The 72,089-nt window shown below is 39.0% G+C and overlaps 3 non-coding genes across 3 annotated transcripts; all 3 read left to right on the plus strand.

Moving 5' to 3' along the window:
- Positions 1-9,194: 9,194 nt before the first annotated feature.
- On the plus strand, positions 9,195-9,302 carry LOC148565842 (small nucleolar RNA R71). The gene has a single exon (XR_015884462.1). It is a non-coding gene; the product is annotated as a small nucleolar RNA R71 (small nucleolar RNA).
- Positions 9,303-18,029: 8,727 nt separating this feature from the next.
- On the plus strand, positions 18,030-18,137 carry LOC148565843 (small nucleolar RNA R71). Its single transcript, XR_015885560.1, has one exon. It is a non-coding gene; the product is annotated as a small nucleolar RNA R71 (small nucleolar RNA).
- Positions 18,138-22,493: 4,356 nt separating this feature from the next.
- Positions 22,494-22,601, plus strand: LOC148565844 (small nucleolar RNA R71). Its single transcript, XR_015884360.1, has one exon. It is a non-coding gene; the product is annotated as a small nucleolar RNA R71 (small nucleolar RNA).
- The last annotated feature ends 49,488 nt before the right edge of the window (positions 22,602-72,089 follow it).

A 72,089-nucleotide genomic window follows, 5' to 3' on the forward strand; every position in this document is an offset into this window, starting at 1 on the left:
ATGATTTTTCAGATTATCAAATAACATTTCTCCTTTTTCCTTATTCTTCAAGAGCCAACATATTTAACATTCATTAAACATCAACTTCAAAAGACATATGCACTGTTCAAGCATTCATTCAGAAAACAAAAAGTATTGTCACCACATCAAAATAATTAAACTAGTTTCAAGGATGAATTTGAAACCATGTACTTCTTGTTCTTTTGTAATTAAAACAGTTTTCATTTAAGAGAGGTGATTGATTCATATTCATAACTTTAAGGCATAGACACTTAGACACTAATGATCATATAGTAAAGACACAAACATAAATAAAACATAAAGCTCAAAAATCAAAAAATAGGAAAATAAATAAACAAGGAGATTAAGGAATGAGTCCACCTTAGTGAGGGTGGCGTCTTCCTCTTCTTGAAGAACCAATGGTGCTCTTGAGCTCCTCTATGTCTCTTCCTTGTCTTTCTTGCTCCTCCCTCATAGCTCTTTGATCTTCTCTAATTTCATGGAGGATGATGGAGTGCTCTTGGTGCTCCACCTTTAGTTGTCCCATATTGGAACTTAATTCTCCTAGAGAAGTGTTGATTTGTTCCCAATAATTCTGTGGAGGAAAGTGCATCCCCTGAGGCATCTCAGGGATTTCATGGTGAGAAATTTCCTCATGCTCATGTTGAGGTCCATGATCTCTTGTTTGCTCCATCCTTTTCCTAGTGATGGGCTTATCCTCTTCAATGAGGATATCTCCCTCTATGTCAATTCCAACTGAATTGCAGAGGTGGCATATGAGGTGAGGAAAGGCTAACCTTGCCCAAGTGGAGGACTTGTCAGCTACCTTGTAAAGTTCTTGAGGTATAATCTCATGAACTTCCACCTCCTCTCCAATCATGATACTATGGATCGATGGCCCGGTCTATAGTAACTTCAGACCGGTTACTAGTAGGAATGATTGAGCGTTGAATGAACTCTAGCCATCCCCTAGCCACTGGTTTGAGGTCATGCCTTCTTAGTGGAACCGGCTTGCCTCTTGAGTCAATTTTCCGTTGAGCTCCTTCCTCACATATGTCTATGAGGACTTGGTCCAACCTTTGATCAAAGTTGACCCTTCTTGTGTAGGGACGTGCGTTTTCTTCCATCATTGGCAAGTTGAACGCCAGCCTTACATTTTCCGGACTGAAATCTAAGTATTTTCCCTGAACCATAGTAAGCCAATGCTTTGGATTTGGGTTCACACTTTGATCATGGTTCCTTGTGATCCATGTGTTTGCATAGAACTCTTGAACCATTAGGATCCCGACTTGTTGAATGGGGTTGGTGAGAACTTCCTAACCTCTTCTTTGAATCTCAAGTCGGATCTCCGGATACTCATTCCTTTTGAGCTTGAAAGGAACCTCAGGGATCACTTTCTTCTTGGCCACAACTTTATAGAAGTGGTCTTGATGGACCTTAGAGATGAATCTCTCCATCTTCCATGACTCAGAGGTGGAAGCAATTGCCTTCCCTTTCCTCTTTCTAGAGGTTTCTCTGGCCTTAGGTGCCATGAATTGTTATGAAAAAATAAAAAGCTATGCTTTTACCCCACCAAACTTAAAATGGTTGCTCGTCCCGAGCAAAAGAGGAAAGAAAGAAGTAGAAGAAGAAGAAAAAATGGAGAAGGGGGAGAGAGAGATGGTTTCGGCCAAGGGAAAGAAGAGAGGGTTTTGTTGTGTGAAAATGAAGAGGGAATGAGGATTTTATATAGGAGTGGGGAGGGGTTTAGGGTCGGCCATTTAGGGTTGGGTTTGGGAGGGAAATTATTTTGAATTTAAAGGTAGGTGGGGTTTTTGGGGAAGAGAGGATGAATGTGATTGGTGAAGAGTTGATGGGGAAGAGTGATTGAGTTGATTGGTGAGGGGTATTTGGGGAAGAGAGTTATGGAAAGGTGTGAAGAGGAGAGAAGAAGTAGGTGGGGATCCTGTGGGGTCCACATATCCTGAGGGAATCCTGTGGGGTCCACAGATCCTGAGGTGTTTGAGGATTTCTCATCCCTGCACCTTTTAGACATGTAAAACGCCCTATATATGCAATCCTGGCGTTTAACGCCAGACTGCAGCATGTTTCTGGCGTTAAACGCCACTTCCTTGCTTGTTTTGGGTGTTCAACGCCATTCTATAGCATGTTTCTGGCATTGAACGCCAGAATGGTGCATGTTTCTGGCGTTAAACGCTAGTCTGATGCTTGTTTCTGGCGTTTAACGCCAGCTTTCCTCTGGGTGCAATCCTGGCGTTTAAATGCCAGACTGCTGCTTATTTCTGGCGTTTAACGCCAGTTTCATGCTCTGTTCTGGCGTTAAACGCCAGCGAGATGCTCCTTACTGGCGTTTAAATGCCAGTAAGCCCTTCCTCTAGGGTGTGCTATTTTCAATGCTGTTTTTCATTCTGTTTTCAATTTTTCAGTAGTTTTTGTGACTCCACATGATAATCAACCTAATAAAACATGAAATTACAAAGAGAAAATAAAATAAAAATGATTAAATAACATTGGGTTGCCTCCCAACAAGCGCTTCTTTAATGTCAATAGCTTGACAGTGAGCTCTCATGGAGCCTCACAGATAATCAGTGCAAGGTTGGGACCTCCCAACACCAAACTTAGAGTTTGGTTATGGGGTTCAACACCAAACTTAGAGTTTGACTGTGGGGGCTTTGGTTGACTTTGCAGAGAGAGAAGCTTTTCATACTTCCTCTCCATGGTTACAGAAGGAGATCCTTGAGTTTTAAACACAAGGTATTTGGTGCACGAAATTGTGATCATCAACAATGGTGCCAAAGACTTGGAGCTCTCAAACGTGAATCACACTTTGTCACAATTCCGGACAACTAACCAGCAAGTGCAATGGGTCGTCCAAGTAATAAACCTTACGTGAGTAAGGGTCGATCCCACGGAGACTGTCGGCTTGAAGCAAGCTATGGTCATCTTGTAAATCTCAGTCAGGCAGATTCAAATGGTGATGGAGGATTGATAATTAAAAGATGAATAAAATATAAAATAAAGATAGAGATACTTATGTAATTCATTGGTGGATTTCAGATAAGCGTATGAAGATGCTTTGTTCCCCTTGAATCTCTGCTTTCCTATTGCCTTCTTCCAATCATTCATACTCCTTTCCATGGCAAGCTTTATGTTGGGCATCACCATTGTCAATGGCTACATCCCGTCCTCTCAGTGAAAATGGTTCTAATGCTCTGTCACAACATCGGCTAATCAGCTGTCGGTTCTCGATCATGTCGGAATAGGATACATTGATCCTTTTGCGTCTGTCACACGCCCCACAATCGCGAGTTTGAAGCTCGTCACAGTCATCCCTTCCCAGATCCTACTCGGAATACCACAGACAAGGTTTAGACGTTCCGAATCTCAGGAATGGCCGCCAATAATTCTAGCTTATACCACGAAGGTTCCAATCTTCGATTAGAAACCCAAGAGATACGCATTCAAGCCATTGCTAGTAGAACATAGGTGGTTGTCAGGCACATGTTCATAGGTGAGAATAATGATGAGTGTCACGGATCATCACATTCATCAAGTTGAAGAACGAATGAATATCTTGGAGAAGAAATAGACTTGAGTTGAATAGAAAAACAATAGTATTTTGTATTAATTCATGAAGAACAGCAGAGCTCCACACCTTAATCTATGGTGTGTAGAAACTCCACCATTGAAAATACATAAGAACAAATAGTGTAAGCATGGCCGAATGGCCAGCCTCAAAGGTCTAAGGACTAAACGTCCCAAGATGAAAAATACAATAGCAAAAGGTCCTATTTATAGAAAACTAGTAGCCTAGGGTTACAGAAATCAGTAATTAATGCAGAAATCTTCTTCTAGGCCCACTTGGTGTGTGCTTGGGCTGAGCATTGAAGCTTCCATGTGTAGAGACTTTTCTTGGAGTTAAACGCCAGCTTTTGTGCCAGTTTGGGCGTTTAACTCCAGCTTTTGTGCCAGTTTTGGAGTTAAACGCCAGAATTCTTGAGCTGACTTGGAACGCCTGTTTGGACCATCAAATCTTGGGAAAAGTATAGACTATTATATATTGCTGGAAAGCCCAGAATGTCTACTTTCTAACGCAATTAAGAGCGCGCCAATTGGGCTTCTGTAGCTCCAGAAAATCCACTTTCAGTGCAAGGAGGTCAGAATCCAACAGCATCTGCAGTCCTTTTTCAGCCTCTGAATCAGATTTTTGCTCAGGTCTCTCAATTTCAGCCAGAAAATACCTGAAATCACAGAAAAATACACAAACTCATAGTAAAGTCCAGAAATGTGATTTTTAAATAAAAACTAATAAAAATATAATAAAAACTAATTAAAATATACTAAAAACATACTAAAAACAATGCCAAAAAGCGTATAAATTATCCGCTCATCACAACACCAAACTTAAATTGTTGCTTGTCTCCAAGCAACTGAAAATCAAATAGGATAAAAAGAAGAGAATATACAATGAATTCCAAAAACATCTATGAAGATTAGTATTAATTAGATGAGCGGGGCTTTTGGCTTTTTGTTTCTGAACAGTTTTGGCATCTCACTTTATCCCTTGAAGTTCAGAATGATTGGCATCTATAGGAACTCAGAATCCAGATAGTGTTATTGATTCTCCTAGTTAAGTATGTTGATTCTTGAACACAGCTACTTTATGAGTCTTGGCCGTGGCTCTAAGCACTTTGTTTTCCAGTATTACCACCGGATACATAAATGCCACGGACACATAACTGGGTGAACCTTTTCAGTTTGTGACTCAGCTTTGCTAGAGTCCCCAATTAGAGGTGTCCAGGGTTCTTAAGCACACTCTTCTTTTTGCTTTGGACCTCGACTTTAACCGCTCAGTCTCAAGTTTTTACTTGACACCATCACGCCACAAGCACATGGTTAGGGACAGCTTGGTTTAGCCGCTTAGGCCAAGATTTTATTCCTGTGGGCCCTCCTATCCACTGATACTCAAAGCCTTGGATCCTTTTTATCACCCTTGCCTTTTGGTTTAAAGGGGTATTGGCTTTTTCTGCTTGCTTTTCTTTTTCTTTCTTTTTCTTTTCTCTTTTTTTTTGCAAGTTTTTCACTGCTTTTCTTGCTTCAAGAATCAATTTTATGATTTTTCAGATCATCAGATAACATTTCTCCTTTTCCCATCATTCTTTCAAGAGCCAACAATTTTAACATTCATAAACAATCAAATTCAAAAATATGCATTGTTCAAGCATTCATTCAGAAAAACAATAGTATTGCCACCACATCAAAATAATTAAACTGTTTTAAAATTTGAAATTCATGCACTTCTTTTTCTTTTTCAATTAAAAACATTTTTCATTTAAGAAAGGTGATGGATTCATTTTCATAGCTTTAAGGCATAGACACTAATGATCATGTAATAAAGACACAAACATAGATAAACATAAAGCATAATTTTCGAAAAACAGGAAAATAAAGAACAAGGAAGTTAAAGAACGGGTCTACCTTAGTGATGGCGGCTTGTTCTTCCTCTTGAAGATCTTATGGAGTGCTTGAGCTCCTCAATGTCTCTTCCTTGCCTTTGTTGCTCCTCTCTCATGGTTCTTTGGTCTTCTCTAATTTCATGGAGGAGGATGGAATGCTCTTGGTGCTCCACCCTTAGTTGTCCCATGTTGGAACTTAATTCTCCTAGGGAGGTGTTGATTTGCTCCCAATAGTTTTGTGGAGGAAATTGCATCCCTTGAGGTATCTCAGGGATTTCATGATGAGGAATTTCCTCATTCTCTTGATGAGGTTCTCTTGTTTTCTCCATCCTTTTCTTAGTGATGGGTTTGTCCTCATCAATGAGAATGTCTCCCTCTATGTCAATTCCAACCGAATTGCAAAGGTGACAAATGAGATGAGGGAAGGCTAACTTTGCCAAAGGAGAGGACTTGTCCGCCACCTTGTAGAGTTCTTGGGATATAACCTCATGAACTTCCACTTCCTCTCCAATCATGATGCTATGTATCATGATAGCCCGGTCTATAGTAGCTTTGGACCGGTTGCTAATGGGACTGATTGAGCGTTGGATGAACTCCAACCATCCCCTAGCCACGGGCTTGAGGTCATGCCTTCTTAGTTGAACCGGCTTCCCTCTTGAATCTCTCTTCCATTGGGCGCCCTCTTCACAGATGTCCATGAGGACTTGGTCCAACATTTTATCAAAGTTGACCCTTCTAGTATAGGGGTGTGCATCTCCTTGCATCATGGGCAAGTTGAATGCCAACCTTACATTTTCCGGACTAAAATCCAAGTATTTCCCTCGGACCATTGTAAGCCAATTCTTGGGGTCCGGGTTCACACTTTGATCATGGTTCTTGGTGATCCATGCATTGGCATAGAACTCTTGAACCATTAAGATTCTGACTTGTTAAATGGGATTGGTGAGAACTTCCCAACCTCTTCTTCGGATCTCATATCGGATCTCCGGATATTCGTCCTGTTAGAGCTTAAAAGGGACCTCGGGGATCACCTTCTTCTTGGCCACAACTTCATAGAAGTGGTCTTGATGCATCCTTGAGAGGAATCTCTCCATCTCCCATGACTCGGAGGTGGAAGCTTTTGCCTTCCCTTTCCTCTTTCTAGAGGTTTCTCCGGCCTTTGGTGCCATAAATGGTTATGGAAAAACAAAAAGTTTTAGCTTTTACCACACCAAACTTAGAAGATTGCTCATCCTCGAGCAAAAGAAGAAAGAAGAGAGTAGAAAAAGAAGAAATAGAGGAGATGGAGTGGGCTTTGTGTTTCGGCCAAGGGGGAGAAGTGGTGTTTAGATTGTGTGAAAATGAAGTAGTGAAAATGGGTTTATATAGAGGTGAAAGGGGTGTGTATGGTTCCGCTATAGAGGGTGGGTTTGGGAGGAAAAGTGGTTTGAATTTGGATGGTGAGGTAGGTGGGGTTTTATGTAGGATGGATGCGAGTGGTGAAGAGAATGGTGGGATTTGATAGGTGAGGGGTTTTTGGGGAAGAGGTATTGAGGTGATTGGTGAATGGGTGAAGAAGAGAGAAAGTGGTGGGGTAGGTGGGGATCCTGTGGGGTCCACAGATCCTGAGGTGTCAAGGATATCTCATCCCTGCACCAAGTGGCGTGCAAAACGCCCCTTTCTGCCAATCCTGGCGTTAAACGCCAGGCTGCTGCCCATTTCTAGCGTTTAACGCCAGCTTCTTGCCTATTCCTGGCGTTAAACGCCAGTCTGGTGCCCTTTCTGGCGTTAAACGCCCAAAATGGTGCCAGACTGGGCGTTTAACGCCCATTCTGCTACCTTTATTGGCATTTAAACGCCAGTAACTATCTCCTACAGGGTGTTCTGTTTTTCATTCTACTTTTCACTTTGTTTTTGCTTTTTCAATTATTTTTGTGACTTCACATGATCATCAACCTACATAAAATAACAAAGGAAAATAGAAATTTAACATAGATAAGTAAAAATTGGGTTGCCTCCCAACAAGCGCTTTTTTAATGTCAATAGCTTGACAGTGGCTCTCATGGAGCCTCACAGATGTTCAGAGCAATGTTGGAACCTTCCAACACCAAACTTAGAGTTTGAATGTGGGGGTTCAACACCAAACTTAGAGTTTGGTTGTGGCCTCCCAACACCAAACTTAGAGTTTGACTGTGGGGGCTCTGTTTGACTCTGTATTGAGAGAAGCTCTTCATGCTTCCTCTCCATGGTTACAGAGGGATATCCTTGAGCTTTAAACACAAGGGAGTCTTCATTCACTTGAATGATTAATTCTCCTCTGTCAACATCAATCACAGTCTTTGTTGTGGCTAGGAAGGGTCTGCCAAGGATGATGGATTCATCCATACACTTCCCAGTTTCTAGGATTATGAAATCAGCAGGGATGTTCAACCTTTACCAAGACATCCTCTACAAGTCCATAAGCCTGTTTCTTTGAATTGTCTGCCATCTCTAGTGAGATTCTTGCAGCTTGTACCTCAATGATCCCTAGCTTCTCCATTACAGAGAGAGGCATAAGGTTTATGCTTGACCCTAGGTCACACAGAGCCTTCTCAAAGGTCATGGTGCCTATGGTACAAGGGATTGAGAACTTTCCAGGGTCCTGTCTCTTTTGAGATAATCTCTGCCTAGTCAAGTCATCCAATTCTTTGATGAGCAATGGAGGTTCATTCTCCCAAGTCTCATTACCAAATAGCTTGGCATTTAGCTTCATGATTGCTCCAAGGTACTTAGCAACTTGCTTTTCAGTGACATCTTCATCCTCTTCAGAGGAAGAGTACTCATCAGAGCTCATGAATGGTAAAAGTAAATTTAACGGAATCTCTATGGTCTCAGTGTGAGCCTCAGATTCCCATGGTTCCTCATTAGGGAGCTCCATGGAGGTCAGTGGGCGTCCATTGAGGTCTTCCTCAGTGGGAATCACTGCCTCTTCCTCCTCTCCAGGTTCAGCCGTGTGGGTTGTGGTTATGGCCTTGCACTCTCATTTTGGATTCTCTTCTGTATTGCTTGGGAGAGTACTAGGAGGGAGTTCAGTAATTTTCTTACTCAGCTGACCCACTTGTGCCTCCAAATTTCTAATGGAGGACCTTGTTTTAGTCATGAAACTTTGAGTGGTTTTGATTAGATCAGAGACAATGGTTGCTAAGTAGAGTGGCTCTGCTTAGAATTCTCTGTCTGTTGCTGAGAAGATGATGGAAAAGGCTTGCTATTGCTAAACCTGTTTCTTCCACCATTATTGTTGTTAAAACCTTGTTGAGGTCTCTGTTGATCCTTCCATGAGAGATTTGGATGATTTCTCCATGAAGGATTATAGGTGTTTCCATAGGGTTCTCCCATGTAATTCACCTCTTCCATTGCTGGGTTCTCAGGATCATAAGCTTCTTCTTCAGAGGAAGCTTCTTTAGTACTGCCTGTTGCTGCTTGCATTCCAGACAGACTCTGAGAAATCATATTGACTTGTTGGGTCAATATTTTATTCTGAGCCAATATGGCATTCAGAGTATCAATCTCAAGAACTCCCTTCTTCTGAGTTGTCCCATTATTCACAGGATTCCTTTCAGAAGTGTACATGAATTGGTTATTTGCAACCATTTCAATGAGTTCTTGAGCTTCTGTAGGCGTCTTCTTCAGATGAAGAGATCCTCCAGCAGAGCTATCCAATGACATCTTGGATAGTTCAGACAGACCATCATAGAAGATTCCTATGATGCTCCATTCTGAAAGCATGTCAAAAGGGCACCTTCTGATTAATTGCTTTTATCTCTCCCAAGATTCATAGAGGGACTCACCATCCTTCTGTCTAAAGGTTTGGACTTCCACTCTAAGCTTACTCAATTTTTGAGGTGGAAAAAACTTGGCCAAGAAGGCATTGACTAGCTTTTCCCAAGAGTTCAGGCTTTCTTTAGGTTGTGAATCCAACCATGTCCTAGCTCTGTCTCTTACAGCAAAAGGAAAAAGCATGAGTCTGTAAACTTCAGGGTCAACCCCATTGGTCTTGACAGTGTCACAGATTTGCAAGAATTCAGCTAAGAACTGATGAGGATCTTCCAATGGAAGTCCATGAAACTTGCAATTCTGTTGCATTAGAGAAACTAATTGAGGCGTAAGCTCAAAGTTGTTTGCTCCAATGGAAGGGATTGAGATGCTTCTCCCATAGAAATCAGGAGTAGGTGCAGTAAAGTCACCAAGCACCTTCCTTGTATTGTTGGCATTGTTGTTGTTTTCGGCTGCCATGGTTTCTTCTTTTTTAAAGAGCTCTGTTAGGCCCTCTAGAGAGAGTTGTGCTTTAGCTTCTCTTAGCTTTCTCTTCAAGGTCCTTTCAGGTTCAGGATCAGCTTGAACAAGTATGCCTTTATCTTTGTTCCTGCTCATATGAAAGAGAAGAGAACAAGAGAGTAGGGAATCCTCTATATCACAGTATAGAGATTCCTTGAGGTGTCAGAGAAAAAGAAGAATAGAAGGAGGAGGTAGATGGAGGAGAATTCGAACATATAAAGAAGGAAGGAGTTCGGATTGTACCTTGATGAGGAGTCTTAGTCCCTTAAATAGAAGGATGTGAGAAGAGGGGAAGGATTTTCGAAAATAATTTAAAAAGATTTTGAAATAATAAAAAGCAAATTTTGAAAATTTGATTGAGATTTTTGAAAACTAAGATTGAGAAAGAAATAAAGTGATTTTTGAAAAAGATTTTGAAATTAGAAAAGATATGATTGAAAAATTAATTTTGAAAAAGATGTGATTGAAAAGATATGTTTGAGAAGATATGATTGAAAATCAAATTAAAAAGAGAAAATTTTTAAAATTAAAGTTGATTACTTGACTATCAAGAAATTAAAAGATATGATTTTAAAATTTAAAGTTTGATCCTTTCTTAATAGGCAAGTAACAACTTAAAAATTTTGAAGTAAATCTTTAATTGAAGCAAAGATTTTTGAAAATAGTAAAAATAAATATAAAATGGAAAGAAATTGATTTTGAAAGAGATATGATTGAAAAGATATGATTTGAAAAAGATTTGATTTTGAAAAATTATGAAAACTTGAAAAAAATGTGAATTAAAAACAAAATCTTCCCTCTAGTGTCATCCTGGCGTTAAACGCCCAGAATGGTGCCCATTCTGGCGTTTAACGCCCAAATCTCTACCTTTTTGGGCGTTAAACGCCCAGCTAGGAACGCCCAGCCAGGTACCCTAGCTGGCGTTTAAACGCTAGTTTTTCTTCTTCACTGGGCGTTTTGAACGCCCAGCTTTTTCTGTTTGATTCCTCTGCTGAATGTTCTGAATCTTCAATTTTCTGTATTATTGACTTGAAAAGACATAGTTTTAAAAATATTTTTGAATTTTTGATGATGAGAATCAATAAAAATGCAACTAAGATCAAATAACAATGCATGCAAGACACCAAACTTAGAAGTTTGTATACTAAGGACTATAACAATTTAAAAATGCATGTAAGAAACAACAAAACAAGAGAATTTGAAGATCAGAGCAATGAAATCATCAAGAATAACTTGAAGATTAATGAAGAACATGCATGAATTCGAAAAATGCAAGAAGAACAGAAACATGCAATTGACACCAAACTTAAAAATTGATACTAGACTCAAACAAGAAACATAAAATATTTTTTATTTTTATGGTTTTATAATTTTTTTTGTGATTTTTCGAAATTTATATGGAAAAGAAAATAAAGAGAATCAAAACTTTTAATAGGAATTCCAGGAATCATGCAATGTTAGTCTAAAGCTTCAGTCTAAAAAGGATTACACATGTTTGGCCAAGCTTCAGCAGGACATTACATTCAGCAGCTAAATTGATGAGAATCAATCAGCTTTTGTGATGATAAGAACATCACCTTGAAACTCTAGAATTCATTCTTAAAAATTTTGAAGAAAAGATACCTAATCTAAGCAACAAGATGAACCGTCAGTTGTCCAAACTCGAACAATCCCCGGCAACGGCGCCAAGAACTTGGTGCACGAAATTGTGATCATCAACAATGGCGCCAAAGACTTGGAGCTCTCAAACGTGAATCACACATTGTCACAACTCCACACAACTAACCAGCAAGTGCACTGGGTCGTCCAAGTAATAAACCTTACGTGAGTAAGGGTCGATCCCACGGAGACTGTCGGCTTGAAGCAAGCTATGGTCATCCTGTAAATCTGAGTCAGACAGATTCAAATGGTGATGGAGGATTGATAATTAAAAGATGAATAAAACATAAAATAAAGATAGAGATACTTATGTAATTCATTGGTGGATTTCAAATAAGCGTATGAAGATGCTTTGTTCCCCTTGAACCTCTGCTTTCCTATTGCCTTCTTCCAATCATCCATACTCCTTTCCATGGCAAGCTTTATGTTGGGCATCACCGTTGTCAATGGCTACATCCCGTCCTCTCAGTGAAAATGGTCCTGATGCTCTGTCACAACATCGGCTAATCAGTTGTCGGTTCTCGATCATGTCGGAATAGGATCCATTGATCCTTTTGCGTCTGTCACACGCCCCACAATTGCGAGTTTGAAGCTCGTCACAGTCATCTCTTCCCAGATCCTACTCGGAATACCACAGACAAGATTTAGACGTTCCGGATCTCAGGAATGGCCGCCAATAATTCTAGCCTATACCACGAAGGTTCCAATCTTCGATTAGAAACCCAAGAGATACGCATTCAAGCCATTACTAGTAGAACAGAGGTGGTTGTCAGGCACATGTTCATGGGTGAGAACAATGATGAGTGTCACGGATCATCACATTCATCAAGTTGAAGAACGAATGAATATCTTGGAGAAGAAATAAACTTGAGTTGAATAGAAAAATAATAGTACTTTGTATTAATTCATGAAGAACAGCATGGCTCCACACCTTAATCTATGGTGTGTAGAAACTCCACCGTTGAAAATACATAAGAACAAATAGTGAGCATGGCCGAATGGCCAGCCTCAAAGGTCTAAGGACTAAACGTCCCAAGATGAAAAATACAATAGCAAAAGGTCCTATTTATAGAAAACTAGTAGCCTAGGGTTACAGAAATCAGTAATTAATGCAGAAATCTTCTTCCAAGCCCACTTGGTGTGTGCTTGGGCTGAGCATTGAAGCTTCCATATGTAGAGACTTTTCTTGGAATTAAACACCAGCTTTTGTGCCAGTTTGGGTGTTTAACTCCAGCTTTTGTGCCAGTTTTGGAGTTAAACGCCAGAATTCTTGAGCTGACTTGGAACGCCTGTTTGGGCCATCAAATCTTGGGAAAAGTATGGACTATTATATATTTCTGGAAAGCCCAGGATGTCTACTTTCCAACGCAATTAAGAGCGCACCAATTGGGTTTCTGTAGCTCCAGAAAATCTACTTTGAGTGCAGGGAGGTCAGAATCCAACAGCATCTGCAGTCCTTTTTCAGCCTCTGAATCAGATTTTTGCTCAGGTCCCTCAATTTCAGCCAGAAAATACCTGAAATTACAGAAAAATACACAAACTCATAGTAAAGTCTAGAAATATGATTTTTAAATAAAAATTAATAAAAATATAATAAAAACTAATTAAAATATACTAAAAACATACTAAAAACAATGCCAAAAAGCGTATAAATTATCCGCTCATCACAACACCAAACTTAAATAGTTGATTGTCCCCAAGCAACTGGAAATCAAATAGGATAAAAAGAAAAGAATATACAATGAATTCCAAAAACATCTATGAAGATCAGTATTAATTAGATGAGCGGGGCTTTTGGCTTTTTGCTTCTGAACAGTTTTGGCATCTCACTTTATCCCTTGAAGTTCAGAATGATTGGCATCTATAGGAACTCAGAATCCAGATAGTGTTATTGATTCTCCTAGTTAAGTATGTTGATTCTTGAACACAGCTACTTTATGAGTCTTGGCCGTGGCCCTAAGCACTTTGTTTTCCAGTATTACCACCGGATACATAAATGCCACAGACACATAACTGGGTGAACCTTTTCAGATTGTGACTCAGCTTTGCTAGAGTCCCCAATTAGAGGTGTCCAGGGTTCTTAAGCACACTCTTCTTTTTGCTTTGGACCTCGACTTTAACCGCTCAGTCTCAAGTTTTTACTTGACACCTTCACGCCACAAGCACATGGTTAGGGACAGCTTGGTTTAGCCGCTTAGGCCTGGATTTTATTCCTGTGGGCCCTCCTATCCACTGATGCTCAAAGCCTTGGATCCTTTTTATCACCCTTGCCTTTTGGTTTAAAGGGGTATTGGCTTTTTCTGCTTGCTTTTCTTTTTCTTTCTATTTCTTTTCTCTTTTTTTTTTTTTGCCTCTTTTTTTTTGCAAGCTTTTCACTGCTCTTTCTTGCTTCAAGAATCAATTTTATGATTTTTCAGATCATCAGATAACATTTTTCCTTTTCCCATCATTCTTTCAAGAGCCAACAATTTTAACATTCATAAACAATCAAATTCAAAAATATGCACTGTTCAAGCATTAATTCAGAAAAACAATAGTATTGCCACCACATCAAAATAATTAAACTGTTTTAAAATTTGAAATTCATGCACTTCTTTTTCTTTTTCAATTAAAAACATTTTTCATTTAAGAAAGGTGATGTATTCATTTTCATAGCTTTAAGGCATAGACACTAATGATCATGTAATAAAGACACAAACATAGATAAACATAAAGCATAATTTTCGAAAAACAGGAAAATAAAGAACAAGGAAGTTAAAGAACGGGTCCACCTTAGTGATGGCGGCTTGTTCTTCCTCTTGAAGATCTTATGGAGTGCTTGAGCTCCTCAATGTCTCTTCCTTGCCTTTGTTGCTCCTCTCTCATGGTTCTTTGGTCTTCTCTAATTTCATGGAGGAGGATGGAATGCTCTTGGTGCTCCACCCTTAGTTGTCCCATGTTGAAACTTAATTCTCCTAGGGAGGTGTTGATTTGCTCCCAATAGTTTTGTGGAGGAAATTGCATCCCTTGAGGTATCTCAGAGATTTCATGATGAGGAATTTCCTCATTCTCTTGATGAGGTTCTCTTGTTTTCTCCATCCTTTTCTTAGTGATGGGTTTGTCCTCATCAATGAGAATGTCTCCCTCTATGTCAATTCCAACCGAATTGCAAAGGTGACAAATGAGATGAGGGAAGGCTAACTTTGCCAAAGGAGAGGACTTGTCCGCCACCTTGTAGAGTTCTTGGGATATAACCTCATGAACTTCCACTTCCTCTCCAATCATGATGCTATGTATCATGATAGCCCGGTCTATAGTAGCTTCGGACCGGTTGCTAGTGGGAATGATTGAGCGTTGGATGAACTCCAACCATCCCCTAGCCACGGGCTTGAGGTCATGCCTTCTTAGTTGAACCGGCTTCCCTCTTGAATCTCTCTTCCATTGGGCGCCCTCTTCACAGATGTCCATGAGGACTTGGTCCAACCTTTGACCAAAGTTGACCCTTCTAGTGTAGGGGTGTGCATCTCCTTGCATCATGGGCAAGTTGAATGCCAACCTTACATTTTCCGGACTAAAATCCAAGTATTTTCCTCGGACCATTGTAAGCCAATTCTTGGGGTCCGGGTTCACACTTTGATCATGGTTCTTGGTGATCCATGCATTGGCATAGAACTCTTGAACTATTAAGATTCCGACTTGTTGAATGGGATTGGTGAGAACTTCCCAACCTCTTCTTCGGATCTCATGTCGGATCTCCGGATATTCGCCCTTTTTGAGCTTAAAAGGGACCTCGGGGATCACCTTCTTCTTGGCCACAACTTCATAGAAGTGGTCTTGATGCACCCTTGAGAGGAATCTCTCCATCTCTCATGACTCGGAGGTGGAAGCTTTTGCCTTCTCTTTCCTCTTTCTAGAGGTTTCTCCGGCCTTTGGTGCCATAAATGGTTATGAAAAAATAAAAAGCTTTAGCTTTTACCACACCAAACTTAGAAGGTTGCTCGTCCTCGAGCAAAAGAAGAAAGAAGAGAGTAGAAGAAGAAGAAATACAGGAGATGGAGTGGGCTTTGTGTTTCGGCCAAGGGGGAGAAGTGGTGTTTAGGTTGTGTGAAAATGAAGTAGTGAAAATGGGTTTATATAGAGGTGAGAGGGGTGTGTATGGTTCGGCTATAGAAGGTGGGTTTGGGAGGAAAAGTGGTTTGAATTTGGATGGTGAGGTAGGTGGGGTTTTATGAAGGATGGATGTGAGTGGTGAAGAGAATAGTGGGATTTGATAGGTGAGGGGTTTTTGGGGAAGAGGTATTGAGGTGATTGGTGAATGGGTGAAGAAAAGAGAGAGTGGTGGGGTAGGTGGGTATCCTGTGGGGTCCACAGATCCTGATGTGTCAAGGATATCTCATCCCTGCACCAAGTGGCGTGCAAAACGCCCCTTTCTGCCAATCCTGGCGTTAAACGCCAGGCTGCTGCCCATTTCTGGCGTTTAACGCCAGTTTCTTGCCCATTCCTGGCGTTAAACGCCAGGCTGCTGCCCATTTCTGGCATTTAACGCCAGTTTCTTGCCCATTCCTGGCGTTAAACGCCAGGCTGCTACCCTTTTCTGGCGTTTAACGCCAGCTTCTTGCCCATTCCTGGCGTTAAACGCCAGTCTGGTGCCCTTTTCTGGCGTTAAACGCCCAGAATGGTGCCAGACTGGGCGTTTAACGCCCATTCTGCTACCTTTACTGGCGTTTAAACGCCAGTAACTATCTCCTCCAGGGTGTTCTGTTTTTCATTCTGCTTTTCACTTTATTTTTGCTTTTTCAATTGTTTTTGTGACTTCACATGATCATCAACCTACATAAAATAACAAAGGAAAATAGAAATTTAACATAGATAAGTAAAAATTGGGTTGCCTCCCAACAAGCGCTTCTTTAATGTCAATAGCTTGACAGTGGCTCTCATGGAGCCTCACAGATGTTCAGAGCAATGTTGGAACCTCCCAACACCAAACTTAGAGTTTGAATGTGGGGGTTCAACACCAAACTTAGAGTTTGGTTATGGCCTCCCAACACCAAACTTAGAGTTTGACTGTGGGGGCTCTGTTTGACTCTGTATTGAGAGAAGCTCTTCATGCTTCCTCTCCATGGTTACAGATGGATATCCTTGAGCTTTAAACACAAGGGAGTCTTCATTCACTTGAATGATTAATTCTCCTCTGTCAACATCAATCACAACCTTTGCTGTGGCTAGGAAGGGTCTGCCAAGGATGATGGATTCATCCATACACTTCCCAGTTTCTAGGATTATGAAATCAGCAGGGATGTAATGGTCTTCAACCTTTACCAAGACATCCTCTACAAGTCCATAAGCATGTTTCTTTGAATTGTCTGCTATCTCTAGTGAGATTCTTGCAGCTTGTACCTCAATGATCCCTAGCTTCTCCATTACAGAGAGAGGCATAAGGTTTATGCTTGACCCTAGGTCACACAGAGCCTTCTCAAAGGTCATGGTGCCTATGGTACAAGGGATTGAGAAATTTCCAGGGTCCTGTCTCTTTTGAGGTAATCTCTACCTAGTCAAGTCATCCAGTTCTTTGATGAGCAATGGAGGTTCATTCTCCCAAGTCTCATTACCAAATAGCTTGGTATTTAGCTTCATGATTGCTCCAAGGTACTTAGCAAGTTGCTCTTCAGTGACATCTTCATCCTCTTCAGAGGAAGAGTACTCATCAGAGCTCATGAATGGCAAAAGTAAATTTAACGGAATCTCTATGTTCTCAGTGTGAGCCTCAGATTCCCATGGTTCCTCATTAGGGAGCTCCATGGAGGTCAGTGGGCGTCCATTGAGGTCTTCCTCAGTGGGAATCACTGCCTCTTCCTCCTCTCCAGGTTCAGCCGTGTGGGTTGTGGTAATGGCCTTGCACTCTCTTTTTTGATTCTCTTCTGTATTGCTTGGGAGAGCACTAGGAGGGAGTTCAGTAATTTTCTTACTCAGCTGACCCACTTGTGCCTCCAAATTTCTAATGGAGGACCTTGTTTCAGTCATGAAACTTTGAGTGGTTTTGATTAGATCAGAGACAATGGTTGCTAAGTCAGAGTGGCTCTGCTTAGAATTCTCTGTCTGTTGCTGAGAAGATGATGGAAAAGGCTTGCTATTGCTAAACCTGTTTCTTCCACCATTATTGTTGTTGAAACCTTGTTGAGGTCTCTGTTGATCCTTCCATGAGAGATTTGGATGATTTCTCCATGAAAGATTATAGGTGTTTCCATAGGGTTCTCCCATGTAATTCACCTCTTCCATTGCTGGGTTCTCAGGATCATAAGCTTCTTCTTCAGAGGAAGCTTCCTTAGTACTGCCTGTTGCTGCTTGCATTCTAGACAGACTCTGAGAAATCATATTGACTATTTAGTTCAATATTTTATTCTGAACCAATATGGCATTCAAAGTATCAATCTCAAGAACTCCCTTCTTCTGAGTTGTCCCATTATTCACATGATTCCTTTCAGAAGTGTACATGAATTGGTTATTTGCAACCATTTCAATGAGTTCTTGAGCTTCTGTAGGCGTCTTCTTCAGATGAAGAGATCCTCCAGCAAAGCTATCCAATGACATCTTGGATAGTTCAGACAGACCATCATAGAAGATTCCTATGATGCTCCCTTCTGAAAGCATGTCAGAAGGGCACCTTCTGATCAATTGCTTATATCTCTCCCAAGCTTCATAGAGGGACTCACCATCCTTCTGTCTAAAGGTTTGGACTTCCACTCTAAGCTTACTCAATTTTTGAGGTGGAAAGAACTTTGCCAAGAAGGCATTGACTAGCTTTTCTCAAGAGTTCAGGCTTTCTTTAGGTTGTGAATCCAACCATGTCCTAGCTCTGTCTCTTACAGCAAAAGAAAAAAGCATGAGTATGTGGACTTCAGGGTCAACCCTATTGGTATTGACAATGTCACAGATTTGCAAAAATTCAGCTAAGAACTGATAAGGATCTTCCAATAGAAGTCCATGAAACTTGCAATTCTATTGCATTAGAGAAACTAATTGAGGCTTAAGCTCAAAGTTGTTTGCTCCAATGGCAGGGATTGAGATGCTTCTCCCATAGAAATCAGGAGTAGGTGCAGTAAAGTCACCAAGCACCTTCCTTGTATTGTTGGCATTGTTGTTGTTTTCGGCTGCCATGGTTTCTTCTTTTTTGAAGAGCTCTGTTAGGCCCTCTAGAGAGAGTTGTGCTTTAGCTTCTCTTAGCTTTCTCTTCAAGGTCCTTTCAGGTTCAGGATCAGCTTGAACAAGTATGCCTTTATCTTTGTCCCAGCTTTTTCTGTTTGATTCCTCTGCTGAATGTTCTGAATCTTCAATTCTCTGTATTATTGACTTGAAAAGACATAGTTTTAAAAATATTTTTGAATTTTTGATGATGAGAATCAATAAAAATGCAACTAAGATCAAATAAACAATGCATGCAAGACACCAAACTTAGAAGTTTGTATACTAAGGACTATAACAATTTAAAAATGCATGTAAGAAACAACAAAACAAGAGAATTTAAAGATCAGAGCAATAAAATCATCAAGAACAACTTGAAGATTAATGAATAACATGCATGAATTCGAAAAATGCAAGAAGAACAGAAACATGCAATTGACACCAAACTTAATAATTGATACTAGACTCAAACAAGAGACATAAAATATTTTTGATTTTTGTGATTTTTCGAAATTTATATGGAAAAGAAAATAAAGAGAATCAAAACTTTTAATAAGAATTCCAGGAATCATGCAATGTTAGTCTAAAGCTTCAGTCTAAAAAGGATTACACATGTTTGGCCAAGTTTCAGCAGGACATTACATTCAGCAGCTAAATTGATGAGAATCAATCAGCTTTTGTGATGATAAGAACATCACCTTGAAACTCTAGAATTCATTCTTAAAAATTCTGAAGAAAAGATACCTAATCTAAGCAACAAGATGAACCGTCAGTTGTCCAAACTCGAACAATCCCCGGCAACGACGCCAAGAACTTGGTGCACGAAATTGTGATCATCAACAATGGCGCCAAAGACTTGGAGCTCTCAAACGTGAATCACACATTGTCACAATTCCGCACAACTAACCAGCAAGTGCACTGGGTCATCCAAGTAATAAACCTTACGTGAGTAAGGGTCGATCCCACGGAGACTGTCGGCTTGAAGCAAGCTAAGGTCATCTTGTAAATATCAGTCAGGCAGATTCAAATGGTGATGGAGGAGTGATAATTAAAAGATGAATAAAACATAAAATAAAGATAGAGATACTTATGTAATTCATTGGTGGATTTCAGATAAGCGTATGAAGATGCTTTGTTCCCCTTGAACCTCTGCTTTCCTATTGCCTTCTTCCAATCATTCATACTCCTTTCCATGGCAAGCTTTATGTTGGGAATCACTGTTGTCAATGGCTACATCCCGTCCTCTCAGTGAAAATGGTCCTGATGCTCTGTCACAACATCGGCTAATCAGCTGTCGGTTCTCAATCATGTCGGAATAGGATCCATTGATCCTTTTGCGTCTGTCACACGCCCCACAATCGCGAGTTTGAAGCTTGTCATAGTCATCCCTTCCCAGATCCTACTCGGAATACCACAGACAAGGTTTAGACGTTCCGGATCTCAGGAATGGCCACCAATAATTCTAGCCTATACCACGAAGATTCCAATCCTCGATTAGAAACCCAAGAGATACGCATTCAAGCCATTACTAGTAGAACAGAGGTGGTTGTCAGGCACATGTTCATAGGTGAGAATAATGATGAGTGTCACGGATCATCACATTCATCAAGTTGAAGAACGAATGAATATCTTGGAGAAGAAATAGACTCGAGTTGAATAGAAAAACAATAGTACTTTGTATTAATTCATGAAGAACAGCAGAGCTCCACACCTTAATCTATGGTGTGTAGAAACTTCACCGTTGAAAATACATAAGAACAAATAGTGTAAGCATGGCCGAATGGCCAGCCTCAAAGGTCTAAGTACTAAACGTCCCAAGATGAAAAATACAATAGCAAAAGGTCCTATTTATAGAAAACTAGTAGCCTAGGGTTACAGAAATCAGTAATTAATGCAGAAATCTTCTTCCAGGCCCACTTGGTGTGTGCTTGGGCTGAGCATTGAAGCTTCCATGTGTAGAGACTTTTCTTGGAGTTAAATGCCAGCTTTTGTGCCAGTTTGGGCGTTTAACTCCAGCTTTTGTGCCAGTTTTGGAGTTAAACGCCAGAATTCTTGAGCTGACTTGGTACGCCTGTTTGGGCCATTAAAGCTTAGGCAAAGTATAAACTATTATATATTGCTGGAAAGCCCAGGATGTCTACTTTCCAACTCAATTGAGAGCGCGCCAATTGGGCTTTAGTAGCTCCAAAAAATCCACTTTGAGTGCAGGGAGGTCAGAATCCAACAGCATCTGCAGTCCTTTTTCAGCCTCTGAATCAGATTTTTGCTCAGGTCCCTCAATTTCAGCCAGAAAATACCTGAAATCACAGAAAAATGCACAAACTCATACTAAAGTCCAGAAATGTGATTTTTAAATAAAAACTAATAAAAATATAATAAAACTAATTAAAATATACTAAAAACATACTAAAAACAATGCCAAAAAGCGTATAAATTATCCGCTCATCAGTAGTCCTCATTCAGTTGAAGGACCAACTCTCCCCTGTCCACATCAATCACAGCTCTTGTTGTGGCTAGGAAGGGTCTTCCAAGGATGATGGATTCATCCTCATCCTTTCCAGTGTCTAGGATTATGAAATCAGCAGGGATGTAAAGGCCTTCAACCTTTACTAACACGTCCTCTACTTGTCCATAAGCCTGTTTTCTTGAGTTGTCTGCCATCTCTAATGAGATTCTGGTAGCTTGCACCTCAAAGATTTCCAGTTTCTCCATTACAGAGAGTGGCATGAGGTTTATCCCTGACCCAAGGTCACATAGAGCCTTCTCAAAGGTCATGGTGCCTATGGTACAAGGTATTAAGAACTTTCCAGGATCCTGTTTCTTCTGAGGCAATCTCAGTTGATCCAGATCACTCAGTTCATTGGTGAGCAAGGGAGGCTCATCTTCCCAAGTCTCATTACCAAATAATTTGGTATTCAGCTTCATGATTGCACCAAGGTTCTTGGCAACTTGCTCTTCAGTAACATCTTCATTCTCTTCAGAAGAAGAATATTCATCAGAGCTCATGAATGGCATAAGGAGGTTTAATAGAATCTCTATGGTCTCTAGATGAGCCTCAGATTCCTTTGATTCCTTAGAGGGAGACTCCTTATTGATCTCTGGATGTCCCAGGAGGTCTTCCTCACTGGGGTTCACGTCCTCTCCCTCCCTTGTAGGTTCGGCCATGATGATCAATTCAATGGTCTTGCACTCTCCTTTTGGATTTTCTTCTGTATTGCTTGGGAGAGTACTAGTAGGGATTTCAATGATTCTTTTACTCAGCTGGCCCACTTGTGCTTCCAATTTTCTAATGTAGGACCTTGTTTCATTCATAAAACTTAGAGTGGCCTTAGATAGATCAGAGACTATGTTTGCCAAGCTAGATGGGGTCTGCTCAGAACTCTCTGTCTTTTGCTGAGTGGATGATGGAAAAGGCTTGCTATTGCTAAACCTGTTTCTTCCACCATTATTAAAGCCTTGTTGAGGTTTTTGTTGATCCTTCCATGAGAGATTTGGGTGATTTCTCCATGAGGGATTATAGGTGTTTCCATAGGGTTCACCCATGTAATTCACCTCTGCTATTGCAGGGTTCTCAGGATCATAAGCTTCTTCCTCAGAAGATGCCTCTTGAGTACTGTTGGATGCAGCTTGCATTCCATTCAGACTCTGAGAAATCATATTGACTTGCTGAGTCAATATTTTGTTCTGAGCCAATATGGCATTCAGAGTATCAATTTCAAGAACTCCCTTCTTCATAGGCGTCCTATTACTCACAAGATTCCTTTCAGAAGTATACATGAACTGGTTATTTGCAAGCATGTAAATGAGCTCTTGAGCTTCTGTATGCATTTTCTTTAGATGAATGGATCCACCTGCAGAATGGTCCAATGACATCTTTGATAGCTCAGACAGACCATCATAGAATATATCCAGGATGGTCCATTTTGAAAGCATGTCAGAAGGACACTTTTTGGTCAGTTCCTTGTATCTCTTCCAAGCTTCATAGAGGGATTCACCTTCCTTCTATCTGAAGGTTTGAACATCCACTCTAAGCTTACTAAGCTTTTGAGGAGCTAAGAACTTGGCTAAGAAATCCATGACCAGCTTATCCCAAGAGTTCAGGCTATCTTTAGGTTGAGAGTCCAACCATACTCTAGCTCTGTCTCTTACAGCAAATGGGAAAAGTATAAGCCTGTAGACCTTGGGATCAACCCCATTAGTCTTAACATTATCACAGATCTGCAAGAATTCAGTTAAGAACTGAAAAGGATCTTCTGATGGAAGTCCATGAAACTTGCAGTTTTGTTGCATCAGAGAAACTAATTGAGGTTTAAGCTCAAAGTTGTTTGCTCCAATGGCAGGAATTGAGATGCTTCTTCCATGTAAATTGGAATTTGGTGCAGTAAAGTCACCAAGCATCTTCCTTGCATTGTTATTATTTTCGGCCATGTTGTCTTCTTTTTCAAAAATTTCTGTCAGATTTTCTCTAGAGAGTTGTGCTTTGGCTTTCCTTAGCTTCCTCTTCAGAGTCCTTTCAGGTTCAGGATCAGCTTCAACAAGAATGTTCTTATCCTTGTTCCTGCTCATATGAAAAAGAAGAAAACAGAAAAAAAAATATGGAATCCTCTATGTCATAGTATAGAGATTCCTTTATGTGAGTATAAGAAGAGAAAAATGTAAGAAGGAGAAGAGAAAAACTCGAACAAAGAGAGGAAGATGGTGTTCGAATTTTGGGTGGAAGAGAAGTGTTAGTAAATAAATAAAATAATTAGAAAGAGATGAGGGGGAGAATTTCGAAAATTAAATAGAAAGAAAAGAAAAATATTTTTGTTTTTAATTAAAATTAGAATTAAAATTCGAAAATTAAAAAGAAAAATGAAATTAAATTAAATTTAAAACAATTAATTAATTAAAAAGGAATTTAAAAAAAGAGGGAAGGGATTTTCGAAAATTAGAGAGAGAGAATTAGTTAAGTAGTTTTGAAAAAGATATGATTGAAACAAAAAGATAAGATTGATTGAAAAAGATTTGAAAGTCAATTTGAAAAAGATAGGAAGTTAGAAAAGATTTTGAAATTGATTTTGAAAAAGATATGATTGAGAGATATGATTGAAAATCATTTTGAAAAGGATTTGAAGAGAAAATTAAAAAGATTTGATTTTGAAAATCAAAGTTGATTACTTGACTAACAAGAAACTAAAAAGATATGGTTCTAGAGTTTAAAGGTTGAATCTTTCTTACTAGGCAAGTAACAAACTTAAAAATTTTGAATCAATAACATTAATTGTTAGTATTAATTTCGAAAATATGAAATGAAAATAAGAAAAAGATTTTTGAAAATCAATTTGAAAGTTTCGAAAATTATGAAAGAAAAATGAAAAAGATTTGATTTTTGAAAAAGATTTGAAAAAGATAGAATTTTTAAATTGAAAATTTGATTTGACTCATAAGAAACAACTAGATTTTAAAAATTTTTGAAAAAGTCAACTCAAATTTTCGAATTTGATGAGTGAAAAAGGGAAAGATATATTTTTGATTTTTTTGAATTTTAATGATGAGAGAGAAAAACATAAAAAAGACTCAATGCATGAAAATTTGGATCAAAACATGTGATGCATGCAAGAACACTATGAATGTCAAGATGAACACCAAGAACACTTTGAAGATCAAGATGAACATCAAGACTTATTTTTGAAAATTTTTAAGAAAAGAAAAACATGCAAGACACCAAACTTAGAAATTTTCAATGCTTAGACACTATGAATGCAAAAATGCATATGAAAAACAAGGAAAGACACAATACGCACGTGCGAAATCGTGATTATTCCTTCCTTGGTAACGGCGCTAAAAACTCAATACGCACATTCATGTTCTTAATTATGTTTCACAACTTTGTAAAACTAACCAGCAAGTGCACTGGGTCATCCAAGTAATAAACCTTACGTGAGTAAGGGTCGATCCCACAGAGATTGTCGGCTTGAAGCAAGCTATGGTCACCTTGTAAATCTCAGTCAGGCGGATTCAACTAATTTTATGAATTGATAAGTAAAAGATAAATAAAATATAAAATAGGATAGTGGTACTTATGTAATTCATTGGTGAGAATTTCAGATAAGCGTATAGAGATGCTTTCGTCCCTTTGAACCTCTGCTTTCCTGCTGTCTTCATCCAATCCTTCCTACTCCTTTCCATGGCAAGCTATATGTTAGGCATCACCATTGTCAATGGCCACCTGTCCTCTCAGTGAAAATAGTCCAATGCGCTGTCACTGCATGGCTAATCATCTGTCGGTTCTCGATCATACTGGAATAGGATCCATTGATCCTTTTGCGTCTGTCACTACGCCCAGCACTCGCGAGTTTGAAGCTCGTCATAGTCATTCAATCCCTGAATCCTACTCGGAATACCACAGACAAGGTTTAGACTTTTCGGATTCTCAAGAATGGCCGTCCATGGGTTCTAACTTATACCACGAAGACACTAATAACTCGGACTTGGTCCCCTGTATTAGATATCCAAGAGATATCCATTCAATCTAAGGTAGAACAGAAGTGGTTGTCAGGCACGCGTTCATAAGTTGAGAATGATGATGACTGTCATGATCATCATATCCATCATATTGAAGTGCGAACGAATATCTTAGAAGCGGAATAAGTTGAATTGAATAGAAAAATAGTAGTACTTTGCATTAATCTTTGAGGAACAGCAGAGCTCCACACCTTAATCTATGGTGTGTAGAAACTCTACCGTTGAAAATACACAAGTGATAAATGTTCAGGCATGGCCGAATGGCCAGCCCCCAAACGTGATCTAAAGATGAAACTAAAGATGTAAATACAATAGTAAAAAGTCCTATTTATACTAAACTAGTTACTAGGGTTTACAGAGATAAGTAAATGATGCAGAAATCTACTTCTGGGGCCCACATGGTGTGTTCTTGGGCTGAGCATTGAGCTTTACACGTGTAGAGGCTTCTCTTGGAGTTGAACGCCAGTTTGTAACCTGTTTCTGGCGTTTAACTCCACTTTGCAACCTGTTTCTGGCGTTTGACTCCAGAATGCAGCATAGAACTGGAGTTGAACGCCAATTTAGGTCGTCTATCCTTATTCAAAGTATGAACTATTATATATTGCTGGAAAGCCCTGGATGTCTACTTTCCAAAGCAATTGAGAGAGCTCCATTTGGAGTTTTGTAGCTCCATAAAATCCACTTTGAGTGAAGGGAGGTCAGAATCCAACAACATCTGCAGTCCTTCTTCAACCTGAATCAGATTTTTGCTCAGGTCCCTCAATTTCAGCCAGAAATTACCTGAAATCACAGAAAAATACACAAACTCATAGTAAAGTCCAGAAATATGATTTTTATTTAAAAACTAATAAAAATATACTAAAAACTAACCAAATCATGCTAAAAACTATGTAAAAACAATGCCAAAAAGCGTATAAATTATCCGCTCATCAGTCTTCCTGCGGGAGTCCATGAAACTGACAATTTGTTGCACCAAAGTAGAGTTAATACTCAAATTGGCCCTTGAAATTCGACCCCCACTCAATTTAGCCCTCAAGATTTCAATTGACTCTAATTGTACCCTTAAATTTTGGCTCATGCCTCAATTTGGCCCTTCCGTCGTTATCCGTCACCGAAAAGCTGACCTAACAATTTTGGTTGACACCTGGCACCCTATCAGTTAGATGACGTGGAAAAATATTTGAAGGCATCAATTTAACCCCTAAAAATTTCAAATAAAATCTAGAAGTCCCAATTTCCCCAAATCGCAAGAGTGTCTCCAAGAGTTGAGAAGAATGTTGGGGAGCAGTAGCTAAGGCTCAGGTAGCTCTAGTAGAGCTCGTTCGCATGGTGGCTGGGTGAAGAACGCACACCGTGACAGAGGTGGGAAGGTTCCGCATTGGTGTAGTTGTGGGTTGCGTCCTATTCTTCAGTGGTCTGGGACGAATTCCAATCCAAAAAGACCATTCTATGGATGCTCTAACTATAATATGAGTTGGTTGAATTGTTGCAAGTTGATTGTGTGTCTTATTTCTCAAATTCTTGTTGGTTTTGTAGTTGTTTTTCCTCTCATTTTTTTTTTGGATTTTTTGGTGTTGTAGACTACCGATAAGAGATGGTGCGATTTTTTTAAATGGGCAGATGTTGAAGAAGAAAAAGCCATAGTTGGCAGAAATAAAAGTTTAGTTAGTGAAGACCATTGAAAAATATCTCTGAAATGGAAAATTAGTGCAGTTGAAGCTGAAATTAGAATATTAAAAATGTGGAATATTATGTTGTCTGTGTTTGTTATTATTTTTAGAATTGTGATTGTAGCTTATGGATTAGGTGGGATGAAATATATGCAACTGTGATATCTTTATGTGAATGAAGCATTGTTATGTATTTAATGACAAAATAGAAATGAAATTTTATGTTCTCTTGGTAATGATATATCCTGTAAAAATTCTTTAAAACTGAGATTATATAAAAGATGAGGTATAACTTATGACCAAATAAGTATCAAAAGAGCATAGTTTGATCAAATTGGTCAAACTGTTATGAGTCTGTATATAAAGACAAGATCAGGAGCTGGCTCTAATAACTATATATGTAGTATGCACTTCCATTAGTGAATAAATTTAAGTGTATATATAGTTCATTTGTGAAAACATTGAATACAAAATAATAACTTCGACTCTCAATGATTATCTTCTTTGTTCCCATGAAAACAAAAATAGATGAGATGTTATGACAAAAGAAAATCTAATAGAACCTTTTGTGGTTCTTGCACTTGATAGAGGACCTACGAATAAGTAATTCATTAAGTAATTCATAGTCATTAATCATTATCAATATCACAGCATTAGCAATAGCAGTATCTGTATCATACTTTAAATATCCTAGATAACATAGTTTCAAAATATCCTAAACCAAAACAGATTACTCTACATAACATAGTAACAAAATATCAAAAGAGCATAGTTTGATCAAATGCTCTCTACAAAATATGTTCTACACAACTTCTAGTCAACATTGCAAATCGTTTTCTATTTTGTTGTTGGTGGTTTGAAGTCCGGGATAGGGACGAATGTCATAAACTCTGCCAAGCGTGCAGCTGTGCCAGAACTTGCTCCTTGCATTGGATCCACCTTTGAAGTTGTTTTCCTTTTAGATTGCAGCTTGCAGGCCTTGTCACCTGTTGTGGAGGTGGATGTGGGTCTGATGGAGGGACCTAGTGAAATTATTAACAGACTTAGTGACCAATACAACCCAATAAAAACCAATCAATATATTATCAAATAGTATCAATTAATTGGATCTACCCAACATTTACTTGTGTTTTATAAACCAATACAAACCAGTTAACAGTTAATCAAATATTAGAAACCAATCACTACCTGTTCCTAATTTTTTGGCTGTGAGTAAGTGGGTTGGGGGAGTACAATCTCTGAAGCATTTGCATCATCAACAGCTTGTCCTAGTGCTAATGGAGCATTTTCATTAATCTCAGCAGATTGGGTGTCAGTAGTAGCAGCATTTGCTGGATCTGTAGTCTCTCCAGCCTTAGAACCTTTTTTTTTTGGCAACAACAGCCACTGCTGCATTAACAAGGGCACTAGCAAGGTCATCAGCTTTTCTATGAGCGCAACTCCTCTTTGTATGCCCTCTCGTACCACAGTAAGTACATGTGAATTCTTTATATTTAAAATGCTCAAAATGCACTAAAATCTTGAATATGACCATCTACGACACCTCCAAGCCATAGTACTAATGTCAATGTCTAAGGAAAATCAAGTTGTTCAGTTCATGATTATCACTTAATTTCAGATGTATAATAAAACACTCATGGTGGTCATTGATGTAGATGATGTTCAGCACAGAAAATACTTTATTTTTACAAGAAATTACCCAGTCAATAATTAAATTAAAATGGGAAATGAAGGAGTAAAATTGTTATTTTAAAATGGAACATGAAGAATCAAAGACTGCTTAAACGGACAAAGAATTGAACGATTCAGTTGATCACAGCCACATACATGCAAAAAAATTAAACCCTAACATACAAAAATTCTGTCATCATCAACAACCATAATCAACCACATTCTCCCAAAGTTTCACAGATGAAGTAGAGTGAAAAAAATGAAAAATAACCCACAACCAACATTTTGAGAAAAACAGAACATGGTAGTTGAGAGCAGCGATTTTGTTACTAACCTGTTTTTGAAGAGATGGTGACTCCTAGGTAATTAATCTTCACAATGGGGGGCGAAACAAGTAAGAAAAGGTTCAAACCTCCATTATTGTGACACCCATGGTGCTTCTCTGACGGGAACGTTTACGAGGGGAAGAGGAGGAAGAGAAAGGGTCAATTGGGTTTCACTTTTGAAGTGGTTAATGTTTGGATTTTTCATTTAACCCCTTTCTCATGCCAATGACGTTGTTTCTAAAGATTTCGGCGCCAACAGTAAAACGGCGTCGTTTTGAGATTGCCAGGTGTCATTTAAAATTGACAGGTCAGCTCTCCGGTGACGGAAAACGATATAAGGGCCAAATTGAGGTGCATATCAAATTTCAGGGTACAATTAGAGTCAATTAAAACCTTGAGGGCTAACTTGAGTCAGGGGTCAAATTTCAGGGTCAATTTGAGTATTACCTCACCAAAGTGATGAGCTGAGACTTCAACTCAAAGTTGTTAGCAGCCACAGGGGGTACAACAATACTATTGCCATAGAAGGTTGAACTAGGAGCAATGTATGAGCCAAGTGCCCTTCGAGGTTGCTTAGATACATTAGGAGCATGAGGAGTATTAAGAATAGAAACATTGTTGTTGTTCATCTCCATACTAATTAACTTCTTCAAATTTTTTCTCAAAATTATCCTTGAGATTTTTAACAGCTTTGTAAGGTCTATCGTAAATGCCTTCTTAAAGTCTTTTCAATATCAGGATCAAATTAAATTCAAGAAGAGGTTCTTTGTTCATGTTCCTACTCATAAACAAACAGAGAACAAGAAAAAGTGAGAATCTCTATGTCAGAGTGAAGAGAATTCCCAATGAGGTAATTTGAGTAAAAAAGATAAAACAAAACAAAATAAATAAATTAAGTTAAATTTTTGAAAATTAGAAATAAAAAGGAGTGAAATTTTTCAAAAATAATAAAGGAAAATAAGAAAAATAAAATGAATAACACTAAAGAGGAAACAAAAAAAATCCTACTTTCGAAAATTAAAAGAAAAATTTTAAACAAATTAAAGCAAAATTTTCGAAAAAATATAGAGAAGAAGATTAAACAAAAATTAAAGCAAAGAATGTCTAATCTAGACAATTAAACAACGGGTAGTTGTCAATCACAGTCAATCTCCGGCAACGGCACCAAAAACTTGATTGCGGATTTTGAAAACCACAAACTAACTGGCAAGTGCACCAGGTCATACCAACTAATACCTCAGGTGAGTGAGGGTCGATCCCACGAGGATTGATGATTCAATAAACAATAATTGAGTGATTTGCTTAGTCAGACAAGCACAAATAAGTGTTTTGGGTTCAAATGCATTAAACAGTATTAAGAGAAATTAAGAAAGCAAACAGTAAATGGCTTGTGAAGATTATATGGGAAAACAGTTAAGGCTTCAAAGATATTTATTTTTTCAGATTAACAATTCTTACCAACTACTTTAATCATGCAAGATTCGATTCATGGCAAGCTTTAATTGATTAAACCCTAATTCCTTAGTGATTTAATCTCCTCTAACTTAATCAACCGCCAATTCTTTGGTTACTTAATTTAGATTAAAGGGTTAAGTCCAATTCTAGCTTATTAGCCACACAAACCCTAAATACTCAAAGATAAGGTGTTTATATATCACGTATCACGTTAAGTCCAAGTAATTAGAGAATTATGAGGAATTACTTTCAAGTTGTTATTCAAGTGAGTTAACTTTTTCAAGATTCAACAAGAATTCAAGTAGAAAAAAAGTTATCTTCTAATATACTCTAATTCTTAAGATGAAGAAAGAAAGTAATACTTGAATTTAAATCAATACATTAATCAAAGTAGAATGACAATAGTGTTAATCTATTAAAATAAATAGAGCTCCTAACCTTAACTAAGGAGGTTTAGTTGCTCATGGCTCAGAGAAAAACTAGGGTTCCAAAAGTGTGTAAAGTGCGGAATGAGGAAGAGAGAAGAGAAAAAGTCCGAAGGGCTGGATCTTTTCTCCTTTTTATATCTAACCTAATTGATTTGAAAATAAAATAAAATTAATAAAATCTAAACCCTAAAAAATCATGTTTTGTTTTAATAATAATGAAAAGAAAAGAAAATAAATAAATAAAACTAAAGCTACGAGTCATTCTTCCAATTCCAAATACGCGCTACTGGCGCTAAACAACAGGCTCGGCATTTAGCGCCGCTGAGGCAAAAAAGATTTGTGGCATTGTTGTCTTCTTGGCGCTAAACGGCAGGCTTGGCGTTTAACACCACTAGCGTGTGGTCTTGGCACTGGTTACGAGGCATCTGGCGCTAAATGTCGGGTCGTGGCGTTTATCGCCAACTCAATAGAAGGCTTGCACGAGATACGAGGTGCCTGGCGGTAAACGCCAGGTAGCGGCGTTTAGCGCTAGCTCAACAGAATCCAATTTTTTTCTTTTTCTTCTGCACAAACTCTGTCAAAGTCGTTCAAAATTTTTTTGAAATCAATAAAACGACAATGCACATCAAAGTAGCATCCAAACAGGCCTCAATCACTGAAATCTCATAAAATATAGAAAAGATGCTCACCCATCATATATATATATATATATATATATATATATATATATATATATATTATATAAATTTTTGTTGTGATTGGATAATGTGGATAATAGGACCTAGTTCATTTTCCTAGATGTACATGATGATTTGGAACGATAGAAAATAGGAAAAGAACTTAGGATTTTAATTTTCGACTACTAGAAATAGGGATTTTTCAGACAAAAAATTCCGCCTGAATGACTTTTTAATTTCGGACAAATTTGAGATAAATGTTGAACAACTTTTAGTGGAGGTTTTGGAAGAATATATTCTGTCCTAAATTTGTCTAAATTTTGTCCCAAATTTCGGTGCCAAATTTTTTTTGGATAGCGCCAAAATTTTCATATAGATTAACAACACAGTTTGGACAAAAACTATAATTCGTTCGTATTCCATCTGAATATGCACAATAACTTCAGACAGATTTGAGACGCATTTTAAAAAAATGTTAATTCTATCCTAAATTTATCTATAATTAATCTTAAAAACTTTTACTATAGCTAATCCTTCGAAGTATTCAAAATTTATATAGGTTCCAATGAATAACATGTTATATTAGATAAAGAATAATCCTTAGATAAACCTTTAGGCACTAGCTGAAGACCAATGATCACTAAACCTTATGGCAGTACTGATGCAAGCATGGTTTGAGTAAATTGATGTCATTTTCATTTGTCCACTATAGACATTTTAACATATAGCAATATTTGAGATGCCAAATTCCCAAGGTCCCATGAAAGAAGGATTTTTATGTTGATATAGAATTTCTCAATAAATTGGATCACTTCGTTGCAAGTATAGTCTAGACCAACAACCAATCCTCGATCAAAGTTTAGTTTTGGTTGTCACAAGTCCAACCAAATAAAAATAACCGAGAGTATTAGTCCCGGGTCGTTCTCCCTAGGAATCACAATCGAGTGCTCAATTATTGGTTATGAGTTTCAAGGGGGTTGGGTTGATAAAAAAGCAAGAAATTAAATGACAAGGAATTTAAATGACAAGAAAGTAAATAAAGCAACTAAAGATAACAAATATTAAAGAGAGACATTCATGGTAAAGATTGAGAATCTAGGCTTTCTATCCTAGTCATTAATCATAATACAATAATTAACAAGAGCTAATCTTATTAAGTCATCTTCAACATCGGAAGAAGGTACAATGTTATCTTCAACATAGGAAGAAAGTCAAATAAGACTAGTTAATCTCAATCCAAAAGTCCTAATCAACTCACTAATTGAATTAGTAAAAGATTAGAGTCAATGGAAATAATATTAACTAATAACTCTAGATCACCAACATAAGTTGGGTATTAATGACTCAAGATTGCCTAATTTCTCTTTCCAAGCCAAGAATGCTCAAAAGCTACTCTAAAATCTAACTAAACATTTTATCAAACACTTGGAAGGCATAAAAGAAAATCATAGTAAAATTGCAAGAAATATAAATTCTACAACTACCCAATGCAAGGAATCAACAATAACAACTAAAGAAAGCACATTAAACATGAAATACCTCAAATTGTATTAAAGGAGATTGAAATTGACAAGAGTGTTCATAAACATAAAAATGACATAAAAGAGAAATTAGTAAAAGGAACTAAGAGAACAAGGGTGTAGAAACAAGAAATTACAAAGAAAACTAGATGAAAACAATAATTAAAACCTAGATCTAAGAGAGATTAACCTAACTCTACCCTAATTCTAGAGAGAAGAGGGAGCTTCTCTCTCTAGAAAACTACCTAAAGCATGGTACTAACCTAATCTAATTGCTCCCGCTTTGTCGAATCTTGAATTTTGCATTAAATAGCCTCATAAATGAGTTGGATTTGGGCCTGGAAAGCTCAGAAATTGCCCCCACCGTCTTCACTTTAATGAGGTCACGTGACCAACGTCACGCGTGCGCGTGGTCGACGCGTGCATGTCGCTTGTCAAATTCCCTTATCATGCGTACACGTGGATGACGCGTGCGCGTCGCTGGCAGATTTCCTCCTCATGCATACGCGTAGATGACGCGTGTGCGTGGCCTTGACAAAGTTCTCTCTCACGCGTACGCGTGCGCGTGGCCATGAATCCTCCAAATGCTCATTTCTTCATGAATTCTCCATTTTGCATGCTTTTCTCTTCACTTCTTCCATCCAATCCTTGCCTTATGAACCTGAAATCACTCAACAAACATATCAAGGTATCGAATTTAATTAAAGTGAATTAGATTAGCTATTTTAAGGTCTAAAAAATATGTTTTCACTCTTAAGCACAAATTTAAGGAAAATTACAAAAGCATGCTATTTCATTGAATAAATATGAGATAAGTTGATAAAACCTACCAAATTCAACACAAGATAAACCACAAAATTGGGGTTTATCATCCCATCCACGGTAATTTGGATCTGTAGCTTCTATCTATCTCTTTCCAGTAGTCCACCACTTGCCAATAACCGCTGGATGTCCCTCATAATTTTTTGTCAATGGAGTTTTGAGTTATCACAGATAAAGTACTGGCTTTGTGATTGAAAAAGGAAAACTTTAATAACTCCGTTTATTTACTCCTCTAAGAAACTACTTTAAGATGGACTTTCTACTTTGCTTCTAGTAAATTTTATGTTGGTCCTTGTTTTCAAGTTTGGATGCATTGTCTTGTAGGGAAGATGATAAATGTTGGCTTTTGCCGGTCATCATTTTTTTGTTCAAGTCAATACAAGCTTGCTTTGTCAATTGGCATATAGCAATTACAGAAATCCAAGATTTTTCTCTTTTTTGTCTGGATCCAGATTTTTTTTTGGGCTCATGAACCTGGTTTATGATAGCAAATAGAAAGAAGGAAGTATTAGAATGTGAATATGGATGTTAAGCTTTTTGACAAACCTATTGGATCAGAAGGAGGCTTTGTTTCATCGTGGTTTTGAGTCGTGCTGTGTAAATACATTTCGAGATATCTACAACAGAATCAATCAAGTACAGTTCTGTAGCTTTGCTTCATTGTAAAAAGCCAAAGAGTACAATTTCAATGGATAATACAACAAAGGATGATAACATGAGTGATTAATGTGTAGAGCATATGTTTTTTCTGATTTAGATTAAGAAAGTTTTAGTTGAATTGGTTAGTACATTTTAATTTATTCATGATTTGTGACCTTTTTAAAGGCTTTCTTTATTTTAGTTTAATTATTTTTTTTATTTTAGTTTGATTACATTTATGGACAAAAGTATTTTAATAATAAATAATTTTTTAAGTCTTTTATTGTAATTAATTTTTTCGTGACTTTATTATGTGTTTATAATTTCAATTATGTAATATGAAAAATTTGTTTATTATAATGGTCTTACTATAGAAAGCAGATCGTATACAATTTATTTTCTAAAATATTTATATATTAAATAGCAAATTATTTTATATGAAAATTGTTTGAAATATTATATTAAATTTGTAGAAAATTTATGTGAAAATAATTTTTTGTTTTGTATAAGATTTGTTTTAAATACGTAAATTATATTAAATTAAATTTGTCTGAAATTTAATTGAAAAAATATTTAATTTGTAAAAAATTTGTTCAAAAAAAATCTATTATATTTGCCTAAATTCGTTAGAAATTTGTTTGCAATGAAGTATATTTTTTGTTTAAAATTTGTCTAAAATAAAATATTTTTACGTTTGAAATTTGTTCGAAATACATTGTCATTATGTTGGCTAATCTGTCTAAAATGTATCATAATAGTCAGAAACCTAGCAGATAAATTCCTATTCAAAATCTGTCACAGAATTGTCTGAAAAAAATTCAGACAAAATGTAAATTAGTAACAAGTATTTTTGGGACAAAAAAATTCGTCTCAATTTTGTTTGAAACAAAAATTTTGTTTCTAATTTGTTTGAAATTGATCTCAATTTCGTCTCAAAATTTGTCCGAAAAATACTGATTTCTAGTATTTCATCCAACCACATCATTCATATATATATATAATAAACTTAGTTAAAATAATAAAATTTTCAAGACAATTTTTTTATAGAGCATCCCAATTATTTGAGTTGGAACTTTTTATTGAACTTGTTTGAAAAATAATTGTTGAACATAGATTAGAGTTAGAACACACAACCAAGTGAGATTTGAGCTTCAATGTGTGGTTGTATTATTTCAACCACTACTTTATTCTTGTGTGTTATTCTCTTTCTTTAATTGCAATCTTTGACTTGTTTGATTCTTTATGTCCAATATTTGGTGTATCAATGCATTTATATGGTTAAGGTCATTTTTTTATTTGATCTCACTTACCCAAATTGTCTTACCCTTTGTATTTACTATTGTTACTCAATTTTGAGCCTTTTGAATCCATTTGTTCTTAACTTTAGCATAACACTACCCCTAAGCGAAAAACAAGAAATATCCTTGATTTGGATCTTTGATTAGCTAAGGCTAGTGGGTGTTACATCATTCAAGTATGGGAGAAAAGGAAAAACATTGGTGGATAAGAAAAATATGTTTTGGATGTTTATTGACAATCCTTGGAAATTGGGTACATATGCATGCATTAAATACTTGAACCATATGCATTTAGTTTTTTGAAAAAAAAGAGAAAAATAAAAAAAGCAACAAATGTTATCCCAAAAAGAAAAGTTTGAGAAATGAATGCATATGTGATATTAATTGAGAAAATGCATGAGTGTGTGAAAAGTGAATAATGGGTAGTTAGGATTTTCATTAGAATTGAATAGGTTTTTGTAAGTTAGGTGGAATTTTAAGCTAATCAAAGGTTTAAATCTCAAGTCCGTTTGACCAAATACAATCTTACATTTACCTTAACCCCATTATAACCCTTAAAAAAGTCTTCATGATATTTGTATGCATGCATTAAATATTTGTTGATTGTTAGAAGAAAAATAAGTCTTAGAAAGGAAAAGTAGAAGAGAATTGAGTGAATCAACCCTAGACACTTGAGCGATTAGAGAGTAATACACATCCGGTGAGGGGTTCTATTGCTCAATTCTATGTTTCCACCTATTATGACCTCTTATCCTACAAGTTATTATATTCTTTTTAGAACTCAAATTGATTTATGGGATTATATTGATTGCCATATTGTTTTATCCCTTTATGTATATATGTTCTCTTGAAAATTGATTTGTTTTTACCAAGTAGATAGATAGATAGAAATAGATAGAATAGATATAGATAGTTTACTTTTAATAAGTGTGTCATCCCTTGATCTTGTCTTTCTTGATGCTTAGTGTTACGGACCGCCGAGTCCAGCCCAACTAGCCGCCGGGTCGGGGCACCACCCCCAACCCAGGCCCAAACCTCCAGCAGAAAGGAGTTCAACGGGTTGGCCCCTAATACCCGACCCAAGGCATGCCCGACCTACCATCCGTATGAACCATGCCATCGTCCGGGCCGGTATCCTCGGGGCAGCGTCCAGAGTCCCGACCTGAAGTCCGGGACGACCTGCCCCTCCCACGTGGATTACGACAGCTCATAAGCTCCTTAACCAATGGGCCAGGTCATTGCTAGGCCCGCCCAGCATAGTATATAAGAGGAGACGACAACTCTCCCCCCAAGGTACGTCATACTTTTACCTAATTTGGCCATCTCTTCGTACGGACTCTGACTTATCGTCGGAGTGTCCTTGCAGGTGGCCACCCCCCGTACACCACTCCGCTTCCGGCGTCATCATCGCGTATCAGTCCTCGCTCCACGTCAGCTCAGGGTCTCTTCCTCTTCTCTACTCCTAACCACCCGACCTGTCGAGTACCCGAGATCATCAGGTAACAAACATTGGCACCGTCTGTGGGGACCCCGGAGCATACATGTAGCGACCCCTCTCTTCAGAGGAGCTCCACGAAGGAGGCGGGGCCCGCCTGAGTAGGACAAGTTCGACAGCCCACGCTGGCAAACAGCAGAGGTCCTCTGTTCAGCCAAACCAACAAATGTACACCAAGACCCCCGAAAGACGTCCATTCGGGGGACTAGGGCCGACAGCGCCAAGTTCATGCAAGAACTCAGGCATAGAGTACAAAACCTTGAGCGGGAGCTGGCGACGAGGGGCCGACCCCACGAAGATGTCAGCCACTCAGGCGGCAGCATCAGCCAATCCCACGCCCGCACTCGCTCCCTCTCACGAGCACACGACAGCCAAGAAAGAAGCCTAACAAGGCGCGACGAGGCGCACACACAAGCAACTTCTCGACCTACCCGAAACGGGTCAGAAAGCCACTGGGAATCCCAGAGGGGGAAAGACAGGAAACAACAGGACCCCATTATCATGGGGGCCACTCCTTTTCACCCATCGATCCTCAAGGTCCGGCTCCCGAGAAACTTCGACAAGCCGACGGACATGAGGTACGATGGGACCAAGGACCCCCAGGAGCATATCACAGCCTTTAAAGCAAGGATGAACTTGGAAGGGGTAGGCGACGCGGTTAGATGCCGGGCATTCCCCGTAACGCTGGCCGGCCTAGCAATCCGATGGTTCAACGCCCTCCCAAAAGATCCATCACAGCTTTCGCAGACATATCCCAGAGCTTCCTGGCTTGGTTCACGACACGCATAGCCAAGGTGAAACACCCAATCAACTTATTGGGGGTTACCCGAAAACTCGGGGAGCCGACCAGGAAGTTCCTAGATAGATTCAACGATGAGTGCTTAGAGATCGACGGCCTCACGGACTCAGTCGCTAGTCTATGCCTAACAAACGGCCTGTTAAATGAGGACTTTAGGAAGCACATCACAACTAAGCCTGTATGGACCATGCAGGAAATTCAAAGCGTGGGTAAGGAATACATCAACGATGAAAAAGTCAGTCAGGTTGTAGCAGCCAATAAGCGGCAGCTCCTTAACTCTTCAGCTCAGCAGGTCCCTCAGGTCGATAGATGCAAGGAGGCCCCCAAGGATGGAACCCCAACCAAGCAGCACAGACAACCTCCGCGGGTCAGAAGGTTCACAAACTATACGCCACTCACGGCGCCCATAGTGGAAGTTTACCAGCAAATTACAGACAAGGGAATCCTGTCCAGATGCAGACCATTGAAAGAGAGAACGGGAGGCAATAAGAACCTTTACTGTGATTATCACAAGGGTTTCGGGCACAAGACCCAAGACTGTTTCGACCTCAAAGATGCCTTGGAACAGGCTATCCAGGAAGGAAAGTTAAGTGAGTTCTCTCGACTTATTCGGGAGCCAAGGAGACGAGAACGGGAGCGCTCAGAAGAAGATCGGAGCCGTACCGTCAAGGCAAGACAAGAACCCGCAGGGGCCACTGACAACCCTCCAACTTTTGTAGTGAACGTCGTGGTCGGACGAGATACCCCCCCCCCAAATCTAAGTTAGCAGCAAGAAAGGATACCCGGATCCTCTCTATTTCGACGGGAGGTCCCACCACCACAAACGGAGGACCTCCCACGATACCCTTCGGCCCAGAAGACTAGTGGTTTCACGACCTCCCTGAGAACCCTCCCATGGTGATCACGGCAATGGTTGGAACCGGGTTGGTCAGGCAAATTCTCGTCGATACTGGAGCAGACTCCAATATCCTGTTCAGAAACGTGTTTGACGCCGTGGGACTCAGGGAGTCCGACCTCAAGACTCACCAACACGGGGTCATGGGGCTAGGCGACAACTACATAAAGCCCGACGGGATGATCTCACTCCCAATCTGCCTTGGAGCTAGTGACGCTAGGAGGTCGGTAATAGCGGACTTCGTAGTCCTCAGAGACTCTACGGCCTATAACATCATTTTAGGAAGAAAAACCATCAACGAATTTTTAGCTGTAATTTGCACCAAACTCCTAACAATGAAGTTCGTGACAGACAAAGGAACGATCGGTTCCATTAGGGGAGACTTGGAAGCAGCTGTCGCAGGCGACAACGCCAGTCTTTCCCTAAGGAAGGAATCCAAGAAGGTGGCCGGCGTGTTCTTGGCCGATCTAGATGTAAGAATAGAAGACAAGCCAAGGCTAGAGCCGGAAGGAGACATGGAGAAGTTTCAAATAGGGAGGTCGGCAGAACTGTTTACCTTCGTAAACAAAAATTTACCCAACGAACTCAAAGGCCCCCTTATGGAGGTTATAAGGGCAAATGGCGACCTCTTCGCATGGACGCCGTCAAACATGCCGGGCTTAGATCCCGAAGTCATGTCTCACCGGCTAGCCGTCAGACCAGACGCAAAGCCAGTAGCACAGCGGCGAAGAAAGATGTTCCAAGAAAGGGCTAACGAGGTCGCAAAGCAAACGGCTGGACTTCTTGAAGCCGGGTTCATCAAAGAACTCGAATACTCGACATGGCTGTCCAATGTCGTACTGGTTAAGAAAGCTAGTGGCAAATGGAGAATATGTGTCGACTATTCCAACCTGAACAAAGCATGTCCTAAAGACTCTTTTCCCCTCCCAAACATCAACACCTTGGTAGATTCGGCGGCATGGTATCGTTTCCTCAGCTTCATGGATGCATACTCCGGCTATAATCAGATTCTGATGCACCGACCCGATCAGGGAAAGACAGCATTCATAACACCAGGAGGCACTTATTGTTTCAAAGTAATGCCATTTGGATTAAAAAATACGGAGGCCACCTACCAAAGACTGATGAGCAAGGTTTTCCATGACCTCATCGACAAGACAGTAGAGGTCTATGTCGACGATATCCTAGTGAAAATGGAAGAACCAAGCAACCTTATGGACGACCTTCAAACTGTCTTCGAAACACTAAGGAAATTAAACATGAGGCTCAACCCGTTCAAGTGTGCGTTTGCCACGAAGGCCGGGAAATTCCTAGGCTTTATGATAACACAAAGGGGGGTAGAGGCTAACCCGGATAAGTGCGAAGCCATCCTCAAAATGACAAGTCCAGGGTGCGTCAAAGACGTGCAGCGACTAGCCGGGAAGCTCACAGCTCTATCCCGGTTCCTCGGAGCATCAGCTGAGAAGGCTCTCCCATTTTTTAATCTAATGAAGAAAGGAATCGCCTTTGAATGGACCCCGACATGCGAAGAAGCGTTCAGCCATTTCAAAAAGGTACACTCAGAACCACCTATACTTAGCAAACCCAAAAAAGGAGAACCCCTCTACCTGTACCTGGCAGTAACCACACAATCCATGGCGGCAGTCCTGGTCCGAGAAGAAGAAAAGACTCAGCGACCAGTATACTTCATCAGCAAAGTGCTCCAAGGAGCATAGATAAAATACACTAAGCTGGAAAAACTAGCCTATGCCTTGCTAACCTCGTCGAGAAGGCTTAAAAAATACTTCCAAGGGCATAGGATCATCCTAAGAACCGACCAAGCGATTCGGCAAGTCCTCCAGAAACCCGACCTCGCGGGAAGAATGATGGCATGGGCAGTAGAACTATCCCAATATGACTTACAGTATGAGCCCATGCAGGCAATCAAGGCCCAGGCAATGGTGAATTTCCTAGTAGAAGTCACAGGAGAAGCACCTGACATACTGGACACACGGTGGAAACTCCACGTAGACGGAGCTTCTAACCAAGCGTTCGGAGGGGCCGGGATCATCTTGGAAAATTCGGCGGGAATAGCTTACGAGCAGTCGATCAGGTTTGACTTCCCAGTCTCCAACAACCAGGCGGAGTACGAAGCATTGATAGGAGGGATATTCTAGCCAAAGAGGTTGGAGCATCAAAGATTGAGGTAAGTAGTGACTCCCAGATTGTCACATCCCAGAATAACGGCAGCTACCAGGCCAGGGACACATTACTGCAGAAATACCTAGAGAAGGTAAAAGAGCTATGCAAAAATTTTGACGAAGTCATAATCCAGCACGTTCCTAGAGAAAGGAACACCCGAGCAGACCTCCTCTCCAAGTTAGCGAGCACCAAGCCTGGAGCAGGAAATAGGTCACTAATCCAAGGGCTGGCAACTGAGCCAGCAATCATTCTATGCGCAAACCAAACGCCAAGCTCCCCCTCCTGGATGGACCCCATCCTCTGATATATGGAGAAAGGGAAACACCACAAAACGAGAAGGAAGCACAAGCCATCAGGAGAGAAGTTCCCAAATATGTGATTATACAAGGGCAGTTGTATAAGTAAGGGCTCCACCAACCTTTGCTCAAATGCCTGCGCCCCGACCAAACGGACTACGTCTTGAGTGAGGTCCATGAGGGGTGTTGTGTTCACCATATTGAAGGGAGGTCGTTGGCAAGGAAGATCATCCGAGTGGGATATTACTGGCTACCCTGATGTCGGACGCTCAGGAGTTCGTCAGGAAGTGTAGGAAATGCCAAGAAAATGCCAACTTCCACAAAGCCCCACCCGAGGAACTCAGCTCGATGATGGCACCTCGACCTTTCGCTCAATAGGGGGTCGACCTCTTGGGGCCATTCCCACCCGGGCCAGGACAAGTAAAATATTTGATAGTAGCCGTAGACTACTACACCAAGTGGATGGAAGCAGAATCACTAGCCAGCATATCCGCAGCAAACTGTCAAAAATTTTTGTGGAGACAAGTCATCACTAGGTTTGGGATCCCGGAGTCCGTCATATCGGATAACAAGACACAATTCATGGACAAAAAATTCAGAGAGTTCCTCTCGGGACTAGGAATCAAGCAAAGGTTCTCCTCCGTCGAGCACCCTCAAAGCAACGGACAAGTCGAAGCAGCCAACAAAGTCATCTTGAATGGGCTAAAAAAACGACTTGAAGGGAAGAAGGGCTCATGGGCAGACAAGCTAGCCTCAGTCTTATGGTCCTACAGAATCTCCCCTCAATCATCTACCGGCGAAACCCCATTCCGACTCACATAGGGGTCGACGCAGTCATTCCAGTCGAAATAGGGGAGTCGAGCCCAAGGATACTCCTTGGAGGAGGAAGCGAGGCAGTCGAAAAAGACCTAGTTGACGAAACAAGGCAGATGGCACACTTAACAGAGACAACAATCAAGCAAAGGATATCTCTAAGATACAACGGTAAAGTGCTAAAGAGAAGCCTTGGGGAAAGCAACCTGGTCTTACGACGTAACGACATAGGACCACCAACCCCAGGAGAAGGCAAGTTGGCTGCAAATTGAGAAGGACCTTAAAGGGTAAAAGAAGTCCTCGGCAAAGGCGCGTACAAGCTAGAGAAACTGGATGGAAGCGAGGTGCCGAGAACATGGAACATGGCAAACCTAAGAAGGTTCTACTTGTAGAGGGAAGTTCCCGGACGGCCCGGCAACGCGGCCACATCCGCTTTAGTTCCTTTAATTTTACTCCTTTATTTATATATATCGCGTTACTCCTTTGTTTTAAAGTTTCCTATATGCACATATATAATGAAATTTGTTCTTTGCAAGATTTACGATAAAGCGACATTATGGCACTAATAACGAACGGTCGACCTAGCGGGAACCCAGACCTGATCACCCCGGGAACCGTAGGGACCAAAAGCAAAACGACTCAGCGACAAGCAACAAAAGTGGTAAATACCATAAAAACGGTAAACCAAGAGGCTGCAACGGCCCGAATAAACATAAATAGTAAAAGCAAAGCCGCGACAGCCCGAGCAAACAAGCAATAACCAAGAAAACGGCCTAATTAAGATAAAAGAGCCAAAATGTTCATTACAACCAAAGGGTTCCTTAAAACAAGCCCCAGAATAAAAGCAAGTTACAAAAAGATAAAGAAAGGAATACAAAAACTAAGAGAGCATCTCAACACTTGAGGATATCAACAATCTTCCCGCCCTCCACTGTCTTCATAGCCCCAACTTGAGAAAGATCAAGGTCGGGATCCAACACGGCCACCTGGAGCTTAATTCCCTCCTCGGTCAGCTTGACGGCCTCCAGGGCCCCATTTGCAAGCTCCTTATTCTTCTTCTTCAAGGCGCCATCTCCTGACGAGCAGCCTCTACCGAGCTCTCCGCCAGCTTCAGTTTTTCCTCCAACTCCTCGACCTCCTTCTTGGTAGCAGCAGTCTCACCACAGGAAGTGTTCAAATCCTTCATCAAGGCCATATCCCGATCTACCAGCCTATTAATCTCCTTGGCATCTTCCTTAGTCTTCTTCTCTTGCTTAGACAATTTAGTCTTCAACGACTCCTCCCGAGATCGTGAGTCCGTCAGATCTTTTTGGGAGTCCCGAAGCTTCACTTCCATAGTATGGTAATTTCCCAAGACAGGCTCCACCTTCTGAGCAATAGCCGCAGCTCGTAGAAGGTTGCGGTAAATCCACCTCGCCTGCCCGGAAAGGTCGGCATCATGGAAGAACTCTTCGGTGCCTGGGAGCAGCTACGATTCAATGAAGCCCGCGGCATCGAAATTCTTCTCCATAATCAAGAGCGCCTTCCCGGAATCACGTTTCCTCTTCTTAAGATTACTGACGACCTTTAAGTCATCGTCACCAAAACCTAAATCCTCCTCATCAAAAGGAGTTTCCGTTTCCACACCCCGGGTCCCCGAAGTATTCTAAGGAGGAACTACTTTCTCTGGCTGAACTTGGTCGGCCTCGTCAACCCGACCACTGGCCCTACCGATGAGTCATCATCACCCTCATCATTCCCCTTGATATTCATCAAGTCAGCTAAGGTTTTCTTCCCACCAGCCATGGAAACTGCAAGTAAAGGAAGAAAAAGCAAGATGTGAATGATAGAAGAACAAAACGCTAAAAATACAAAAATAAAGAACTCACCAACATACGACCGACCGGCCTCCCGATCCCCCATAACCATGCGAGGATTAAGATTTTTCTCGCCGAAAATCGCCAACAAAATATCAGCAATATTATGATCTTCCGGACTCAGCCAATCATAAGATACTTTTATCAAATATTCGGATCCCGCCCCGAAGCTCCAGTAGGTCGGGATCCGCCTTGCCCCCTCGGCAGTAAGCCAGAAAGGTTGATGACCTTCAACTGGCCTAACCTTAAAGAAGGTAGACTTGAAACCGTGGTAGGAGTCCTCAAAAAGGCCAAAAATCCTACGGCCTTGTTGGGCCCTAAAGGATATATATCCCTTCTTCACCTTCCCCTGGCTAGAAGGGTTCGTAAGCAGGAAGAGGTAGAGAAAAACGTTCATCGAAGTCGGGAGCTCCAGATATTCGCAAACCATCTCGAAGCATCGGATGGCAGCCCAACTGTTCGGATGAAGCTGTGACGGAGCAACATCACAGCGGTTCAACAGACCCATGACGAAGGGGGAGAAGGGAAAACGAACCCCAAGGTTGTGAACATGGGTTCGTAAATCCACAACCAGTCAACAACTCGAGGGGAGGCCAAGTTCTTCTGACAGACATGCTCCCGACCAGCAGGAACAAAAACTTGATACAACGCTTCCTCGGGACCACCTCCACATAAGAGCCCGGATTGGCGCAGATTCTGGAGACCCTCCTTTGTGACCTTAGAAGGGGTATCCTTCACGTCGGAGGAAACCCAGGCGTAATGGTCAACAAAGTTAGCTAGCGGGCGTTGAGCCTGACCTGGGAGAATAAGACGCTTGGCCATACCTACAGCGGGGGCACCACTTAGTCAAGACAGGAGGTCGGGAACCCTCAAAACAGTAAAATCAAAGAACTACAAATCACCCTCTAGATACCCCTACACTAACCCAGAATGCAAGCAAAACCCAGGAAAACCCAGTGGCACCCCCTCTAGAAGGAAAAACAACAAGAACAAAACAGAAACCCAGGCATGCACAAAGAGGAATGCACGAAAACTAAAAGGAAGAAGTAATTAAAAGGAGAAACCATAAAAACGTACCAGGAAAGCAGAATCTGCAATGGTGAACAGGAACGAAGAATCCAAAGAGGAGAAAGGGCACTAGAAGCGAAAAGAGAAATCAATGCAGCGGGAGCAAGAAGCAGAAGCAACATCAGCACGAGAGATCAAGAGGAAAAAGGAGAAGAAAAGTAGAGTGGTGAGGGGTTATGAAACAAAAATAAGGAAAAAGCGTAACTGCCAAGGAAGAGAGCCAAAAGGCAGGGGCATATTTGCCATTTCACTCAAATTTCGAATCAGTGAAATGATGGGCATTTAATGCCCAGCACAGGAGCCAAGAAAGCAGCGCCAGGGTCGAGGTGACCACGCGTGAGTGACACGAAATGCCATCGACGAGTTCCCAAAAAAGAAGAATACGTCCCGCCTCGACGAGTAGGACAAACGCGCCCAGTCACGAGCTCCAAAACCTCAAGGCTGGCGCGTTGGGGGCACTGTTACGGACTGCCAAGTCCAGCCCAACTAGCCGCCGGGTCGGGGCACCACCCCCAACTCAGGCCCAAACATCCAGCAGAAAGGAGTTCAACGGGTCAGCCCCTAATACTCGACCCAAGGCATGCCCGACCTACCATCCGTACGAGCCATGCCATCGTCCAGGCCGGTATCCTCGGGGCAGTGTCTGGAGTCCTGACCCGAAGTCCAGGATGACCTGCCCCTCCCACGTGGATTACGACAGCTCATAAACTCCTTAACCAATGGGCCAGGTCATCGCTAGGCCTGCCCAGCATAGTATATAAGGGGAGAGGATAGCTCTTCCCCCAAGGTACGTCATACTTTTACCTAATTTGGCCATCTCTTCGTACGGACTCTGACTTGATCGTCGGAGTTCCTTACAGGTGGCCACCCCCCGTACACCACTCCGCCTCCGGCGTCATCATTGCGTATCAGTCCTCGCTCCATGTCAGCTCCGGGTCTCTTCCTCTCCTCTACTCCTAACCACCCGATCCGTCGGGTACCCGAGATCATCAGGTAACGAACACTTAGCATGAGCACATGTTATTGTTTAAGTATGAGAGAATTGATAAATCTATATTTTACGATTATTTTTTGCTTGAAAAAGGTAAATTTGATCAACTTACCTTGCATTTATTCCTTGCAATTACATGCTTTTGTGAATTTTTTCATAATTATGCTTAATTATTAAAAACATGCTTTCTATGCTTTAAATTGCCAAATTTAATTCACTTTTATCCTATTCGATGCCTTTATATGTTTGTTTGATTGATTCAAGGGTTAGAAGGCAAGGATGGCTTAGAAGGACGAAGGAAAAAATGCAAAGGTGGAGAATTCATGAATAAATGAAGATTGAACATTTTCTAGGTTGTGCATACGTATGGCTTGTGCGTCCGCATCTCCTCCAATTCGTGCGTACACATGGTATGTGCGTACGCACGACTCGCAACACATGACTCACTTAAGTTAACACATGACTCGCGATTTCAAGCCCATTTTGGGCCCAATCCAACTCTTTTTTGATGCATTTGAAGCAAGAATTCAAGGGGGATCAACCAAGTAGTGTAGTAGTAGTGTAGTATCATATTTTAGGTTAATTCTAGAGAGAGAAGCTCCAACTTTTCTCTATAATTTTAGGATTTTTAGTAGTTTTTAGTTTAATTTCTCCTTAGATTTAGGTTTTAGTCTTGTTTTAGTTTCGTTTTCTTTATATTTTCTTATTCTATTGTCTTAATTCCCTTAGTTTTACTTGTTAGCTTCTCAATTTTTGTTAATTTTAGTTTATGAACTCTCTTGTTAAATTTCCAATTTTCTTTAATGTAATTGATGTATTTCATGTTTATTATTGCTTATTTAAATTTTTGTTATTGCTTTCTTAGTTTGGTAGTTATAGATTTTATTATTCTTGCAATTTATGATATTTTCCTTTTATACATTCCAAGCGTTTGACAAAATACTTTCTTAGTTTTAGAGTAGATTTTTGCATTCTTGGCTTGGGATTGATGACTTAGGTGATATTGAATCATTGATGTTTGATATTGATTGGTGATTTAGGATTGTTAATTGATTTGGTTTCCACTAATGCTTATCTTTTACCAAATTAAATTGGTTAGTTAGGATTTGTGGATTAAGATCAATTATGCCTACTTGATTTTTCTTCGATGTTTAGGGGATGACAAACTAGGATTAACTCTTCACAATTGTCATGTTCGTGGTCAATGACAAGGATAGGAACCCTTGACTCTCAATCCTTGCCAAGATCCTTTTTGCGCTTGAATTTCCTTTCCTTGTTTTAATTGCTCTTAGTTTACATTCCTTTGATGTTTACTTATCGCTTGCTCTTTAATTTCTTGCCATTTAAATTTCCGTCATTGCGATCAAAGTCCCTTTCTCTCATAGCCAATGATACGCACACTCGATTATAATTACGTGGGAGAACGACCCAGAATCTAAAACTCCCAGTATTTGATTTGAATTGTGATCATTTTCTAAACTTTGATAGGGTTATTTACTGATTTATGACTATACTATTGACGAATTCGAGTTTTATAACTTTCAAAATTCTAAACCAATATTTAGCCCTCATCAAAATGATAACAAAACAATAATCGCATCACACTGGAAACGTTAAAGGTAACAAGCATCGATATACACCAAAAGAAAGATATATATATATATATATAGTCCCGAAAGTGGATCAAGGAGGGAAAGGGGAAGAAGGAGCGGACAAGGTTAATATGGATGCAGTGTGATAGATGCAAGAGCAGGAAAGTAAATATGAAGTTAGATGTGGCGGTAGTCCGCACGCATATGCTTGTTAGTATGAAGTTAGATGTGGCGGTAGTCCGCACACATATGCAGCTGCAGAAAAATAAATATGAAGACTTGGAAATAAAGAACTGATTGAAAGTTTTATTGAATGATTGAAATAAAAGAAGAGGGAAGAAGAAGAGCTGGAGAGCTTACAAGGGAACTCTCAGAGTCTCTCTCTCTAACTTCTCTCTATCATATGTAAAACTGAAGGATTGGAAATGATTTGGGGTGGTTTGGTTTTGCATACTTGTATTGCCATGAGAATACCCATGCCAATGAAAAAGTTGAGAAAAATTTTAACATAACAGGAACACATGTTTCCTGATTGTTAAAGTTTGATTGAAAAAGTTTATACCCTTCATCTGTTGGTGAGGGTAAAATTTCTTGGATTGGTCCAAAAAAGTCCCACCATTGGTAGAACCAATTTGGAAAAACATAATTGATTTTTCTTTTAAAATAAATTAACCATGAATGTCTGAACTGAGTATTTTGAAACCAAAATACTTTAGTCCAGGCTTCCATGTAGTCCCAATAATTAAAACCTATTGGGTCATAATTTTGAGAAAATTTTTGAATTTTGTTTAGGTTGTTCCCAAATTGCTTTGGGGATAAAATCTTGAGAATTTGAATGGTTGAATGGGTTATAAATTCGGGATTGGTTTTATCCTTGTAATGTTTAATAGATACTGAGTCAGTATCTATTAAGATGAATTCGTAGAAGTGGCGAGTTTTATTAGGTGCTAAGGGCCTGAAGTGGAATCCAGTAGGGAAAATCTTTGGGATGACTTTGTTTGGAGAATTATCCCAGAATTCAGGCTCTATGTGGATAATATTTGCGGTTTTGTTTGTAGATATGTAATTGGTTTGGGTTTTTTGGGTTTTTGTAGTATTTGAGGATGTTTGGGGCGTTGAGACGACAGACTTTTGTTTTCCTATTTGGATGACTGTTCTTCGATTGGCTACTTGAGATATTAATTGAGATAGATCAATTTCTTCATCGGACTCACTGCAAAGGTCGGCCCAAGATTTTTTGTTGAGTTTGGTAAGACCCTGGTCCTGTAAGGCTAGGAGGGTTTCAATTGGGATGGCATAGTCTGCTTTGGATTGTTTGGCTTGATTGTTTTGTGGTTCAAAAGATTTTTGGGTGGTTTGTTGTGTGGATGGCCCAGCTTGTTGGGTTTGAGTGAGTTGTTGGGTAAATGACCCAGATTGTTGAGTAGGTTGTTGGGTAGATGACTCTGTTGGGGTACTAGACCCAGATCTTCTGATTGGCCCTGGTAGGGCTAGGCGAATGCCTCTGCCTCTCGCTGAGGCCAAGGTTGCCTTTTTAGGCATCTTCTTTCTGTTTATCTCCCTGCAAATATTCACGTGTGAGAAAGTCAGGGAGAGAGTTTGAGTTGCCCTTGATATGCTCAATATCAAAATCAAAGATGCTTAAAATAGCTTGCCACCTGGCAAAAACTTGTTTTGAAGCAAGATTTTTAACATCATTTTGTAAAACATCTTTAGCTGATTTACAATCAACTCGGACTAAAAACTTTTGGTTGAGTAAGTCAGATTGAAATTTTGTGATGCATAAAACGATGGCTAAAATTTCTTTTTTGATAGTGGAATATTTTTGTTGAGTACTATTCCAATGTTTGGATGTAAATGCAATGATACATTCTTTATCATGCAGTTTTTGTTTTAGGATACCGCCATATCCTAAATCTGATGCATCTGTTTCCACTATTTTGAATGCATGAGGAACCGGTAAGTAAAGACAAGGAAGATTGCGGACTTTGGTTTTAAGGAACCTGATAATATCAGAATGTTTTTCTGTCCAAGGTGGAGGATTTTTCTTAAGCCTATCATGGAGAGGCTTAATGAGGTTGTTAAGATTTGGGATGAAATCCGAAACATAATTAAGACAACCTAGGAACCTCTGGAGCTGAGGTTTATCAAGGATATAATCTGGAAACTTTTCTGCAAACAAAATTGATCTTTCAATAGGAGTTATAGTGCCTTGGAAGATTATATGACCAAGAAAACGGATTTTTGTTTGAAAGAGAACAATTTTTGTCTTAGAGACAGCAAGACCATTTTTTTGGATGATGTACATGAAAGTTTTAACATGCTTGAAATGTTCATGTAAAGTTTGGGAAAAAATTAGAACATCATCAATGTAAACGATTGCAAAATCTGAATATGGATTGAAAATATCATTCATAATTTTTTGAAATTCAGATGGGGCATTTTTCAGACCAAAAGGCATTACATTCCATTCATACTGTCCAAATGGAACTGTAAATGCTGTTTTGTATCGGTCTGATTCGGTGATTTGAATCTGCCAAAAACCGGATTTCATATCAAATTTTGAGAAAATGTTTGCAGAATTTAACCTGCTAAGCAAATCTTTTTTGTTTGGGATAGGATAACGAATCCATTGTAGGGCTTCATTCAGTGGTTTGTAATTGATGACAAGCCTAGGGGTTCCTCGTTCTATTTCAGCTTGCTTATTAACATAAAAAGCAGAGCAAGACCAAGGACTCTTGCTAGGACGAATTAATCCTTTATCCAAAAGATCTTTTATTTCTCTTTGACAATGCTGCAAAAGCTGCTCATTCATTTGAATTGGGCGGGCTTTTGTAGGGATTTTTGATTCTTTGAAATTCTTTTCATAAGGAAGATCAACGACGTGTTCTTTCCTATTCCAGAAAGCATGAGGCAAATCTGAACAAATAGACTTTTCAATTTGGTTCAAAAGATTTTTAATTTTGTCCTGAATCTTTGGTTGGGAGAGTTGGGATTCAAGGGTTTTAAAAGAAATTTCTTCTTTTAAGAAACAAATCTGTCTAGTCTTGGATTCAATTAGATTTAAAGATTTTTGTTTTGGTGAATCCAGGAACTCAAAGAAGGTTACTTGTCCCTGAACAAAAGAGGTAAGCCCCGGAAAGTCTGCCAGATAAGGAAACAAAAGGATTATGAAAGGTGTCCCCAAGACCACATCATTTTTGATATCTTTTGCAATAATAAATTCGGTGGGAATCCTGATATTACCCTTTTCAATAAAAACATCTGTTAGTTTGAAATTGACACTTAGCCTTTCTCCGGTTATTGAGCTAAGGCGTTCAGTAGTTTTTTCGAAATATTTCGTGGGGACCAAACCTTCCTTAATACAGTTTGAATCTGCACCTGAGTCAAAGAGTGCAATGGTGTCAAAAACAAAATCTTTAACGACAATTCGGATATGAACACGATGTTTCATAAAAGAGAATACATTGATTATTCTTAGAATTTCTTTTCCCTCGTTGCCGTCAGAGATTTTATTTTCTTGTTCCTTAGAACACTCTGTTTGATCAAGTTCATCACCAGATTCTCCCACTTGCATTAATTGGGAGAGAATAAGTTGATGATTGTCTTGATGTCTCCTGATTTCCTGGATTTCTCTTTTGAGATTGTTGACCTCAGACTGGAGGTCCTGAATAGTTATGGGACGAATAACTTGTTTTTCTAATTTTTTGAAAATAGGTTTAACATCATATTTATTGCTAAGGACCAGGTTTTTGGGTTTTTTCTCCTTTTGTAAAGATTTTTTTAGTTTCAAAAGGAAGTCTTTCTTTTGTTCAGGATTGTCAATAGCTTCAATAGTATCAAATAGGAGATCTTGATCTTTGGATAAAACACCAATTTGCTTGACATCTGAATCTGAGGATGATTCAATGTCATCGATTTCGATGTTATTGATATCATCCGAAGATTCTTGGTTAGAATCATTTTCTGAGCTTTCTAACATCAGATTATTAATCTGTTCCTCAATCAGAGGATCAAGGTTTAGATTATTAATCTTTCTTTTTAACCGGCAGTATTTGCTAATATGTCCAGGTTTCTTACATGTATAGCAAATAATGGGGTTTTTTTGTGGGTAATTTTGGAAATTCCTTTGGAAATTCTTTTCATTTTTAGGGTTTTGAAAACCTCTTCTAGACCTTCTGAAATTCTTTTCAGGATTAGGTTTAGTAAAAACTTTTCGATTGGATGGTCTTTTGGATTTTCTTGGATGACAAGCAGGAAGACCGAATTGTTCACAGAAAGTTCCTAGATCAATACGATTTTGGGTTTTTTCTCGAGCAAGTTGCCTTTGGATTTTGTCATCTTGACAAATCTTTAGAGCAACCTTCTGGATAAAAGAAACTAGTTGACCATAACTTAACTCGTCATAGGGTATTATCCCATCCGGGGTTAAGCTACGTATTTTGTCCCTTACTTTATCTCCAAGAGATTTTGGGAGTCCAGCAAGGAACTTTTCTTTCCAAAAAGGTTGTTGACTATCTTCTCTGGTGTACACCCTGGTAAGAAAGGTGTCTTTATACCACCGGAAATCAGACAAGGTTTTGCATCTGAGATTGGAAAGCAGTTCAGCCGAACGATCTTTCCAGAGAGATGGATCACCAATGAAATGGCTTGCTATGGTAAAGATTAGGGTATTAACAGCATCGGGGATGGGTTCCCCGTCATCACCAATGATCGGTTCGTTCTGATCATTGACTTTTATGGCAGAGAAGATTGAATGTTTTTGGTTATCCGAAAGGTAGTTATCCCACCATCCTTTGAGTTGGCCACTGAAACCAGAAACAATAACGTTGGCTATTGCTTCTTCAGAAGTTTCATGGGCAGCTTGATAGGCTGTGCCTACCATAGTCATATGCTGAAGCATACTCATGATGTTATATTCAGTTTTACCATCTATGTTCCATTCATAGACATTATTGGCATTGAAGCTAACAAAACCTAGTTCTCTTTCTTCGAGAGCCAGGTCAGGAGCAGAAATGCGATTATAACCATATGCAGAGGGTTTGGTTAAACCCTTCCACTTGGTTAGGGAGTTTGTTAGAATAGGGCTGATCTTGAGGGATGATTTGTGGGAATCATCACTGTGATCGGAGGAGGAGTCATTGGATTCATGACAAAGGGCATTAACAGCTTTGGATGAGCGTGTTTGAATACGAGAAGTAGACTCACCAGAGTTAGGAGTTTCAGGGACAGTAGAGAAACGGTTTAAAAGTTGGTCGATTTTTTGAATAACTTCTGAATCACCAGATTGTTGTTTTAAAATGGAGGTTTTAAGACTTTGCTTTGCCTTACTACTAATTTTAAAAGGTTTAAAAAGGGGTTTCTCAATACTTTTAGAAGTAGAGGCTTCAGAAACATTTTTCAAAGAAAAAGTAGATCCTGAAGATGAAAGGTTGTCCCCTAGACATTGTAAAAATCTATTGGTGTAATTTGATTGCTCAATAAGATTTTTAATATCTTTTGGGGCGACAGCTTCATCAATATTTTTTGATTTAAAAGGAGAGGCCATAACAGGGTTATGTCCTTCCGTGTTTGAAATTACAAAGGGTCCTTTTGGAGGAAACTCAGATCTGATTAAATTTCCATTTTTAACCTTCCAAGTTGAAATAACATTTGCTGAAAGCAAGTTTTCTTTGTGCTTAAAAGGATAAGCAAGATTGTTTTTTATGGAATAAGCATGAAACCATTCAAAGAAGGGAATATGCATCTTAACTTCTTTTAGAAAATTGTAATATTTTTCTTTGAATGATGCAATTTGAGTAGCTGTATGCGTACGTAAATACCACTTTCTGTGGAGGTCATATTCCTCAGAATCGAGGTTTTTACGTAAAGCTTCTCTGTCAATGATAAATTCTGTGCTACTCATTGGGCATTATTTACTGAAGAATATTGAGCACCCTGCATAGATGAGTATGTTGGAGATTGAATGGAAGATTCTATCTCAACATCATCATCTGAATGCTTATCATCGGTTTGATAAACTGCTTGAGAAATGTTTGAATTATTTTGTAATCCAGAAATATTGATCTCAGAGTGTACATGTTTTGAAAATTTTGGAAACTGAGATTGGGAAGTTACGAAAAAAGACCTTCTTGCTGAAGCAAAATCATTAGATGTCCCTGCTTCAGACCTAGAGGAAAAAGAGTTTCGTCTGTCGAAGAAAATTTCTACTTTCCCTGATTCATCCTGTTTTATTTCTCGTAAGAGAGGTGCTTGTCTAGGTTGTGTAGGGATAGCTCTGTCAATAGACCATGACTGGGGGAGATCAATTTCATCCCACCTTATGAGCCTTGGAATCATGACATTTGCCTTTGTCATGTCAGTGACAAACAAAGTAGTTTCACGATCTTGGGATTTAAGAAGGACCCTAGAATTACAAGTATTCATAACCTTGTATTGAATCCTATAGATTAAAGCGGCCGGAATGGATCCTTCCTCCATGTTAAGACCATGAATTCGGATGTTCAGGAAGAGGGAGTCAAGGATGTTAGTGTCTAACAAGCTGACCGTTTTGTTAGGAAAACAGTTGAAATAAACTGGACCATGTCCAAGACTTGTTTCAACTGTTCCAATAAGGGAGTCTTGGAAATCATTGTGTCTAATATCTCGAAGACACATGAGGATGGAAGCATTTAAGCCTTCTCGGATGAGGGGTTTGACGGCAACTTGGACACACCCTATGTGAAGATATCTGTAGTGACGGGCATGTTCTCTGACAGATGCTTTGGTTAAGAGATGGAATTCCTCACCGGATTCTGGTCCTAGAGGAATATTATTTTCAGCGGTTTTGATGATATAGTCTGATTTTCTTTTGTTGTCGTCAGGGACATAAAGCTCATCTTGGGGGATTTTGGGTATCTCCCAGTTATCGATGGCTTGATTGATATCTTCGAAGCAAACTTCTTCTTCAAAGATATTGTGTTTGGGAGAAAGTTCATCAGGTCTAGCCACTTTCTCAGTAAGGGGATTGGAGGAAGAATGGATTGGAGAGGTGGAGGAGGAAGACGGAGAAGAGAAAGAAAGTCGTCTAGAAAGAGAACGGAAGAGTTTAGACATATTTTCATAAAATCTGATATCATTGCCCTCCTTTGGTTCAGGAAGAACATAAACATTATCACTAAACTATCACTCAAATTTTTGGATCTGGGGTCTTAACTCTTTTTTTTTTTTTTTTTTTTTTTTGCAATCTCTAAATCCATAGCCACCAGGAGTTCTTACGTTTGGATCTTATCACTTTCGAGAACATCATCAAATTAGCCTTACTGCCCATCAACAAGGGTCTTACTGCTACAGTTCCTTTAAGTGATAAAATTAAACAGCCTGTACTTCCAGATTTAAAGAGTGGTTGTTATGATATATATCATGAACAGTAAAAAATGGTTTCCAGATCCATGAACCTCAGAGATAGTTTAATGATAATATTAATATTCCTACTTCCCCATCAGGCTCTGATACCAGATGTCCCGAAAGTGGATCAAGGAGGGAAAGGGGAAGAAGGAGCGGACAAGGTTAATATGGATGCAGTGTGATAGATGCAAGAGCAGGAAAGTAAATATGAAGTTAGATGTGGCGGTAGTCCGCACGCATATGCTTGTTAGTATGAAGTTAGATGTGGCGGTAGTCCGCACACATATGCAGCTGCAGAAAAATAAATATGAAGACTTGGAAATAAAGAACTGATTGAAAGTTTTATTGAATGATTGAAATAAAAGAAGAGGGAAGAAGAAGAGCTGGAGAGCTTACAAGGGAACTCTCAGTGTCTCTCTCTCTAACTTCTCTCTATCATATGTAAAACTGAAGGATGCCCTTCAATGAATGCAAGGCTTCCTTTTATAATTGGATATACTACTGTTTCTACAGTACAGGTGCATATTACCGGTACTATTTCTACAGTACAGGTTAACAATGAATTTTTTGATTACATGGATTTTGAAGATTAAAGACTAATCTTCTCCTAGATCGATTCCAAAGCAGTCGTCTTCATTCTGGTTATAACTGCTAGAGGATTCTGCTGAGGAAGTGGGATCATCCTTGTGTTTTTTGTCTTCTTCAATCATCTGCATGATTTGCTGAAGATGTTTTGCTAGAGTTTCTTTCGATTGAGCTCCCGCAAGGGTTGCAGCAATTTGGGCTTTTTGATTGAGGAACAGGGCAGTTTCTGGATCTGAAATCTTTTGACTTTCAGGATTGGATTTGAACCATTCTCTGACCTTTTCTGGGTAGGCCATTGAAGCATCAAATTGAGACCACCATTTGACATAACCATGCCTTTGAAGGATTGGAAATGATTTGGGGTGGTTTGGTTTTGCATACTTGTATTGCCATGAGAATACCCATGCCAATGAAAAAGTTGAGAAAAATTTTAACATAACAGGAACACATGTTTCCTGATTGTTAAAGTTTGATTGAAAAAGTTTATACCCTTCATCTGTTGGTGAGGGTAAAATTTCTTGGATTGGTCCAAAAAAGTCCCACCATTGGTAGAACCAATTTGGAAAAACATAATTGATTTTTCTTTTAAAATAAATTAACCATGAATGTCTGAACTGAGTATTTTGAAACCAAAATACTTTAGTCCAGGCTTCTATGTAGTCCCAATAATTAAAACCTATTGGGTCATAATTTTGAGAAAATTTTTGAATTTTGTTTAGGTTGTTCCCAAATTGCTTTGGGGATAAAATCTTGAGAATTTGAATGGTTGAATGGGTTATAAATTCGGGATTGGTTTTATCCTTGTAATGTTTAATAGATACTGAGTCAGTATCTATTAAGATGAATTCGTAGAAGTGGCGAGTTTTATTAGGTGCTAAGGGCCTGAAGTGGAATCCAGTAGGGAAAATCTTTGGGATGACTTTGTTTGGAGAATTATCCCAGAATTCAGGCTCTATGTGGATAATATTTGCGGTTTTGTTTGTAGATATGTAATTGGTTTGGGTTTTTTGGGTTTTTGTAGTATTTGAGGATGTTTGGGGCGTTGAGACGACAGACTTTTGTTTTCCTATTTGGATGACTGTTCTTCGATTGGCTACTTGAGATATTAATTGAGATAGATCAATTTCTTCATCGGACTCACTGCAAAGGTCGGCCCAAGATTTTTTGTTGAGTTTGGTAAGACCCTGGTCCTGTAAGGCTAGGAGGGTTTCAATTGGGATGGCATAGTCTGCTTTGGATTGTTTGGCTTGATTGTTTTGTGGTTCAAAAGATTTTTGGGTGGTTTGTTGTGTGGATGGCCCAGCTTGTTGGGTTTGAGTGAGTTGTTGGGTAAATGACCCAGATTGTTGAGTAGGTTGTTGGGTAGATGACTCTGTTGGGGTACTAGACCCAGATCTTCTGATTGGCCCTGGTAGGGCTAGGCGAATGCCTCTGCCTCTCGCTGAGGCCAAGGTTGCCTTTTTAGGCATCTTCTTTCTGTTTATCTCCCTGCAAATATTCACGTGTGAGAAAGTCAGGGAGAGAGTTTGAGTTGCCCTTGATATGCTCAATATCAAAATCAAAGACGCTTAAAATAGCTTGCCACCTGGCAAAAACTTGTTTTGAAGCAAGATTTTTAACATCATTTTGTAAAACATCTTTAGCTGATTTACAATCAACTCGGACTAAAAACTTTTGGTTGAGTAAGTCAGATTGAAATTTTGTGATGCATAAAACGATGGCTAAAATTTCTTTTTTGATAGTGGAATATTTTTGTTGAGTACTATTCCAATGTTTGGATGTAAATGCAATGATACATTCTTTATCATGCAGTTTTTGTTTTAGGATACCGCCATATCCTAAATCTGATGCATCTGTTTCCACTATTTTGAATGCATGAGGAACCGGTAAGTAAAGACAAGGAAGATTGCGGACTTTGGTTTTAAGGAACCTGATAATATCAGAATGTTTTTCTGTCCAAGGTGGAGGATTTTTCTTAAGCCTATCATGGAGAGGCTTAATGAGGTTGTTAAGATTTGGGATGAAATCCGAAACATAATTAAGACAACCTAGGAACCTCTGGAGCTGAGGTTTATCAAGGATATAATCTGGAAACTTTTCTGCAAACAAAATTGATCTTTCAATAGGAGTTATAGTGCCTTGGAAGATTATATGACCAAGAAAACGGATTTTTGTTTGAAAGAGAACAATTTTTGTCTTAGAGACAGCAAGACCATTTTTTTGGATGATGTACATGAAAGTTTTAACATGCTTGAAATGTTCATGTAAAGTTTGGGAAAAAATTAGAACATCATCAATGTAAACGATTGCAAAATCTGAATATGGATTGAAAATATCATTCATAATTTTTTGAAATTCAGATGGGGCATTTTTCAGACCAAAAGGCATTACATTCCATTCATACTGTCCAAATGGAACTGTAAATGCTGTTTTGTATCGGTCTGATTCGGTGATTTGAATCTGCCAAAAACCGGATTTCATATCAAATTTTGAGAAAATGTTTGCAGAATTTAACCTGCTAAGCAAATCTTTTTTGTTTGGGATAGGATAACGAATCCATTGTAGGGCTTCATTCAGTGGTTTGTAATTGATGACAAGCCTAGGGGTTCCTCGTTCTATTTCAGCTTGCTTATTAACATAAAAAGCAGAGCAAGACCAAGGACTCTTGCTAGGACGAATTAATCCTTTATCCAAAAGATCTTTTATTTCTCTTTGACAATGCTGCAAAAGCTGCTCATTCATTTGAATTGGGCGGGCTTTTGTAGGGATTTTTGATTCTTTGAAATTCTTTTCATAAGGAAGATCAACGACGTGTTCTTTCCTATTCCAGAAAGCATGAGGCAAATCTGAACAAATAGACTTTTCAATTTGGTTCAAAAGATTTTTAATTTTGTCCTGAATCTTTGGTTGGGAGAGTTGGGATTCAAGGGTTTTAAAAGAAATTTCTTCTTTTAAGAAACAAATCTGTCTAGTCTTGGATTCAATTAGATTTAAAGATTTTTGTTTTGGTGAATCCAGGAACTCAAAGAAGGTTACTTGTCCCTGAACAAAAGAGGTAAGCCCCGGAAAGTCTGCCAGATAAGGAAACAAAAGGATTATGAAAGGTGTCCCCAAGACCACATCATTTTTGATATCTTTTGCAATAATAAATTCGGTGGGAATCCTGATATTACCCTTTTCAATAAAAACATCTGTTAGTTTGAAATTGACACTTAGCCTTTCTCCGGTTATTGAGCTAAGGCGTTCAGTAGTTTTTTCGAAATATTTCGTGGGGACCAAACCTTCCTTAATACAGTTTGAATCTGCACCTGAGTCAAAGAGTGCAATGGTGTCAAAAACAAAATCTTTAACGACAATTCGGATATGAACACGATGTTTCATAAAAGAGAATACATTGATTATTCTTAGAATTTCTTTTCCCTCGTTGCCGTCAGAGATTTTATTTTCTTGTTCCTTAGAACACTCTGTTTGATCAAGTTCATCACCAGATTCTCCCACTTGCATTAATTGGGAGAGAATAAGTTGATGATTGTCTTGATGTCTCCTGATTTCCTGGATTTCTCTTTTGAGATTGTTGACCTCAGACTGGAGGTCCTGAATAGTTATGGGACGAATAACTTGTTTTTCTAATTTTTTGAAAATAGGTTTAACATCATATTTATTGCTAAGGACCAGGTTTTTGGGTTTTTTCTCCTTTTGTAAAGATTTTTTTAGTTTCAAAAGGAAGTCTTTCTTTTGTTCAGGATTGTCAATAGCTTCAATAGCATCAAATAGGAGATCTTGATCTTTGGATAAAACACCAATTTGCTTGACATCTGAATCTGAGGATGATTCAATGTCATCGATTTCGATGTTATTGATATCATCCGAAGATTCTTGGCTAGAATCATTTTCTGAGCTTTCTAACATCAGATTATTAATCTGTTCCTCAATCAGAGGATCAAGGTTTAGATTATTAATCTTTCTTTTTAACCGGCAGTATTTGCTAATATGTCCAGGTTTCTTACATGTATAGCAAATAATGGGGTTTTTTTGTGGGTAATTTTGGAAATTCCTTTGGAAATTCTTTTCATTTTTAGGGTTTTGAAAACCTCTTCTAGACCTTCTGAAATTCTTTTCAGGATTAGGTTTAGTAAAAACTTTTCGATTGGATGGTCTTTTGGATTTTCTTGGATGACAAGCAGGAAGACCGAATTGTTCACAGAAAGTTCCTAGATCAATACGATTTTGGGTTTTTTCTCGAGCAAGTTGCCTTTGGATTTTGTCATCTTGACAAATCTTTAGAGCAACCTTCTGGATAAAAGAAACTAGTTGACCATAACTTAACTCGTCATAGGGTATTATCCCATCCGGGGTTAAGCTACGTATTTTGTCCCTTACTTTATCTCCAAGAGATTTTGGGAGTCCAGCAAGGAACTTTTCTTTCCAAAAAGGTTGTTGACTATCTTCTCTGGTGTACACCCTGGTAAGAAAGGTGTCTTTATACCACCGGAAATCAGACAAGGTTTTGCATCTGAGATTGGAAAGCAGTTCAGCCGAACGATCTTTCCAGAGAGATGGATCACCAATGAAATGGCTTGCTATGGTAAAGATTAGGGTATTAACAGCATCGGGGATGGGTTCCCCGTCATCACCAATGATCGGTTCGTTCTGATCATTGACTTTTATGGCAGAGAAGATTGAATGTTTTTGGTTATCCGAAAGGTAGTTATCCCACCATCCTTTGAGTTGGCCACTGAAACCAGAAACAATAACGTTGGCTATTGCTTCTTCAGAAGTTTCATGGGCAGCTTGATAGGCTGTGCCTACCATAGTCATATGCTGAAGCATACTCATGATGTTATATTCAGTTTTACCATCTATGTTCCATTCATAGACATTATTGGCATTGAAGCTAACAAAACCTAGTTCTCTTTCTTCGAGAGCCAGGTCAGGAGCAGAAATGCGATTATAACCATATGCAGAGGGTTTGGTTAAACCCTTCCACTTGGTTAGGGAGTTTGTTAGAATAGGGCTGATCTTGAGGGATGATTTGTGGGAATCATCACTGTGATCGGAGGAGGAGTCATTGGATTCATGACAAAGGGCATTAACAGCTTTGGATGAGCGTGTTTGAATACGAGAAGTAGACTCACCAGAGTTAGGAGTTTCAGGGACAGTAGAGAAACGGTTTAAAAGTTGGTCGATTTTTTGAATAACTTCTGAATCACCAGATTGTTGTTTTAAAATGGAGGTTTTAAGACTTTGCTTTGCCTTACTACTAATTTTAAAAGGTTTAAAAAGGGGTTTCTCAATACTTTTAGAAGTAGAGGCTTCAGAAACATTTTTCAAAGAAAAAGTAGATCCTGAAGATGAAAGGTTGTCCCCTAGACATTGTAAAAATCTATTGGTGTAATTTGATTGCTCAATAAGATTTTTAATATCTTTTGGGGCGACAGCTTCATCAATATTTTTTGATTTAAAAGGAGAGGCCATAACAGGGTTATGTCCTTCCGTGTTTGAAATTACAAAGGGTCCTTTTGGAGGAAACTCAGATCTGATTAAATTTCCATTTTTAACCTTCCAAGTTGAAATAACATTTGCTGAAAGCAAGTTTTCTTTGTGCTTAAAAGGATAAGCAAGATTGTTTTTTATGGAATAAGCATGAAACCATTCAAAGAAGGGAATATGCATCTTAACTTCTTTTAGAAAATTGTAATATTTTTCTTTGAATGATGCAATTTGAGTAGCTGTATGCGTACGTAAATACCACTTTTTGTGGAGGTCATATTCCTCAGAATCGAGGTTTTTACGTAAAGCTTCTCTGTCAATGATAAATTCTGTGCTACTCATTGGGCATTATTTACTGAAGAATATTGAGCACCCTGCATAGATGAGTATGTTGGAGATTGAATGGAAGATTCTATCTCAACATCATCATCTGAATGCTTATCATCGGTTTGATAAACTGCTTGAGAAATGTTTGAATTATTTTGTAATCCAGAAATATTGATCTCAGAGTGTACATGTTTTGAAAATTTTGGAAACTGAGATTGGGAAGTTACGAAAAAAGACCTTCTTGCTGAAGCAAAATCATTAGATGTCCCTGCTTCAGACCTAGAGGAAAAAGAGTTTCGTCTGTCGAAGAAAATTTCTACTTTCCCTGATTCATCCTGTTTTATTTCTCGTAAGAGAGGTGCTTGTCTAGGTTGTGTAGGGATAGCTCTGTCAATAGACCATGACTGGGGGAGATCAATTTCATCCCACCTTATGAGCCTTGGAATCATGACATTTGCCTTTGTCATGTCAGTGACAAACAAAGTAGTTTCACGATCTTGGGATTTAAGAAGGACCCTAGAATTACAAGTATTCATAACCTTGTATTGAATCCTATAGATTAAAGCGGCCGGAATGGATCCTTCCTTCATGTTAAGACCATGAATTCGGATGTTCAGGAAGAGGGAGTCAAGGATGTTAGTGTCTAACAAGCTGACCGTTTTGTTAGGAAAACAGTTGAAATAAACTGGACCATGTCCAAGACTTGTTTCAACTGTTCCAATAAGGGAGTCTTGGAAATCATTGTGTCTAATATCTCGAAGACACATGAGGATGGAAGCATTTAAGCCTTCTCGGATGAGGGGTTTGACGGCAACTTGGACACACCCTATGTGAAGATATCTGTAGTGACGGGCATGTTCTCTGACAGATGCTTTGGTTAAGAGATGGAATTCCTCACCGGATTCTGGTCCTAGAGGAATATTATTTTCAGCGGTTTTGATGATATAGTCTGATTTTCTTTTGTTGTCGTCAGGGACATAAAGCTCATCTTGGGGGATTTTGGGTATCTCCCAGTTATCGATGGCTTGATTGATATCTTCGAAGCAAACTTCTTCTTCAAAGATATTGTGTTTGGGAGAAAGTTCATCAGGTCTAGCCACTTTCTCAGTAAGGGGATTGGAGGAAGAATGGATTGGAGAGGTGGAGGAGGAAGACGGAGAGGAGAAAGAAAGTCGTCTAGAAAGAGAACGGAAGAGTTTAGACATATTTTCATAAAATCTGATATCATTGCCCTCCTTTGGTTCAGGAAGAACATAAACATTATCACTAAACTATCACTCAAATTTTTGGATCTGGGGTCTTAACTCTTTTTTTTTTTTTTTTTTTTTTTTTTTTTTTTTTTTTTGCAATCTCTAAATCCATAGCCACCAGGAGTTCTTACGTTTGGATCTTATCACTTTCGAGAACATCATCAAATTAGCCTTACTGCCCATCAACAAGGGTCTTACTGCTACAGTTCCTTTAAGTGATAAAATTAAACAGCCTGTACTTCCAGATTTAAAGAGTGGTTGTTATGATATATATCATGAACAGTAAAAAATGGTTTCCAGATCCATGAACCTCAGAGATAGTTTAATGATAATATTAATATTCCTTCTTCCCCTTTCCCTCCTTGATCCACTCACTGCAAAGGTCGGCCCAAGATTTTTTGTTGAGTTTGGTAAGACCCTGGTCCTGTAAGGCTAGGAGGGTTTCAATTGGGATGGCATAGTCTGCTTTGGATTGTTTGGCTTGATTGTTTTGTGGTTCAAAAGATTTTTGGGTGGTTTGTTGTGTGGATGGCCCAGCTTGTTGGGTTTGAGTGAGTTGTTGGGTAAATGACCCAGATTGTTGAGTAGGTTGTTGGGTAGATGACTCTGTTGGGGTACTAGACCCAGATCTTCTGATTGGCCCTGGTAGGGCTAGGCGAATGCCTCTGCCTCTCGCTGAGGCCAAGGTTGCCTTTTTAGGCATCTTCTTTCTGTTTATCTCCCTGCAAATATTCACGTGTGAGAAAGTCAGGGAGAGAGTTTGAGTTGCCCTTGATATGCTCAATATCAAAATCAAAGACGCTTAAAATAGCTTGCCACCTGGCAAAAACTTGTTTTGAAGCAAGATTTTTAACATCATTTTGTAAAACATCTTTAGCTGATTTACAATCAACTCGGACTAAAAACTTTTGGTTGAGTAAGTCAGATTGAAATTTTGTGATGCATAAAACGATGGCTAAAATTTCTTTTTTGATAGTGGAATATTTTTGTTGAGTACTATTCCAATGTTTGGATGTAAATGCAATGATACATTCTTTATCATGCAGTTTTTGTTTTAGGATACCGCCATATCCTAAATCTGATGCATCTGTTTCCACTATTTTGAATGCATGAGGAACCGGTAAGTAAAGACAAGGAAGATTGCGGACTTTGGTTTTAAGGAACCTGATAATATCAGAATGTTTTTCTGTCCAAGGTGGAGGATTTTTCTTAAGCCTATCATGGAGAGGCTTAATGAGGTTGTTAAGATTTGGGATGAAATCCGAAACATAATTAAGACAACCTAGGAACCTCTGGAGCTGAGGTTTATCAAGGATATAATCTGGAAACTTTTCTGCAAACAAAATTGATCTTTCAATAGGAGTTATAGTGCCTTGGAAGATTATATGACCAAGAAAACGGATTTTTGTTTGAAAGAGAACAATTTTTGTCTTAGAGACAGCAAGACCATTTTTTTGGATGATGTACATGAAAGTTTTAACATGCTTGAAATGTTCATGTAAAGTTTGGGAAAAAATTAGAACATCATCAATGTAAACGATTGCAAAATCTGAATATGGATTGAAAATATCATTCATAATTTTTTGAAATTCAGATGGGGCATTTTTCAGACCAAAAGGCATTACATTCCATTCATACTGTCCAAATGGAACTGTAAATGCTGTTTTGTATCGGTCTGATTCGGTGATTTGAATCTGCCAAAAACCGGATTTCATATCAAATTTTGAGAAAATATTTGCAGAATTTAACCTGCTAAGCAAATCTTTTTTGTTTGGGATAGGATAACGAATCCATTGTAGGGCTTCATTCAGTGGTTTGTAATTGATGACAAGCCTAGGGGTTCCTCGTTCTATTTCAGCTTGCTTATTAACATAAAAAGCAGAGCAAGACCAAGGACTCTTGCTAGGACGAATTAATCCTTTATCCAAAAGATCTTTTATTTCTCTTTGACAATGCTGCAAAAGCTGCTCATTCATTTGAATTGGGCGGGCTTTTGTAGGGATTTTTGATTCTTTGAAATTCTTTTCATAAGGAAGATCAACGACGTGTTCTTTCCTATTCCAGAAAGCATGAGGCAAATCTGAACAAATAGACTTTTCAATTTGGTTCAAAAGATTTTTAATTTTGTCCTGAATCTTTGGTTGGGAGAGTTGGGATTCAAGGGTTTTAAAAGAAATTTCTTCTTTTAAGAAACAAATCTGTCTAGTCTTGGATTCAATTAGATTTAAAGATTTTTGTTTTGGTGAATCCAGGAACTCAAAGAAGGTTACTTGTCCCTGAACAAAAGAGGTAAGCCCCGGAAAGTCTGCCAGATAAGGAAACAAAAGGATTATGAAAGGTGTCCCCAAGACCACATCATTTTTTATATCTTTTGCAATAATAAATTCGGTGGGAATCCTGATATTACCCTTTTCAATAAAAACATCTGTTAGTTTGAAATTGACACTTAGCCTTTCTCCGGTTATTGAGCTAAGGCGTTCAGTAGTTTTTTCGAAATATTTCGTGGGGACCAAACCTTCCTTAATACAGTTTGAATCTGCACCTGAGTCAAAGAGTGCAATGGTGTCAAAAACAAAATCTTTAACGACAATTCGGATATGAACACGATGTTTCATAAAAGAGAATACATTGATTATTCTTAGAATTTCTTTTCCCTCGTTGCCGTCAGAGATTTTATTTTCTTGTTCCTTAGAACACTCTGTTTGATCAAGTTCATCACCAGATTCTCCCACTTGCATTAATTGGGAGAGAATAAGTTGATGATTGTCTTGATGTCTCCTGATTTCCTGGATTTCTCTTTTGAGATTGTTGACCTCAGACTGGAGGTCCTGAATAGTTATGGGACGAATAACTTGTTTTTCTAATTTTTTGAAAATAGGTTTAACATCATATTTATTGCTAAGGACCAGGTTTTTGGGTTTTTTCTCCTTTTGTAAAGATTTTTTTAGTTTCAAAAGGAAGTCTTTCTTTTGTTCAGGATTGTCAATAGCTTCAATAGCATCAAATAGGAGATCTTGATCTTTGGATAAAACACCAATTTGCTTGACATCTGAATCTGAGGATGATTCAATGTCATCGATTTCGATGTTATTGATATCATCCGAAGATTCTTGGTTAGAATCATTTTCTGAGCTTTCTAACATCAGATTATTAATCTGTTCCTCAATCAGAGGATCAAGGTTTAGATTATTAATCTTTCTTTTTAACCGGCAGTATTTGCTAATATGTCCAGGTTTCTTACATGTATAGCAAATAATGGGGTTTTTTTGTGGGTAATTTTGGAAATTCCTTTGGAAATTCTTTTCATTTTTAGGGTTTTGAAAACCTCTTCTAGACCTTCTGAAATTCTTTTCAGGATTAGGTTTAGTAAAAACTTTTCGATTGGATGGTCTTTTGGATTTTCTTGGATGACAAGCAGGAAGACCGAATTGTTCACAGAAAGTTCCTAGATCAATACGATTTTGGGTTTTTTCTCGAGCAAGTTGCCTTTGGATTTTGTCATCTTGACAAATCTTTAGAGCAACCTTCTGGATAAAAGAAACTAGTTGACCATAACTTAACTCGTCATAGGGTATTATCCCATCCGGGGTTAAGCTACGTATTTTGTCCCTTACTTTATCTCCAAGAGATTTTGGGAGTCCAGCAAGGAACTTTTCTTTCCAAAAAGGTTGTTGACTATCTTCTCTGGTGTACACCCTGGTAAGAAAGGTGTCTTTATACCACCGGAAATCAGACAAGGTTTTGCATCTGAGATTGGAAAGCAGTTCAGCCGAACGATCTTTCCAGAGAGATGGATCACCAATGAAATGGCTTGCTATGGTAAAGATTAGGGTATTAACAGCATCGGGGATGGGTTCCCCGTCATCACCAATGATCGGTTCGTTCTGATCATTGACTTTTATGGCAGAGAAGATTGAATGTTTTTGGTTATCCGAAAGGTAGTTATCCCACCATCCTTTGAGTTGGCCACTGAAACCAGAAACAATAACGTTGGCTATTGCTTCTTCAGAAGTTTCATGGGCAGCTTGATAGGCTGTGCCTACCATAGTCATATGCTGAAGCATACTCATGATGTTATATTCAGTTTTACCATCTATGTTCCATTCATAGACATTATTGGCATTGAAGCTAACAAAACCTAGTTCTCTTTCTTCGAGAGCCAGGTCAGGAGCAGAAATGCGATTATAACCATATGCAGAGGGTTTGGTTAAACCCTTCCACTTGGTTAGGGAGTTTGTTAGAATAGGGCTGATCTTGAGGGATGATTTGTGGGAATCATCACTGTGATCGGAGGAGGAGTCATTGGATTCATGACAAAGGGCATTAACAGCTTTGGATGAGCGTGTTTGAATACGAGAAGTAGACTCACCAGAGTTAGGAGTTTCAGGGACAGTAGAGAAACGGTTTAAAAGTTGGTCGATTTTTTGAATAACTTCTTAAATCCCAAGATCGTGAAACTACTTTGTTTGTCACTGACATGACAAAGGCAAATGTCATGATTCCAAGGCTCATAAGGTGGGATGAAATTGATCTCTACGTAGCTTAACCCCGGATGGGATAATACCCTATGACGAGTTAAGTTATGGTCAACTAGTTTCGTTTATCCAGAAGGTTGCTCTAAAGATTTGTCAAGATGACAAAATCCAAAGGCAACTTGCTCGAGAAAAAACCCAAAATCGTATTGATCTAGGAACTTTCTGTGAACAATTCGGTCTTCCTGCTTGTCATCCAAGAAAATCCAAAAGACCATCCAATCGAAAAGTTTTTACTAAACCTAATCCTGAAAAGAATTTCAGAAGGTCTAGAAGAGGTTTTCAAAACCCTAAAAATGAAAAGAATTTCCAAAGGAATTTCCAAAATTACCCACAAAAAAACCCCATTATTTGCTATACATGTAAGAAACCTGGACATATTAGCAAATACTGCCGGTTAAAAAGAAAGATTAATAATCTAAACCTTGATCCTCTGATTGAGGAACAGATTAATAATCTGATGTTAGAAAGCTCAGAAAATGATTCTAACCAAGAATCTTCGGATGATATCAATAACATCGAAATCGATGACATTGAATCATCCTCAGATTCAGATGTCAAGCAAATTGGTGTTTTATCCAAAGATCAAGATCTCCTATTTGATGCTATTGAAGCTATTGACAATCCTGAACAAAAGAAAGACTTCCTTTTGAAACTAAAAAAATCTTTACAAAAGGAGAAAAAACCCAAAAACCTGGTCCTTAGCAATAAATATGATGTTAAACCTATTTTCAAAAAATTAGAAAAACAAGTTATTCGTCCCATAACTATTCAGGACCTCCAGTCTGAGGTCAACAATCTCAAAAGAGAAATCCAGGAAATCAGGAGACATCAAGACAATCATCAACTTATTCTCTCCCAATTAATGCAAGTGGGAGAATCTGGTGATGAACTTGATCAAACAGAGTGTTCTAAGGAACAAGAAAATAAAATCTCTGACGGCAACGAGGGAAAAGAAATTCTAAGAATAATCAATGTATTCTCTTTTATGAAACATCGTGTTCATATCCGAATTGTCGTTAAAGATTTTGTTTTTGACACCATTGCACTCTTTGACTCAGGTGCAGATTCAAACTGTATTAAGGAAGGTTTGGTCCCCACGAAATATTTCGAAAAAACTACTGAACGCCTTAGCTCAATAACCGGAGAAAGGCTAAGTGTCAATTTCAAACTAACAGATGTTTTTATTGAAAAGGGTAATATCAGGATTCCCACCGAATTTATTATTGCAAAAGATATCAAAAATGATGTGGTCTTGGGGACACCTTTCATAATCCTTTTGTTTCCTTATCTGGCAGACTTTCCGGGGCTTACCTCTTTTGTTCAGGGACAAGTAACCTTCTTTGAGTTCCTGGATTCACCAAAACAAAAATCTTTAAATCTAATTGAATCCAAGACTAGACAGATTTGTTTCTTAAAAGAAGAAATTTCTTTTAAAACCCTTGAATCCCAACTCTCCCAACCAAAGATTCAGGACAAAATTAAAAATCTTTTGAACCAAATTGAAAAGTCTATTTGTTCAGATTTGCCTCATGCTTTCTGGAATAGGAAAGAACACGTCGTTGATCTTCCTTATGAAAAGAATTTCAAAGAATCAAAAATCCCTACAAAAGCCCGCCCAATTCAAATGAATGAGCAGCTTTTGCAGCATTGTCAAAGAGAAATAAAAGATCTTTTGGATAAAGGATTAATTCGTCCTAGCAAGAGTCCTTGGTCTTGCTCTGCTTTTTATGTTAATAAGCAAGCTGAAATAGAACGAGGAACCCCTAGGCTTGTCATCAATTACAAACCACTGAATGAAGCCCTACAATGGATTCGTTATCCTATCCCAAACAAAAAAGATTTGCTTAGCAGGTTAAATTCTGCAAACATTTTCTCAAAATTTGATATGAAATCTGGTTTTTGGCAGATTCAAATCACCGAATCAGACCGATACAAAACAGCATTTACAGTTCCATTTGGACAGTATGAATGGAATGTAATGCCTTTTGGTCTGAAAAATGCCCCATCTGAATTTCAAAAAATTATGAATGATATTTTCAATCCATATTCAGATTTTGCAATCGTTTACATTGATGATGTTCTAATTTTTTCCCAAACTTTACATGAACATTTCAAGCATGTTAAAACTTTCATGTACATCATCCAAAAAAATGGTCTTGCTGTCTCTAAGACAAAAATTGTTCTCTTTCAAACAAAAATCCGTTTTCTTGGTCATATAATCTTCCAAGGCACTATAACTCCTATTGAAAGATCAATTTTGTTTGCAGAAAAGTTTCCAGATTATATCCTTGATAAACCTCAGCTCCAGAGGTTCCTAGGTTGTCTTAATTATGTTTCGGATTTCATCCCAAATCTTAACAACCTCATTAAGCCTCTCCATGATAGGCTTAAGAAAAATCCTCCACCTTGGACAGAAAAACATTCTGATATTATCAGGTTCCTTAAAACCAAAGTCCGCAATCTTCCTTGTCTTTACTTACCGGTTCCTCATGCATTCAAAATAGTGGAAACAGATGCATCAGATTTAGGATATGGCGGTATCCTAAAACAAAAACTGCATGATAAAGAATGTATCATTGCATTTACATCCAAACATTGGAATAGTACTCAACAAAAATATTCCACTATCAAAAAAGAAATTTTAGCCATCGTTTTATGCATCACAAAATTTCAATCTGACTTACTCAACCAAAAGTTTTTAGTCCGAGTTGATTGTAAATCAGCTAAAGATGTTTTACAAAATGATGTTAAAAATCTTGCTTCAAAACAAGTTTTTTCCAGGTGGCAAGCTATTTTAAGCGTCTTTGATTTTGATATTGAGCATATCAAGGGCAACTCAAACTCTCTCCCTGACTTTCTCACACGTGAATATTTGCAGGGAGATAAACAGAAAGAAGATGCCTAAAAAGGCAACCTTGGCCTCAGCGAGAGGCAGAGGCATTCGCCTAGCCCTACCAGGGCCAATCAGAAGATCTGGGTCTAGTACCCCAACAGAGTCATCTACCCAACAACCTACTCAACAATCTGGGTCATTTACCCAACAACTCACTCAAACCCAACAAGCTGGGCCATCCACACAACAAACCACCCAAAAATCTTTTGAACCACAAAACAATCAAGCCAAACAATCCAAAGCAGACTATGCCATCCCAATTGAAACCCTCCTAGCCTTACAGGACCAGGGTCTTACCAAACTCAACAAAAAATCTTGGGCCGACCTTTGCAGTGAGTGGATCAAGGAGGGAAAGGGGAAGAAGGAATATTAATATTATCATTAAACTATCTCTGAGGTTCATGGATCTGGAAACCATTTTTTACTGTTCATGATATATATCATAACAACCACTCTTTAAATCTGGAAGTACAGGCTGTTTAATTTTATCACTTAAAGGAACTGTAGCAGTAAGACCCTTGTTGATGGGCAGTAAGGCTAATTTGATGATGTTCTCGAAAGTGATAAGATCCAAACGTAAGAACTCCTGGTGGCTATGGATTTAGAGATTGCAAAAAAAAAAAAAAAAAAAAAAAAAAAAAAAAAAAAGAGTTAAGACCCCAGATCCAAAAATTTGAGTGATAGTTTAGTGATAATGTTTATGTTCTTCCTGAACCAAAGGAGGGCAATGATATCAGATTTTATGAAAATATGTCTAAACTCTTCCGTTCTCTTTCTAGACGACTTTCTTTCTCCTCTCCGTCTTCCTCCTCCACCTCTCCAATCCATTCTTCCTCCAATCCCCTTACTGAGAAAGTGGCTAGACCTGATGAACTTTCTCCCAAACACAATATCTTTGAAGAAGAAGTTTGCTTCGAAGATATCAATCAAGCCATCGATAACTGGGAGATACCCAAAATCCCCCAAGATGAGCTTTATGTCCCTGACGACAACAAAAGTAAATCAGACTATATCATCAAAACCGCTGAAAATAATATTCCTCTAGGACCAGAATCCGGTGAGGAATTCCATCTCTTAACCAAAGCATCTGTCAGAGAACATGCCCGTCACTACAGATATCTTCACATAGGGTGTGTCCAAGTTGCCGTCAAACCCCTCATCCGAGAAGGCTTAAATGCTTCCATCCTCATGTGTCTTCGAGATATTAGACACAATGATTTCCAAGACTCCCTTATTGGAACAGTTGAAACAAGTCTTGGACATGGTCCAGTTTATTTCAACTGTTTTCCTAACAAAACGGTCAGCTTGTTAGACACTAACATCCTTGACTCCCTCTTCCTGAACATCCGAATTCATGGTCTTAACATGAAGGAAGGATCCATTCCGGCCGCTTTAATCTATAGGATTCAATACAAGGTTATGAATACTTGTAATTCTAGGGTCCTTCTTAAATCCCAAGATCGTGAAACTACTTTGTTTGTCACTGACATGACAAAGGCAAATGTCATGATTCCAAGGCTCATAAGGTGGGATGAAATTGATCTCCCCCAGTCATGGTCTATTGACAGAGCTATCCCTACACAACCTAGACAAGCACCTCTCTTACGAGAAATAAAACAGGATGAATCAGGGAAAGTAGAAATTTTCTTCGACAGACGAAACTCTTTTTCCTCTAGGTCTGAAGCAGGGACATCTAATGATTTTGCTTCAGCAAGAAGGGAGATAAACAGAAAGAAGATGCCTAAAAAGGCAACCTTGGCCTCAGCGAGAGGCAGAGGCATTCGCCTAGCCCTACCAGGGCCAATCAGAAGATCTGGGTCTAGTACCCCAACAGAGTCATCTACCCAACAACCTACTCAACAATCTGGGTCATTTACCCAACAACTCACTCAAACCCAACAAGCTGGGCCATCCACACAACAAACCACCCAAAAATCTTTTGAACCACAAAACAATCAAGCCAAACAATCCAAAGCAGACTATGCCATCCCAATTGAAACCCTCCTAGCCTTACAGGACCAGGGTCTTACCAAACTCAACAAAAAATCTTGGGCCGAC

This window comes from Arachis ipaensis, chromosome B5, assembly GCF_059453495.1.
Source record: "Arachis ipaensis isolate K30076 ecotype BB chromosome B5, ASM5945349v1, whole genome shotgun sequence".
NCBI lineage: Eukaryota > Viridiplantae > Streptophyta > Magnoliopsida > Fabales > Fabaceae > Arachis > Arachis ipaensis.